This window comes from Capricornis sumatraensis, chromosome 10 (genome assembly GCF_032405125.1).
Source record: "Capricornis sumatraensis isolate serow.1 chromosome 10, serow.2, whole genome shotgun sequence".
Taxonomy (NCBI): Eukaryota; Metazoa; Chordata; class Mammalia; order Artiodactyla; family Bovidae; genus Capricornis; species Capricornis sumatraensis.
This window is the reverse complement of record NC_091078.1, coordinates 32364941-32437029: the sequence shown is the minus strand read 5'-3', so window position 1 is coordinate 32437029 and position 72089 is coordinate 32364941.

The window sequence follows — 72089 nt, the reverse complement described above, 5'->3', positions numbered from 1 at the left end:
GGATGATGTAGAGGGGTTGAGATGAGGGCGGCGGGGTGGCAGGGAGGCCTGAGAGGGAGGCATCACTTATAGATGGTACATGTTGTTGTAGAGCCGAAACTAGCATAACATTGTAAAGCAATTATCTTCCAGTTTCAAAAGCAAAAAACCTCCCATGTATTCATTATATGGATTCTGTCTTTTTGGAGCTCTACTGAACTGAACTTTGCAATAAGCGCTGTCTTATATCCCTTGCTTGTCTGACAGCCTTCCATATCTGTTCTAATTTGGGGTCATGGCTCTGGAAAAAAGTTTATTTCTTTAGGTAAGTTTTTTAAAAAAAGAATTCAGAATAGTTTTGAGAGTTACTAAAATATCAAACAATAACTTTATCTTTGACACCCACATTAATAATCCAGTCACACTCTTCTATTTATTATTAAAGAAATAGTTTGAAGCTTGAAAGTTTTCCTACTTACTTCTTCAGGAATATTTGAACTGCAGCCCTGCACAATTAAGTATTGCTCTCTGAAAAGTACTTATTTGGGAAACTCCAGGTACTCTTTTTATTTAATATAGTCATCGTTTTTAAAAGTGCAGGACTGTCTTAGACAAATGTTAAATTTCTACCCAGATGGGAGGGATTTTCTGTCTTCAAAACCTTACCTAAAAGAATCCTGCTGTGAATAAGGTTTGAAAACATATATTATCTTTTGTAATATGAACAAAGTGTCCTTAGTCTCCTGAAACATCAATAGAAAATTCAGTTCAGCTTTAACTTGTACTTTGAGAACTTCCAAAATTTCTCAAAGTCGCAGCTGCTATTTCCTTTGTCTGGCTGTATACATGCAACAATTCCTGTAGTATGTTTGACCACGATTCCATTTTAGGTTGCTTGGTGAAAGAAAGCACCAGGCATTGTACAAAATGAATTGTAACATATCTTCACGTGCTGGGAGAAACAAACGTCTGGGGTATTGCATTTTGTCATTATATAATCAGTGGAAAGGTCAAACAGACTATCCTAGGGCAGAATTTGAGGAGAAGCAGCCTGAGGTTTAGGGATACTGCTAGTGATAACACAAAGGGTTTTAGTTCAGTAGAGGTGAGTTTATAAGAAGAGAGATTTCTGGGAAGGATTCGTTTGGCTATAGTGCCCTGGTGAAACGTCTCAACCTTAAGAGACTTTTACCTGGTATACTCAGGGGTACACCTGAAGTCATAGCATGTTTTATGCATGTCTTAATAAGAAAAGTCTGATACATTTTTTGCATCCCTCCTTTCTTTTGTGTTTGTTGTTTATTGTTTCTCCATTCGTTTTCTTTGCACTGTCTTCTCTGTTAAAAGGGGCATCAAATGATGATTTGACGTCTGGAGATGTTTTTCCTGTTATTTGCATAGCAGCGTAGTATAGGGGCTGAAAGCACAGACCGTGGAGCCAGGCTCCTTGGGTTTGAATCCGGGCTCTAATTGTTACCAGCATTGTGCCTCAATTTTCTCATCTGTAAAATAGGAATAATATTAATTCCTATCTTACAAAGTTGTTATAAAGATTACATGAATTAATGATTGTAAAGTCCTTAAAACATGTCTGAAGCATACTAAACACCTATATAAGTATGTCCTAAATTAATTTTTAAAACATAGTACCTGTTTTTAAATAAGATAATAATACAAAAGATTGTTCAACACATTCTAATTTCTCTCATCAAAATTTAGATGCCAAATTCCATATCTCTCTCACCCCCTGTCAGATAGATAAAATTTCACAAAAATTTTTAAAAGGAAAGGAGGAGGAGAAGAAAGCAACACTCTGCCCTTGGGAAAGGATATGCTAAATGAAGATCGTGCCAGGGGACTGACTGTAGACCTAAGTATAAAGCAGCACCTCCTTCATCTCAGAGCTGGAACAATAATTCTCTCAACCAGAGTTTTTTGACTATCTATGTAGTCTATACTACACCTTACTATTTGCATTCTAGAGAGGTTTGTTAAACAGATGATTGTACACAGTGGGCAAATAGAAGACATCCTAGGAATGAATAAGAATTCCCCTAAAGAAAGTCATGCCAAACCAACATCGTCATTTTTATTTAGTACCAGAGATTAGTAGAGTCAAACAGTGGGCATCTTGACTTCAGATGAGGATATCTTGACTACCGAAAGATATTTGATACTGTTTCTCTGGGTTCAGTGCTTGAAGAGAGTACAGATTGCTTAATAATACACAGAGATGGATGATTAATTAGACCAATAATTATAAAAAAGAAAACTAACATTGTTTCATAAAACTTTTTTCTGGAAATTGTGCTTCATGGTGTGAGATAATTATAATCAACTGCAACAAAAAATTTCAAGCAGATGGAACATTTACGCTATCCAGTTTAAGTTGGTAAACTTTAAGCTCCAAATTTGGGTGAGGCACAAAGTTTTTGTTAAGGAAATTGGGGGATAGAGCTACATAGAGGTGAAAAAAACACAATCATCTCCTGTTCTTTGTGCAGCTAGGTTATAAGGCTGACATGATTTATGCTATTTAGATGCAAATGAAGTGCAAAAAAAAAAAGAAAGCAAGCTTGTAGAGAGCCAGCTGTATTTTAGATTTTTATGTAAGACATTCGCAACAAACTTAAATCCCTCAAATAGTTGGAGGGTGTGTTTGTAGATACCTATATAATATGCCCTTGGCCAGTTTCTTTTCTTCAGGGGAGCATAAGAAACACAGAACTGAGTCTGCTTTTGATCGTCCGCCTCGGTATTCTGCCTAAGAGCAGTGCAGCAAGCAAAGACTGTTATCCTTAAACATTACTGGAATAGCTTCAAAACATAAAATTGCACAATCAGACTTGACATTATGCAAGTCTTTTAGAGTTCTATTTGCAACCTTTACCGATTCCTGAAGTAATAAGTGACAAAAGTTTGCTATACACTGATTAGGCAGTACTTTTATTTATCCTGGGCTAAATTAACTTCTGAAATCTCCAAAACATCACCTCACCACCCTCTCTCTCTGTCTCCAGGTTCTAATAGCATCTGGCTATAAAAGTTCCATATTTACCCTCTCCATTCCTTTTGATTCTGTGGACTTCCATCAGCTCCCTCTTCCACATTCATCTTGGCAGATGAGAATTTATGCAGATTTAACAACCCCCTCCCAACTGTGATCATTCCTACTCCTTTGCTCTGGCCCCACTCCAGTAACCTTATAGGATTCTCCCTGGGCAGTAATGAGGAACTCAGGTCCTTCTGGTGAGGTGGATGGTTGTGAATTGTTGGTTTGCATACAATGTTTTCCTGATAGCAGTGAGGGGATTTGGATTGGGTTCAGAAATGACTTGGACGTTACCCACACGCAATCCTGTAATTCCTCTCCTTAGAGCCACAATTATAAGGGATGCCAGGTCCTATTCATTTTGGCCTTTTTTGTCCAACTTTTCCTTCTCTGATTATAAACACTTGCCATGACCATATAAAGTCCTATCCTTAAAGGATACTCACTTATAGTTTCAGAAAGGTGATGTCTCCGAGTGCAGCTCCGTTTCCACCCTTCTTCCTTCAAAAAGTGTAGACCAACAATAACTTCTTGTCACCTATCAGAAGGAGAAGTGGACAGTTTTTTCCTTTCTTTCTATTTACAGTGATCACTTATTAATCAGTATTTGTGAGTTTTGTTTTGTTTGGGTTTTTTTTCACATTTTTAGGGACAGAATTAACTTACTAGTAACAATGCCTTATATAAATTATTTGAGCCTCGCTGTGTAAATATTTGGAGTGGGGGCTAGGGGAAAGAGGTGCTAAGTTATCTCTAATACCTCTTCCAGCTCTATTTTTCAGTAATTTTCATTAAGTCTCTTTTTCTTTTATTGCTTACTAGATTTGCATACCAAATTGTTAATTAAAACTGATCAGCATTGCACCCCACAGTTGTCAAGCGTTTCCATTGTCTCCTCAGTTCCCTTGCTCTCTTTCCAATTTGCCATCTGTCCGTTTGCTGACTTGGCAATATATCTACCACCCTCGTGCCAGCTTTGCAACCTCTCAGCAAAGCTTGCAGCTCCTTATGCATGATTTGAGGGTCTCAGTATAAATAGAACCAGGGAGGCAGAGGGAAGCCTTCCAGCCCCTGCCTGTGTGATTGCTCCCCTGTAAACCGCGTAGGACACGTCCAGCGTCCTCTTGGCCCATGATTATAGATGAACCCCCTGTGACCTCATTTAGAACCTAATGAGTTGGGAAAACTAAAATCTAGTTATGTGACTTCTTCTAGTTAAATTTTAAGTTATAAAGCCTGCATGATTTTAAATGGATTTTGGAATTTAGTTGAGATGAGCATTTGAGGATGTAAAAATAGAAAAATAAATCACTTAAGCCCCTGGCTTTCTGTCCGCCTGCATGGAGACACATAGCTGTCTTCTTTGTTACAGTCTCACCCTGTCTCTACGTTCCTTGAGATGTTTGTCGTACTCCTCTGTCTTCTTTCCGCATGAGGTTTCTTTCTCTCTCTCTTTTTAATGTTTATGTAATTTCTTATTATCTCTGTGATATTTGTGGATTTTTCATCTCATGTTTGCCTTGGATGATGATTTCTCCTGATCCCACAGGTATTATCCGGGATTGACAAGGGTTAGTTCCTTCAGGAAGAAATGGGGACTAAACTGATTATGGGAACAACTGTCACCAAGAGCCTATAATTTTTATTTTAATCTTCATGGAAGAGTTTAGTTTGTAGATCCTTCCTACTTTGGCCTTTAGGAGCCTTTCCTATGCAAGGGAGTGCAAATATTTGGGGGGGGGGGTAAAAATGCACTAAAAAATTATGTGTGTGTGTGTTTGTGTATGTATGTACATGTGGGTAAGTGATCTTAGATAGTAGGTCCATGGGCTTGCATGATATCAACTGATCTATTAATGATATTTTAAACATTATCTCAGGTTACTGAAATACATTAAAGGATTCATCACCTGCACCTTTAATCCATCTTCTGTTTCCTCTATGATAGCTTTAACCTGTACTACTCCTGATGTCCATTTAATTTTAGGAGGACTGTGTGTGCATTGTTATCATCAAGATGAAGTCTGATTTCAGTTTATTTTTGAAACACATCCTAAGAGCCATCTTGCCTTCATTTAGGCATAGCTCATTATATTAACATTTTCTGCCCACTCTGCTAAGCTGTGTTTTGGCAGAAGCAAATTGTAATTATTACCAATGCTTATAAAATACTGTGTGCTGAGTGTCATTTTAAGTTCATTATAGGTATTGCCTCATTTAATCCTCACATTCCCCTGGGACAGAAACTGTTATTAGGCAAGAGAGACAGAAGTATAACATCAAACAACTTAGGGCATCATTTTCACATTGGAAGTCAAGGTAGGAACTGGGTAAGCAGAATGCAGGACAGGAGTTTGGAGAGCAGTAAGCCAGGTTGTGGAATATCTCTTAGCTAAACCAGTTTGAAGTTACAGCAGGGCCTGGGGTAGGAGGTGCTATTAAAGGATATTATGCAAGTAAATTCAATAATTCAGATTTATTTTTCAGAAAGACCATTCTGGCTTAAATGCAGAGATGGTTGCATTTAAATGCAGAGGGGCCAGACAGAAGGCAGGATGACTAATTAGTGGGCAGTTGCAATAAACCACAGGAAAAGTGAAAAGGTTCAAACCTTGGGTATTGGCTTTTGTAAAGAGAATGGCACTAATTCATATAGAAAATGTGGGAAGACCAGGCAGGAAAGGAGAGATGGCAAGCTCAATTTTGGATCTCTAGAATCTGAAGTGCCAGAGTCATCAAATCATGGTATCTACCAGGCAGCTGAAGAACCCTGTCTGAAAGTCGGAGGACGTTTGATTTGAAGAAACAGAGTTCCCCTTGAGATAGCTGGTAAAGGCAGGGAGCTCAGGCAGTTGCATAAAGCCGTCCCCATACAGAGAGAGAAGCCCACAAGGCAGAGAATACAGTAGAAGCTGTACCGTAGCTTGAAAGGAGCCTGCCAGGAGGAAAGAAAACCAGGAGAGAATCAAATCTTAGAAGCTAGAACAGGAGTTTCCAGTGGCAGGAATGTTCAATAACCTGGATTCCTGAGAGATAAGTCAAATAAGAGTAGGAAAAAGATCAGTAGATTCAGCAGTTCAGCGGTCTTTGTGGTGCGAGGACAGGTCAGTGAGAGTCAAACAGTCCTAGACTGCAGTATGGGCCAGCTGGCCCATGCTCAGAGAATGAGGGGACAGCACCTCCTTCTAAGGAGAAGGAACATGATAACCAGCACAACTGAGTTCACACTATAGCCCCATCATTTACAATTTGTCCTGTCTTAGGTGAGAACACACCTTTCCAGCAGTTTTCTGACATGTGAAGTTAATACTATGCATCTCAGGGAATACTTGGAGGATTAAATGTGCCGATGTAAATAAAAGGCTTTTACATATAAAAGCTGTTGTATGTGATATAGGTCATATATCTATCTATATGTAACACATTTTATAACATTTTCTTTATTTTATATTTATAACAAATGTATAACATATAAAATCTATATTATGTTTGCATAGATGGATTTAATTTGTTAATGTGAATAGTTGTTACTTTTAACTGTAATACTTACATTAAATAGTTAAGTGTTTTTCTTCCTTTGAATCTCATGTTGGAAAAAATATTTTAATATTAGAAAATCAGACAACCACTGAGCTTCAGCAGCTAGACATTTTTTACATGTTTTATTTGAATGACCCCAAATGAAAATCTGTGTTAAATCACCAAAGAAGGACGAAACTTCATTCACATGCTATTTTAATTATTTGAAGAGATATTAAATATGTATTCTTTATGACAATTCTAAGTGATGTAACTGATAAACTCCAAAAACTCAGTGAATTACAACAGTGTTAACTTATATTACATTAATGCAAGAGTCCACTTTGGATTTTTATGGTCAGCAGTCTCTTCCCTAAGCAGTGCTTTGAGGATCATTGCATCCTCTGGGTTTATCCTGTCTGCTATGGTTTCACAACCACTCTAAGGATGTCTCCATCACAACCACTGGGAGAAGGAAAAGAACATATAAGACTGGGCATGGGAGGGAGTGCTGTGGGCTGGGCTTATAGTGATGCATATTACTTCCGTCCATGTCCCACTGATAGCACTCAGACCTACCTGTTACAAAAGAGACTGGAGAAAGTCATCTAGCTGTATGTTCAGAAGAAGAGAGAATGAATTGGTAATAATTAGCCAGTGTATGCCTAGTATGTGAGCAATAAGAAATAAGGCACAAATTTTTTACTGTTATTAGCCAGAATACCATTTTCGCAGCCACACTGAATAAATATGCGGTTAGTTCCATTTTAGTCTTTTGAGGATTACCTAAGATAATTCCTCATTAGTCTTCTGAGGATTACTTAAGATAAATATCTTTTCTCTAGCCTGGTGATTGTGCAACTTAAACAGAGGCAAACACAAAATTGTTAGCAGCAGAACTAAAAGTGGGAAGATCAGTTCTCTGACCTCTTGCACAGAATATTAGTTCCTAAATCACATTAACCTCCTAGAGCATAAATATGACAGAGCCAAGACGCGGCTTGTACCTCCAAATACAACTTTATTGACATCAGAGTCAGTTGGAGGGTAGAGAGTCATCTACTCAGCAGTTATACAAAATGAGTAACTTTCTGAAAAGAACAGTTTAAAAGAAAACGTACAGTAAAATTATTCACAAACTGCTTTGTATAGTTTTTTCTAGCAAAATTCCACATGCGCACACACACACAAAATAGACAAATATGTGCAGGAGTCTCTCCTGAAGAAAAGCTAGCATGTCCTACAGCTTGTCAAGATCAATAGCATTTCTTTAGAAGGGGCACATTTAGCAATTTTAGTAATATCATTAAAGATCTGCTGACAAGGAGCATTGTGTTGAATACATCTGAGAATCTCTGCATCTCTAGCAGCTGTAGAAATGTGATTGGTGGTATTTCAGTTTTTCTCATCAGTTATGTTTTTTGAGGTTCAAGGTCATGATACATTTTGCTGGCCATCCTGAGGCTTGCTTTGCTCTTGGAGATCTTGAACCAAATAGAAACTTGAATGTAATCTCTGTTCATTCTGAGAACTTTAGAAGAAAAAGAAAAAAGTATTCCATTAGAATTCATTAGAATACAGACACTAAGATGGTATGGAAAAGAGCGAATGGGTCTTTGTGAAGTTGGGTGAGGAGACAGGATTAAAAGTCTATGGATTCAGATATGAAGATGAGAAAGCAATGGGGGTGCCAGAACCACACTGGGTGTGTGGGCAGGTACAGGAAGACCTTTAATAATGTGTGTGTGTGTGTGTGTGTGTGTGTGTTTAGTCTTTTAAAGAAAAATTATTGAAGTATAGTTGATTTACCATGTTGTGTTAGTTTCAGGGATACAGCAAGGTGAATCAGTTATACATATACAGGTATCCATCTTCTTAGCATCTTTTCCCATGCAGGTCATTGCAGAGTGTTTAGTAGAGTTCCCTGTGATATATGCTTGAGTGCATGCTCAGACACTCAGACGAGTCCAGCTCTTTGCGACTCCGTTAGCTGTAACCCTCCAGCCTCCTCTGTCCATGGGATTTTCTCGGTGAGAATACTGGAGTAAGTTGTCATTTCTTCCCCTGGGAGATCTTCCCAAACCAGGGATCAAACTCGCATCTCTCATGTCTCTTGCACTGCCAGATGGGTTATTTACCTCTAGCGCCACTGGGGACGCCTGTGCTATAGAGTAGATTCTTATCATTGTAGTTATCTCTTCTTTATGTAGTAGTGTGTATATGTCCATGCATTTAGTCTTTTAAACCCTACTCCACATAGTGGTCTGAAGAAGAGGAAGAGGAAGGGTCCAGTATAAAGAAGAAGCTCTTGGGTGGTCAAAATACAGAAGAGGTTTTCTCACTTCCCCTTCCTTGCATCTCATTGTCACTGCTGTCCACAACTCTGGCTACCCTCCCGCCTCTCTCTCTCTCTCTGAGCTCCTTGGCCACTGGGTCATCAAGCTAGTAGAAAAAAAATCCTGTTTTTTTCCTGTGCCCTTTTTTCTCCCTGATTTTCCCTACCAAGATCATGGAAGAAAAAAAAAAAAAACACCTGCTATTTATATATGTGTTTATGTATTACTGACTACCTGCTATAAACCAGGCATTGTACCAGACACAAAAGAAATAATGATGAACAGACGTCTCTGCCCATTGAGAGCTTTCATTTTATTCAGCAAAAAGCTTTTGAGATGCAGAATTAATATTCCGACATCAGCCAAAGAAAGCCTTGCTGCCTTCAGTTCAGTTCAGTCGCTCAGTCATGTCCGACTCTTTGCGACCCCATGGACTGCAGCACGCCAGGCCTCCTTGTCCATCACCAACTCCTGGAGTTTACTCATACTCATGTCCATTGAGTCAGTGATGCCATCCAGCCATCTCATCCTCTGTCGTCCCCTTCTCCTCCCACCTTCTCCTAGTAAAACCTTCGAAAAGATAGAAATAAAAGTCACTTTCCTGCTCTTGCGTAGATCCTAGTCAAAACAAACCTTGAGGACCTTTCACTAGCAACGTGTCTTTTAATGTTCACTTTTTTATTTAAAAAGATCATTTTTTATTTTTTACTCTTATTCAAATCTATAAATTAGATGAGCTCCAAATGCATTATTCTCCCCTTGTTTATAGCAATTTGTTAAAACCAAAATGCATTTGTATGAAGCTACAGGATGTTAGGACTTGAATGAATTTTAGAGATGGTGAAATTCATGGCTCACAGAGAATACCTAGTTCTTTCCGAGGACACTCACATTGTGGGCCCCAGGGTGAAGTCTAAAACCTGAGTGTTGTGCCCTGGGCTTGAGGCTTGTTCATTAAGCTGCAGTGTTACTAGAGTCTTCAGTAAATCATGACATGCTTGAATGACACAGCTATGATTGGCATTCTATAGCTAGACTTAGCCTGTGTTTGTGAATAGCCATGTTACAGATGTCATTAAACAGAAAATGACTGTCTTTCATGATACAAGTATTAATCATAATACAAGTATTATAGTTCAAATCCTGAACTTGCTGGCTGTTCTTAGCTAGAGAGAGTTTGACTTGCTCACAGTCATTTTTCAGGACACACTGCATGTATGCTTTGGTCATTTCTGTCCTGTGTCCTATGCTTGGCTCTGTTTTAGAATTTTTAGAAATTTTAGAATATGACTTATTGAGCTTCGATAAAACAGTGTTTTTAAAAAAAAAATTGCCTCGGAATTTTTTTTTTAATTTTGTGTTAAAATCAATCTCCATTCTTAGAGATATTATAACACTGGTTTCTTAATTCACTAGGGATTACATCAGGATTGTTTGTTTCAGTGTAGTTTTTATCTTCTGTTTCAAGAGATTAAGATTTTGTCTGCCTGTGGAAGAGGGGTTAATAAAATCATGATGATCTCACCATCTTTTACTAGGATGGAGTCATGGGGAGGGTTCTAGTGAGACCAGCGGGCTTCCTTTTGATGAGAATCACCTCTCAGATTTTCCACCAGGTTATCACAATTCCAGAAAAGAGTAAAAGGGAACTTACCCATATTAGGAACTTTTTAAAAACTGATGATAAGCAATCAGATCCAAAATCTGAAGCAAAACGATTCCAAGAGACATCCAAAATTTTACCTAACAGAAAAGGACATTCACATCGTGGGCCGCAGGGTCAAGTCTAAAACCTGAGTGTTGTGCCCTGGGCAGAAAAGTTAAACATATCAGATTGGGAATCATGGAGTGAAAACTCCTGTAAACACTCATCTTTTGAGCTTTTAAGCATAAAAACATTTCCTCTACTAGGATTAATGGTAGTGGTGAAAAGGGCTTATTCCCTGAGCTTTTTGAGGAGTTTAGGGAGTTCTTACTTCATTACCACCTTCCAGGTTAGGAGTGAGCAAATGTATAACTTGCAAGAAATGAAATGTAATTTCTCCTCCAATTACCTGCTGTCAGTTGTTTAGGTCAGAACATTTTTCTGTTCTGTGCAGCCAATATTTCTACATGGAAAATATAGAGATTACGGTAAAATAAATGATACTCCAGCTATTAGCTCTAACATCTCTGACAGGAGACAATACAGAATGCCCAGGAAAATAAATGGTAGGCTAAATATTTGCTGTAATGCTGGTGTGTACATGGTTGAGGGAAAACCTTACAAGTGTAGCCAACGCTTTAGCACGAACTTGAGTTTTGTCTCACCTACTTAATAGCTTCTTCCTTTTTTGTCATTTCCCCTTGGGCTGACCTGTCCTTTGTATTAGATTGATTGTGTGACCATCATATAACTCAAACAGATGTATCAGTAACATGCAAGGTTTCAGATTTTAGGGCCAACGGAGTTGTAACCAAGAATATGTTGTATATAATCTGTGTTTTGTCTTAACTACTGTTTATTCGGCACTTGATCCCTAATCTCTCTACTCTACTAATCTCTATAAGTGTTTTTAATCTCCTACTAGTAAAATGTGGGAGTTGGACTCTACAAATCTGAAGGTTTCTTTCAGCTCTAGCTTGGTGGTTATAATTACCACCCTTTGAACAAGCAGTAGTGTTTCTGTTTATTAATTTGCACACTTTTATAAGATATGAAGCCATTTCTAAGATGAATCAGTAATTGATAATAACACATTGCTGGGTCTCCATTTCATTTTTCTCTTCCATTCTATATTTTTAAGATGTTTCTGTTCATATCAATGAAATTAAACAGCAGAATGGCCATTGCGTTTACCAGATAACAGTACTTAATTTGTTATCACGTCTCAGTAAATAACTAATATTGGATAGTTTCCAGTGTTGCTTATATTATCATTATCTGAGAACAGATTACTCATCTGTTCATTAACTCACATTTGCAAACTAACTGTTGATGTTCCAAACTTTTACAGTATTATACTGATTATTCATAAGAGTGTACAATCATCTTTAATAATTATGTTATACTTTTTATATAAAAAACAATTAATATCTTGCTGCAGCAACCATTTTTTTGGAAAACCCTAAATTAAGTAAATATTAGCTTTTCTGATGTTTAGCTTATCCACAGTTCTTTGATTTGATGAACAGCATTTTGAAAATGAACTGGCATAAAGAGGTAGAAAATAAGGAATATTTTTATTGATGGTCTTTAAGAATAATTTTACTCAAGTAAATGGGTTTAATGAATACTTTTATTGTGGAATCTTAAAAGTCATTTTTCCTGAGATCCTCCAAGAGAAAATATACTGTTGACTAGGTGATTTTAATTTTTTTCACCAGTGGAGTTTAATTGCATCAAGAGTGACTGGAATAAGCACTGGAGGTTTTAGCCCCTTGTGTTATGAGTTCGCACATCGGTTCTTAGGGGGTGTGTTCTGATTAATCGTTTCTGAGGCTGATCTCATGATCTCATGCCTGCTGTCTGAGTTGGCTCTCATCCAGTCCTTGTTAATTGTCTGAGTACATGCTTATTGGAATCAGCAGAATCAGGAGAATAAAGACAAAGGCCTTTCTCTTAATTTCTTTGTTTATTTCCACCCTCTGTAAAGTGCTTTATTAATGTATGATAATAATGGACTCCTAGAGTGGGTTTACTGTAACCTAGAAATGGGGAAAACATTGAAAAGAGTCCCAGTTTTTACCAAAAGTTGATCTTTCTTGTGTTTTCAAGAGCAGCACCTTTTTTTTTTTTTTTCCTTTTCCAGATTTAGAAGAATTGCATTTTGAAAGAATTGAAAAGTTTGTTTATTTATCTGGCAGCACATTAGATCTGACCAATTTGTCTTAGTCTGAGCTGAGTATAAATAAACTATTATTTCCACATGATAAGGTATAAGGGGAGTTTATGCTGATAATATTATATTGACTGTTTGGTGACATTTGCATTCTGGCATGAGGAGCAGAAAAGAGACTTTTTTAATAGAGTCTTCTAGTTACACATATTTTTTAAGTTCATCAAAGAAATGCAAATGCTGAAAATCCTAACACTATTGTAGTTTGTTTTAGGACATTTGTTAATACTACTATTGCTTTGAACAAATACATATTAAATATGTACCCAGATGGAACCTCATCTTTCTAGAAGAACATGTAATGTTACATGTATATAAGTTTTGATGTTTTTCCTCTTTCCTCTGTACTCTATTTTTTCTATTAGAATTGAAGAAATAAAGTAGGATAAGATGAAGTAGAGGAAAGCAATCACAGGGGAAAAACGTGTGAGGGAGTATAAAACAGTGATTTTACCTGTGTGTCACAGGGGAAAGAAAGTCAGGACACATTTTTCAGAGATAGGGGTCTCACAGGGAACAAGCATCACAAGAAGTGCTTTCAGTGTAACTTTCCAGTTATCCCATAAATAATGAACAGAGACTAGAAATCAGTTGTGTGGACTCCATGTACATTTTGGTACACTTAGCTATTTGCTTTAGGCTCTTTTGTCTACTGGCAGGGGTCTGTGGTCAGATTACTTAGCTGATCCACCTCTCAGAGGCTTTCTCTCCATTGCTGCGTTGATGAAAGGCATGCTCCCATTTTTCTTTCTCAGCATCCATCACTTCATACTGCAGTCTATTTCATGAATTCATCAACTACATAAGTATTTCCTCTCACATTACACTAATAGTTATTGCAATAAAAGTAAGACAAAGAGGCCTGAATTTTACCTAAATAATTGGGTTTAAAAATATGAAAATGGTTAGGCCTGTTGGAAGGAATACCTCAATTACATGATAGGAACCTCTTTATATAGTAGATGGCTGTTTGCAGTGTGTAGTGTGCAAAACAACAGTAGCAGCTTGTGCGATATGCCTCATTTCTTCCCCTGTGGGATCTATCTCCTTTTGCTACACAGCATTTTAAAAATTCTATGTTCAGTGCACTAGTCGACTAAGAGAGGGGCAACTAGGGCACATATAACAAATTGCTGCCTTGACACTATGCCTGATGCACACACTTCAAAATTAAAAGGTCCAGACCCAAATCCCATATTCCCATAGCCCCAAACCTGCTCCTTCTGTCTTTTGACACCTCTTTTTTTCCCATTTGCTCAGGTCTAAAACTTTGGGGTTTTCCTACTTTCTCCTTTCTCTCCTATTGTTTTTGGTTCTTTCTTTTAAAAAGAAAAATCAAGCCAATTCTACCAGCCGCACACCTATTTCCCAGTCCAGTTCACCCTCAGCTCTCATTTGAGTCATTTTAATCATCTTCTCCCTGTACTCCCTGCTTCCATCTTTGAATACACAGGTTTTTCCATATTCTCAATGTGGCAGCCAGCACAGTTCTTAGACTTACATCCGTTACATTCTCAACACTCTTAATCAAACCTCTACATCAGCCTCTTCTCTCATCCAGAGTAAAATCTAAAAGCTTTGCTGGCCCCTGAGCGCCAGGTGATATGCCCCCTGATGCTTCTCCAATGTCACCTCTCACAACCATCCTCTCCCCTCCCTGCCTGGCCCACAGTGGCTTCATCTCTGTTTTCCTACAAGGTACACAAGCTCTTTGGTGGGTCACATGATATACTGTTCCTACAGTTGTTGTCATGCCTTGCCGTCTCTTCCCTTGGACCTCTGTCCACTATCAGGCTCTCGGAGAGGCCCCCTTGGGCAACCCCTAAATAAGTAACTCTTCTCTACAAACAGGTCATTTCCTTCCTCATGACTTTTATTTATTTTCCTTCATGGTGCTTATTAATACCACAAATAGATATATAAAATAAATATATATTTTATTGGCCAGGTCCCCCTCCTATTGCAGAATAGAAGCTTCTTGATGGCAAATCCTGTTTGTCAACTCCTGTTCCTAGGACACAGAACAGTGCCTGGCACACAGCAGACACTCCATAAATAATTGTTAAATGAATGAGTAATGCAAGGCAGAAATCTTACTCTGTACAGTGTCAAATGTTTCTCAATGCTGTACCTCCTTGGGGAGAAAAGTAGCTCTGTAAAATACCAAAGAACAGGAACCTCCTTGGAGGTCCAATGGATAGAAATTCACACTTCCACCATAGGGGACATGAGTTCAATCCCTGATTGGGGAACTAAGATCCCACATGCCATGCGGCATGGTCAAAAATACATACATTAAAAATTTTAATAAAAATAAAAAACTACCAAAGAGCAAAGACAACTTTGCAAATCCTAACTGGCAAATATCAGTAGGAAGAGGGGGATTGTTACAGCCTTAGAAGTCGTTGAAGGCTTCACGGCCCAGATAAGACCAGGGCTCAGGCCAGGATAATAGGTAGATGCAAGAGTTAGATGCAAGTCAGTGGAGAGATTGTCGATCATCTGCAAATGCCAGGGAGACAGCGGGAGATTCGTTACTAGATTCTGAGGAATAGAAACCACAGATGCTTATGTCTATATCCTGGAGGTATTTTCAGTGGAGCCTCATTTGAAGCTATGGGAGTAGATGAGTATATAAAAATGAGAGTGTAGCTAAAGAAGGCAGAAACTGGGCCTCAGAAAGTGGCTGTGTTCAACAGACAGGGTGAGGGGTTAAATCATGAAAGGCAAAACAAAAGAGAAAGCCAGATATGTTGAAAAGAAGCCAAATAATGAGGTGCCAAAGGAAGAGAAGACATTAAAAGACAAAACCATTTCAGATATTGAAGAAAAGTCTCATAGAAGCAGAACTCTTGGAAGGCCATTGGACTTAAAGCTTAAAAGGCCATGGGTAGACTGTGTGTGCTATTTAAGTGATGGGAAGGGATGCAGGCTAGATGGGATGGGCTTCAAAGTGAGCATATGGGACAGCTGGGTGGCTGGTACTGATAACAGGCTCAGGAATTTAGGCAGGAAAAGGATCGAGCTATAAACATGATCAAGAAGTGAGGGAACTATTCTTAGGAGGCGCAGGAGAGAAACCCACCTTTCTTTGCCTGTTCCCAGATAAGAGGAACCTCCTCACAGAATCCCTCAGCCCTTGGTCTTCCCTGGCGGTCCAGTGGTTAAGATATTGTTCTCCCAATGCAGGGGACCCAGCTTCAATCCCTGATCAGGGAACTAAGATCCCACATCCATATGGCCCCCAAAAAGAAAAAGAATATCTTAGTCCATCATCTTAGATAGCCCACCAGTTCTATTGTTATCTGGCCATACTATAGAAGATGCTCCACCACCTTTGTCCCTTTTAGTGACACAGGCCCCCTTGTAGAAATCTGGAGAAACAGTCCGATTGGATTTACATTGACTTTTTGCCTTTTCTGCTTGACCATCTTTCCTAACAATGCATATCCTATTGCATTCAGGTGAAAATACTGCTCAGCATGACACTGTCCTAGAGAGAAAATAAGAGCTCTGTAAAGTACAGAACAGTATTCATTGCCTGGCAGCTTCCAACGAACCCATGAATTATTAGCGACAGAGTCAAATGAGCACATGGAAGATGAAGCCGCATACAGGTGTCTGCAGAGCACACACAACTCGTTACACACCCTAAGAGCTGCCACAAGAAAATTGCTTATTGCTGGTCTTCTGAAAATGGATTTTTATTTCTTGTTCTCACCAGGTCTTTTATTTTTTTTTCAACACTAGTGATATGTGTAGGAATGTAAGCATAATATATTAGAACACTGAGAAATTTTTAATTGGGCTGGAGATAGGTAGAGAAGTAGAGAAGGGAATAGATAGACAATTAAGGTCATTTTTTCAAGATTTCCAGGTAAAGAGCATCCGTCTCCTCTATTTTTCACTTCTCTTTCAAGTGGATGATCTCTAAAGAATAGCTAAGTAAATTTCTAACGGAGCAGCTGGCAGGTTCCTGTAGGACCAGCTCACTGCTCGCTCCTCCCTGGTTTCCAGTGAGAAAAACCTCAGGAGAGGGAGGACATATCACTGTCATCTCTCCGTTCCTCACACCATTTAGCACAATGTCAAGCTTGCATTAGATGTTCAATGACTGTTCGCTGATTTCTCCATCTTACTTAATCACAGTACGTTAGAGCCTGTAGTCCCTTGGAGATGATCAGGTTCAATGCTTCTCAGCTTTAATATGCATACTAATCACCCAAGGATCTTTCAAACATGCAGCTCAGCTCCTGTGGGTCTGTGGTGAACCCTGATTCTTCATTTCCCAGCAGCTTCTAGGGATGCTTCTACCACACTTTGCATAGCAGGGATCCATGGAGTGCATTTCCCATGGGGCCCACCTACTCCTGTGGGTGGGCTGAGGGGACCCAGAGCCACAAGATGATCAAAGTTCTTCTTCCTAAAATGTGGTTGAAGAGAATTTGAACTATGACATAAAAAAAAATTAGATAAAGATTTAACATGAAGCAAAATGCAAAATGTGATTAAGAAAATTTGTAAGAAAAAAAAATGTAAGCTGTTACAAAAATGTAAGACAAATGGAAGGGACTTTTTTTCACTTGAGAATTCTCTCTTCAGTTTACACTGCTAGCCGGCCTCCAGGGGATGCATTCTGACTAGATGCTTTTAGGGGCACTTTAGTGGGAAAGTTTGAGAACCACTAATATAATACCAATGGGAAATAGGCCCCCAAGGAGGTTCAAATAGCTAGTTTGTTGAATAATAATAAATTGTATTTATTTTTAACTGAAGTATAGCTGATTTACAATGTTGTGTTAATTCTCATCATACAGCAAAGTCATTCAGCTATACATACATGGTGGTGGTGGTGGTTTAGTGGCTAAGTCGCATCTGACTGTTGCAACTCATGGACTGTAGCCTGCCAGACTCCTCTGTCCATGGGATTCTCCAGGCAAGAATACTGGAGTGGGTCGCCATTTCCTTCTCCAAGGGATCTTCCCAACCCAGGGATCAAACGCCAGTCTCCTGTACTGCAGGCGGATTCTTTACCAACTAAGCCACCAGAGAAGTGGCTTTTTAACTGAAATATAGTTGATTTACACTGTTGTGTTAATTCTTACTGTATGGCAAAGTAATTCAGTTATACATATGTAAATATATATGTGTGTATATATGTATATATGGTTTATATTCTTTTCAATTATGATTTATCACAGGATATTGAACATAGTTCCCTGGGCTATACAGTAACACCTTGTTGTTTGTCCATCCTACATAATATAATAATAACTAACTTTTATTGGACTCTTACTACATATGAGCCATGCATTGTGTAGAAAACATATTGTTTCACATTTAATATCAGGCTAGTTTTCTCAAGTCACTGTTGTTCCTATTTGTATCTGGGGAAACTGAGGCTTCAAGAAGCTGGATAGTTTGCCCCAGAACTTACCTCAAAGTCCCTGCTGTCAAGAATGGTGTTTCAGAGCCTCCTGAAGTATGTTGAGCTGGGGCTAGAAATGGATTGTTTCACTTCTGTCCAAGACACCACAGAGAGGCTGGGATAAAGCAGACAGATGCGCTTGGCATTGCTTAATTTTTCTAAACAGTGCCTTTGACAGTTATGGAATGGTGTCTAGTAAGAATCAGGATACTTATTCCTTCTGGTTTCTTTCATGATAACAGCAGATTGACTAGGTTTTCTGTTCAGTAACTGAGCCCTGGTTCTAGGCTCAGAGAAATCAGTACTTTCTCACTAATGTGTACTTTTCCTGCCAAGCAGCCTTCAGTGTTAAAGGAAAAGAGTGTCTATAATGAGCTTTTATAAATTGCATTACTAGGTGACAGTTAATTGGTTTCATTACTTACACAAATGGGATTAAAAAGAGTAGTGCCCAGAGTGCTATAAAGAGTGACTGGTCCACTTCTGTGCATTTCAACTGAGCATTCTGGAAGCTATCCAGAGACATCATCTAGATTTTTCCATGCTTGGCATACTGCACCTTCCATGTCTGTGGTAACAAATATGCTCTGAACTCATTCTGGGATTACAAATATGCACTGAGCTCATCCTGGTTTTTCCAGTAGTCATGTATGAATGTGAGAGTTGGACCATAAAGAAGGCTGAACGCCAAAGAATTGATGGCTTTTGAGCTGTGGTGTTGGAAAAGACTCTTGAGAGTCCCTTGGACCGCAAGGAGATCAAACCAGTCAATCCTAAAGGAAATCAGTCCTGAATATTCATTAGAAGGGTTGATGATGAAGCTGAAACTCCAGTACTCTGGCCACCTGATGTGAAGAGCTGACTCATTAGAAAAGACCCTGATGCTGGGAAAGATTGAAGGCAGGAGGAGAAGGGAATGACAGAGGATGAGATGGTTGGATGGCATCACCAACTCAATGAACACGAGTTTGAGCAAGCTCCAGGAAATGGTGAAGAACAGGGAAGCCTGGCATGCTGCAGTCCATGGGGTCACAAAGAGTCAGATACAACTAAACGACTGAAAAACAGCAACATCCTGGGATGAGGACAGATGCACCTCCTGCCCCCTGATCTACCTGATGACCAGGGTTGGGTGCAGTGGAAACTTCAGCCCCAGTGTTTTATGGTTCTCTCGTCCTATAAAAATAGACCAGATTTTCTTCCTCTTCCTTCTAATCCTTGATATTTCCAAAAGTGATAAACCCCAGGTCATTTCTGTGAAGTGAGATTTTTGTAGAGGTCTAGGTTTGGATGAAGACAAGTCACCTTGAAATTAGACAGTCTGACATTACTGAGATCATCTGTAGCTCCCAGGGTAAGTGGAAACCATGAAGTTTTATTTCTCTCTCATTAAACTAATAACTATTAAGTATATGTTAAAGGAAAAATATGAGTCTGAACCACATGATATCATCATTTTGAAACTTATTTCATACTGATGGCCAAGAATATGTAAAAATTTAACACAGCTCATTAAGCAAGAAATACAGCAGGAACTGAAACACCACACGGCAAAGCAGTTCGGAACACTTCCGCAGGGACTTCTGGTTAAAACTCCACGCTTCCGCTTCAGGGGGCTTGGGTTCAGTCCTTGGTCAGGGAATTAAGAGCCTACATGCCACACAGTATGGCAAATAAATAAGCTCTATATAAGATTTTTAAAAATAAAACATTTTAAAAAACCAAAACACTTCCATGCCTGTGAATTACATGCTAACCACCCTGTCCAACTTAGTGGTGTCATCTGTTTATTAGCAGCCATAAGTAGTGTATAGGCTTTCTGAGAGTACAAAGCTGAGGGTCCTAGGACTCACTCTACATGTGAACGGCATGGGTAGTCAGCTCTAACTTTTAATTTGAGGTTTAATTGAGAGGCACAGGGAAGCTGCCCCATAGGAAATTATGTCCTCTAATGAAGCTTAAAATCCACCCTATGTAAACTGTGATTCCTGCTCTTCCCATTGTCTTCATAATACAAATATCCCCGAGAAAAAATAATACAGTAAGTTCCTCAGATCACACCATGAAGACATTTTCAGACTCTTCCTTCATAGTATAACAGGGTGGAAAGCTGTATTTTCCTAATGCACAGGGACATAAGGTCTTACTACCTTCCTTACAGGATGGGGTCAGTGAAGTCTCCTTTCTACTTGAGCCGTTTTGATATAATCTCTTATTACAACGGGCTTCCTGGGTGGCTCAGCCGTAAAGAAACCGCCTGCAAATGCAGGAGTCATAGGAAACAAGGTTTGATCCCTAGGTCGAGAAGATCACCTGGAGGAGGAAAGGACACACTCCAATATTCTTGCCTGGAAAATGCCATGGACAGAGGAGTTTGGTGGGCTACAGTCCTCAGACACAGCTGAGCACACACACATGCATGTTATTGAAACACAAAGCCTAACACTTGGCAGCAAACTCAGAAAACACTTTTTTTTAAAGCACATCCTGCCCATGAACTTAGGTACATATTTGCTTTATCACTTATTAACTTGGATATAGTGGGGGAAATAGAATAAAGTACTTAAAGAATACAGGGTAACCATCTTCATCATCACACTCTTTTCAAAAACATGAGTCAGTTTACCGGATCCTTTTTAAAAGGCATACATTTACCAGAGAGCATGTTGTATCACCACATTAGGTAAGAGCCCTGGGAAACATTTTCCTTTTTTATCAGCTGGAGATGATACAAAGAGTTTTGAATTTCAAGAGGTGACCAAATTCTCTACTCATCCTCACTGTGATCATTTCACTGTCGAATTTATAGACAAAATTCTTAAAGATCAACTTTGTTCCTTAGTATGAATTTTCTAGTCTTAGCCACTAAGATAAAATCTGAAAGTGGTAAAGAACCCATGCAAGAGACTCAAGAGACATGGGTTTGATCCCTGGATCAGGAAGATCCCCTGGAGAAGGAAACAACAACCCACTCCAGTATTCTTGCTTAGAAAATTCCATGGACAGAGAAGCCCGGAAGACAACAGTCCACGGGGTCTCAAAGAGCTGGACACGGCTGAACGACTAAACACCGTACGTGGTTAACAAGTTAAATGATGCAAGGCAGCCTGAGGGTATAGACCACATTCCAAGCAGAGTGGACTTCTCATTGGGTGATGCAGAGAAGCAAGGCACCGTCTCTCCCTTTCAGAACTGTCTGTTGAAGCTCTCAGTCACTACCTTCAAATGCCATCAAAGTGGCATTTGTCTGAATTTAACTCTGCTGTGGTAGACCAGGGTACAGCATCAGACAGACTGGTACCTTGCCATTCTAAGACTTGCCAAATTTGCCAACCAAAGCAATTAATTTTTTAAACTGCGATGATTAGAGGATTTATAGTCTCCAAGAACAGTAGGCATTATGCTAATAGGAGAAAGGCAACCTTCCCGTTCTCAGGGAACATTTATCTCTCCTGGGTGATGACAGCTTTATGATTTTACTGCAAAAATCCATGGAAGGTGCTTTTACAAAATCAACTGTCTTTTGAGATATTTCCAAGGGCAATGGCACAGGAAAGGGAAACCATATTTTAAAGCAGAAGCTGAATAAAACTTGGGAGTGAAAAATGAGATGTCGTTACCATGAAGGGAAATTGACTTTTTTCACTTGGTTCTTCCCATTGCATCCTCACGTATCATCCATTGCATTTCTTTATTCAGCATGGACCGCACTGTGGGAACTGTTCTTCCTGTGGCAAAGACTTGTGCACTTGCTGTTTGACATTCTCTGGGAAAATCTCAAGGTTCCGAGGCTTTGAGCTGCATTCTTCCTGCTTGGCATAGGTGGAGAGCCACTCCACCTCTTCTCACTGCTGGAAATCTTATCCTCATTTCAATCAGAACTGCCTTTTGTTTTGAAGGGAGTTTGCTTTGCAGTCAGGTTTCTAAGGGAAACAAGCTGATGGCGATCCTGACCTCCACAGCATCTTTCTCATACATCATGTGGTCCACAGGGCATGTCCAAGTTCATCCTCAAACCCTGTGACCCACCATGAGTGAAATACAGTCCCTTCCTCCTAACTGGGGCTGACGAGGCAGCAGAGATGGAGCTGTATCATTCTTCAAAATCTTCCTTCGCTTCTCACCTTGATCCTTTTCCTTTCTGTGTCTGTTTACTCCCATATTTTTTTCCTCTTGATTTCTCTCTGGCTGTGATTTGTGCAAACTCTTTTCTTCCCTCTAAAAATTTTCTTCTTTAACATTTCCTTGTATTAATATACCTACGATTCATTTCTTCTCATTCTTCCCAGAGATTATTAACTCATTTCCATCCTCTATTCTTCCACTATCCTAAAGTCATTCTTTGCTCATTTCCTTCCCTTTTATGTCATGTCCCTTCTAGACCTAAAGTAGGGGCTTCACAGGTGGCACAATGGTAAAAAATCCACCTGCCCATGTGCAAGACACATGGGTTTGATCCCTGTGTCGGGAAGATCCCCTGGAGTAGGAAATAGCAACCTTCTCCAGTGTTCTTGCCTCAGAAATCCCATGGACAGAGTTGCCTGGAGGGCTGCAGCTCATGGAGTCGAGTGAGCGTACACACACACAGACTTAGAGGAAGTCACAATGATGAGAGTAATAAGTATAGCGTGCTGAAGCTGCTATATTTCAGGACACACTGGGCTACATACTTCACGTTTGGCATCTCAGTTAATCCCTGCAAATGAGAGGGTGGTATCATGCTCTTTTAACTGATGAAAATCAATGAGGTTCATACAATGATTGCCTGACAGAGTTGCTAGTCCAGTGCCATTTATCTGAGTCACAAAAAAAAAGCCATGGCTTGCTTATGAGCTATAACTCATAGGCTTCTGGAGAATTGGAACAAATATTTATGCCATTTCTGTCAGGGTATTCACTGACCTGTATCCAGTGATGCTGATAAATTCCTTTTACTGCAAACCTATCAATAATTATATATTGAATATTTAAGAAAGCATAAATTTGGGTATTATAGGTAGACACAGTAGAGGTTCAGGAGGAGTAAAAGGAGAGGAAGGGACAACAGAAGCAGCTGGAAGAAAAAAGATAAGAGCTGGCTTTGTCTATGCTTTTAAAACCCCCACTCCAGCTAAGCTCTCCAGGAATCCAGAGCATGTTGGAAGGTGAAATGAGGAATCAGAGCCTTAAATTGGGTGGACAAGGAATGAATGAGTTCATCTTGGTCTTACTCACCCCCTTCCCATAAAATTGAAGGCTATTTCTTCCTGCCAAGGAGAAAACTACAGATACATTTTGCAACTGTAAAGCTGGTTTAAGTGAAGTCACTCAGTTGTGTCCGACTCTTTGCGACCCAGTGGACTGTAGCCCACCATGCTCCTCTGTCCATGGGATTTTACAGGCAAGAGTACTGGAGTGGGTTGCCATTTCCTTCTCCAGAGGATCTTCCTGACCCAGGATCGAACCCAGGTCTCCCGCATTGTAAGCAAGGCCCTTTACCGTCTGAGCGAAAAGTTGGTTTACCTAAGTATAAAAATTCACACTCCTAGTTTTCAGTCCAAATGTACAGCATGCACATGTGAGTCAAAATCATATTTAACTGACCTAACCAGTGTGGAAAGGGTACCTTTCTGGGCTCTCCTCCCCTCAGCTATAATATCACCCAGCAAAACACCAAATCCATCATAAAATCATGAAATAGGTAAAAGAAAGAGAGGAAGGGGATTAGGAGCAGGATGAGCATTAATGGAAAAAACTCCTGGGTTTGATTCTAGCCCCATTGGTCCTATCTCTTTATACATATATTTAGATCTTAGTTGCATGTTTTGAATAATGGGAATACTTGTGCCATGTAGCCTGTCATATGATTGTAAGAGCTAAATGAACTGGGGTACTTCAAAATGCTTTGTGAAATGTAAAACACTCTGCAAGGAAGGAAGTAATTAGCATTCCCAGGTGGCGCTCGTGGTAGAGAATCCACCTGCAGTGCTGAAGACACAGATTCGATCCCTGAGTCAGGAAGATCCCCTGCAGTAGGAAATGGCCCCTCATTCCACTATTCTCACCTAGAAAATCCCATGGACAGAGGAGCCTGGCGGACTACAGTCCATGAGGTCACAAAGCACAAAGAGTCAGACACAACTGAAAGTGCACACGCACATACACAATGCACACACTAATTTCAAAGTATCTGATTTCCCTTACTGATTCATTCTAAATAACTTTCCTTCCACTGTTTCTTTCCAGCATCTTAACAATGGGTAGGTACTTCAGTACTACATTTTTTAAAAAAGCAGAATCTCTCCTGAACTTGTTTTGTGTTTTGAAAGCTTTTAATTTCTTGGGCCAAGATGGTAAGGAACCCAGCCTGCCCTGGACACCTTTGGCTCCACATAAAGCCCTTACCCACTGCTGTCTGCAGGTTCCGGTTAGAGGTTCTGAGATGGAATGAGCCCTCAACTGCCAGCCTCCAATTCAGTGGCAGCTTTTGCGCAGCTTTGAGCTACCATCTCATGAAGAAACCTGAAAGAAAATCTCAGAACTCTGTTCTTCCAGTGTCCTGCCTGCTTGCTTACCATTGTCTTGGCCTCATTCACTTAAAAAAAAAAAAAAGCTTGTGCCAGGTGTTGAGCAGAGCCCTGCAATTTGAAATGGAGTTATACCCCACGTGCACATCTGTGGGCCTCCAGAGATTATAATTGCTGAGTTCATCAGGAACAGATGGGCATGCTTAGCGAGAAAATAGGATTGACTGCAGGCATTAAGCTGAGAGCAGTAAGTGCATGAGTGGGCCAGAGGCAGTAGGTCTACAGAGAAAGGACGTACAGCATTGCAGGTCACGTTACCTCACGTGTGCTCACGCGCCATCGGCCCGGCCTCCCTCTGAGAAATGGGCCATTACTGTGTTCCTGTATGTCATAGAAAACAAATACATAGCTGCATGCTATTTCTCCTTCTAAAAATTTAGACAAATTGTAACTTTCTTCTCATGGTTCAGAACAGGTAGAGGATTTTTGGTTGGTTTATCTAACAGGAAGTATAGTTGATTTATGATTTTATGTTAGTTTCAGGAATACAGCATAGTGATTTAATGTTTTTTTAGCTTATACTCCATTTGAAATTACTTTAAAATATTGGCTAGATTCCCTGTGCTATACAATATGTCCTTGTAGCTTCCGTGTTTCATACATAGTAGTTTGTACCTATTAATCTCCAACCCCTATCTTGTCCTTCCCCATCCCTTCTCCCCACTGATAACCACCAATTTTTTCTCTGTATCTGTATATCTATATCTATTTTGAATAGTAATATAGGCAGTTTTGGCTCAGAAACTTAAATGCTGAAAGAAAAGCTAGAAATATAAGGCCTCTAGAAATATTAGATGTACTAATATCCATTTTCTTTCAAGATGTAAAGGTAATAATGGTTCACAGAAGAACCAAAAAGAAGCATGCATTCTGTCATCCTCTGTAGGCTGCTCCCTGATCAGTGAATATGTCAAATGGCTGTGACTCCACTTGACTTTTGAAGGTGATGATAATGAAAATTCGAGTTCATACACTTTCTTTGAGGTATTAGATGATTGCATCGAGCCAAGTACCAGGGTTTGACCAATACATCCTGCTGCAGATTTGAGTTGTTAACACAATGAGAATATAAGAAAAGAAGCAAAAGTCTTAGTTGGGTAGAGATCATGTGCCATTTTTAATCTTTAAAAATCAGTTCCTTTTTACTTGTTCAGAGAAGAAAAGTAGCTCAAACTCTCTAATACATCATTGTAAATAATTATTCTTCTGGCCTTTTTATTAGTGGGTTTTCGTTTATAGTTTTATGGCAAGAGTAACATTTATAGGTTGGCACAACCTTAAAAAAATCACCTTGTTTAAATTGTCCTACCATTTAAATATCATCATTTTGGCAATGAACACCTTCTAAACTTATCATTCTCAATTGTGGGCATTAAGCCCATAAATAGGAATGCTAGATGGGGAGAAAAGGGAGTTACTTCCAGGAGAAGAGAAGCCTTGGAGACGTGAATGGAAAATGTTGCCTCTGTTTAGCATGAATGAGCCTGGGATTTAAATAACATTCTTCAGGCCAGATAAATAGTTTTTCTTTGGCTTAGTAATCATGCATTGCATTCAAATATTTAAGTGAAACATTTTCTGGCTTTCCTCACTTCGTCTTTGATCTTTATGTGCCCTGTTATATTTTAACTCATCAGCTTCACCAAATAAAAAATCTAATTTATTTCTTTTAGTGCATATCACAGAGGCAGATTTGCTGTAAGGGATTGGAAATACACATAATTGAGGTTTTTTACTTTATACATGCATGTTCCTCAATGTTGAAATACACCGGAATGATAAAGTAGTTGATGCTTAGTGGCTGCATCATGAGAGATTATGATGATCTCATTTATTCTTTTCTTTCCTCTAGTTTCAAGCTGTTCTACAATGGCTGTGCATTACTATGCATATGACTATAAATGACTATTTAAAAGTGAAGACTTTTAAAGAGATTTATTCCAAAATTTATTTGAATTCTTTGTCAGTAAACTTCCATGTTTTGCCATTGTGACACAATGGTTATTTAGGGGATTAGGGGCTTTGTTTGGTTTTGTCTTATTTTTAAATTTTTATTGGAGTGTAGTTGATTTACAATGTTGTGTTAGTTTCCCTGGCTTTCTCTGGTGGCTTCAATGGTAGAGAATCTGCCAACTATGCAGGAGACCCGGGTTCGATCCCTGGGTCAGGATGTGTACAGCAAAGTGAATCAGTTATACATACGCATATATATATATATATATATGCTCTTTTTTAAGATTCTTTTTCCATATAGGCCATTACAGAATACTGAGTAGAGTCCCCTGTGCTATATAGGCGGTCCTGGTTAGTTACCTGTTTTATATGTAATAATGTGAAAGTGAAAGTCGCTCAGTCATGTCTGACTATTTGCAACCCCATGGACTATATAGTCCATGGAATTCTCCAAGCCAAAATACTGGAGTAGGTAGCCATTCACTTCTCCAGGGGATCTTCCCAACCAAGGGATCAAACCCAGGTTTCCTGCATTTGCAGGTGGATTCTTCACCAGCAGAGCCACCAGGGAAGCTATATAGTAATATGTATATGTCAATTTCAATTTCCCAATTTATCCCTCCTTCCCATCATTACCCCCTGGCAACCATGAGTTTGTTTTCTACATCTTTAACTCTGTTTCTGTTTCTGTAGATAAGTTCATTTGTACCCTTTTTTATATTCCAGGTATAAGTGATACTGTATGATATTCATCTTTCTCAAGACATTGGTTTCTTTTAATGCACATCTCAATAGCCCCAATGTCCAGTTGCAACTGGGCTCTTCTGAAGTATTCACTCCATGGGAGTTCAATAAAGACAGCCTTTCAGAAAGCTCTCATGCATGCATACATCCATGACAAGTCATAGCTGAAAATCAGATAAGCAGAAAGGAATTGCAAGTCTATTTTGTGTCTTTCCCCTTGTGCAACCTTCAGCAAGGTAAATCAGTACAGCCCTCATCACCCAATAAAATGCTAAGCTGTTTTATGGGCAGGATTAATCTGCATCAGAGAAGACGGGAATTCTTGTTGGCCATTCAAATGAAGGGAGGCAAATAAGAATTTGCCCTAGAATCATGCTATGGATAAGGAGACAACCTCTTGCTGCCTTAATTACATATTGTGTGAACTATTTTCACTCTTTATACAGGTGATCTTTTCAAGGTCTAATGATATATCAAACCTAGAGGAATAAAAAGTCTCTTATTTGTCACCTGAAAAGTACCTAGTGATAATCCTTGCTGTGTCTATAGGGCTGATTAATCAAGTGTGATGAGACTATCATCCCTTCTGTTTCCTAAAACTCAAAATGGATCAGGACGAAAGATTCAGGGCAAACCACTGATTTTCCTCATAACCTTTAACTTTGCATAGACTCTCTGTAAGCCTTTCAGACAATTGTCTAAAGTATTTGCATTTCCTAGAAATTGATTCCAAAAAGAATTAACCAGGTCTTATATAAAACCCAGCACAGATGACTGCTCATGTTGATGCAGTGGACAGGCAGTTATTGAAAAGGCTTATTTATAATACTGTCTTTTCCTATCAGTAGCATCTTGACAAGCTCCCAGTTAAGCATTGCATGTTAGTCTTTACAAAAGGAGAAGATAAGGCAGTCTGTACTAGGGGTCTGTGATTCTAAAGTCCGTTTCTTTTCTCCAAATATCTTAGAAAGATCTAAGATTTCAGCTCTGAAACCAGTGTGTCTCCCACTCCACTTTGTCTTGCCCACCGTCCCTGTGCTGGCCCTTACCCGGAATACATCATCTTCCCACTTGTTCTTTTTCCTTTTTGCTTCAGCAAAGCTGATTTACCACATGAGAAGATAAAGAAACAACTTACTTCTCCACCTAGGTGGTAGACAGGCTCAAGAAAGGCCAAGGTCGCCTCAAGGAGGAGCAGGTGTTTGTGGTCATTCGATCTTGGGACTCGGGAAGGCTCCTCCTCTGCTTGAGATGCAGTGTACTCTCAGGAGGCCCATACGTGGAATGTGGCTACTGTTAGTTCTTATGTGGCCGCATTGTTTGTGCTTATCAGTCTGGGCCAAGCCACAGGCTGAGGGAACTCAAGCTGACCTGTGTGCTGCTGCTGCCAGAATGTAATGTCTGTTCTTCCAAATATCTTCTGCAGTCCCTGGGGCTGGGTTGAAATGCCAGCTGTGAGGTAATCCTCACCAAAAAGGGATCTGGCCTGCTTTGGATTCCCAAGCTATGAAAGGGATGCTGTGCTGTGCTGCTGAAGCTCTGATGAAAAGCCTACAGACCCTTGGAGGCCAAGTCACAGCCTGTAGCTTCAGCGTGGCCCTGGGGACTGTTCTGCTGATCTTCCAGAGGAAAGCAAGGCTGGCCCAGAGAAACATTGACTTCCTCCTGTGAGATCAAAGGAAAGGCCCTGTCAGGGAAACACATCCCAGGAGCTTCAAGGGGGACATGCCTGGAGGACTAGGAAGGGGGAGGATTTCCAAATCATGTGCTTAGGATCTCAGAATTTAAGCCCATGTCACTTCAAATGTCATTTTCTTGAAATTGATTGGAAGTTTTTTTTTTTTTCCTCAGTAGCATATCATGTTAAATTTCAGAGCACTTGCAGTTATCTTTAGTGTGTCCTTGGCCAAATTCAGAGATACCTTGATCACTTGATAGAAAGAGCTGACAAAGGGAGCTGGACCACAGAGTTGTGATTAAACACTGCCACTTGCTTATCAACCCTTAAGGCTAAGGCAAACAGTGTCCTCATGTAACCTTTCACACCTTGTAATATGGCCCTGGTAGCATTTCTAAAAATGGACATCTGTGACTGTCGAGTTCACTGTGTGTGTACCTGTGTGTGGTTCTAACTTGAGCCATGGTTTCCAAGGATATCCTTAGAATCACTCCAAGTTTTGCTTCTGAGAGCATACAGCAACCTTGATATCTTGTATATTCAGGGCATAAGCATACTCAATATATATGTGCGATTTTTCAGAAAGTTTCCTCTCTTTTTGAAGCAAGACATGCTTTATGGATTTGCACTTGCTCGTGATTAGACTTTGTTGGTAAAAGCCATCCTGATTCACAGTCTGGGTAGCATTTCAGGATATCATTGAGAATGCTCTGCCTAAGAACTGTGAGCAGACTGTGGCTACAGTGAGGCTCTGCCTTTTGTGTTTCCCAGGTAGTCTGTGATTAGATTTATTTTAGCACTTATGATGTGGCAGCTCAATTGGCACTAGATAGCATGCTGACCAACAGGACCTATTGTCTCCCATTCAGGCCATCCAAGACCGCTGTGAAAATTATCTTCTTTGCCAGCCACTTTGATCTTGTCACTCTGGCACTGAAAGCTTCTTACTGTTTCCTGAAGCCCTTCACATTAGCCTCAGCCTCCTCGCTCTGGCTGCTGCAGCTTGGCCCTCCCTGAACCACAGATTTTCCCCTGATCTCCTGTCACCTCCTTTGCTGCAGCCAAACAAAGCTATTCTCAGATTCTTTTGACACAATCTGACATTTTTGATACCTTGTTTTCACTAGCACAGCTTACCAAAATAGAACAAGGATACATAAACCAAAGTCTATAAGGCATGTGTTAGTTCCATTGGGTTCCTAACCTTTAGAAGTTAGGGAAGGATACATGAGTGTGAGACCTGCATGTTGCTTCATGCTTTGCATATTTCACATGGTTATCAGGCATGCAATGTCAAAGTCACTCTAGGAGAAATTTCAGGAGGAAGAAGGAACCCTTCTGTATTATTGTAATCACAGTTTAAGGATGTTTTAAAGCCAATTAAAGACATGATAGCAGCAGAAAGTGTCGCAAATGAGGAGACAACCAAAAGGAATAGAAGATGAATCAATTCAGTGACCAATAAATAAATTTTGCAAGTGATCAGCATGGAACGAAGTATAAGATACAGATCACTTTTTAATCCACAACCATTTATAAATTCATTCATTCATCTGTTTGACAAAATATATCAAGAGTGTGATATGTTTCAGGTGGAATCCCAAAAATAATATGGTCTCTGCCTTACAAAACTAATGATGCAAGTTACCGTTATAGGAAAGAGGGACATATACAGTACAGCGGGGACGGAAACTATAGTGGGTTCCCCATGTAAACCTTTAAAGTATACTTATTTTAAATGTGATTGTAAGTTTCATGTTTGTACTAGGAAATTTTATGAACAAGTTTTGATAATACTAATCTCTTTGCAGTTGTATCTATTTACTATCTTTCAGTCCATTTCTTAGACCTTTGAATATCAATTGTATATAGAGTACACCTAGGATTTGTGTTTGAGCCTGAAACCATGGCTACCAACCCAGCAGCATGGATCCTGAAATCAACACCAGAAGTAAAGCTTGATTTCCTTTCAGGCATGCATGGACTGGCTGATTGCCACCATCCTGGGGAAGGATTTATGTCCCCTGGAATCTCTTGCTATAATCTAGTATCTAATAGAAACCATCACTTCTTGTAGAAGAAAGATGATCTGGCCCTGCTATTACAATGACTCGCCAGCAGTAGGATGGGAGATTGTATCCAGTGGTGTTGGTGATTGCTGAGCAACAGAACCTGGGTCTCACTGAGGTATTCCCAGAACTCATGATGAAACTTGGGGCAATTCCCTTAATCATTTGTCTGAATTTCCTCTACCAAATCGGGAATATTCCCACAAACATGTACATGTTTGCTTATAAGATGCATGTGATATGGCTTCCTAGAAACCATAGAGTCTATTGTTAAACATTTCATATGCAGCAAGTCCTTTGCTAGTGACCTTGGGGACTTAACACCTGTGCTGCTATTACTTCATTTGTTCGGGATTCCTCAGTGCCTTCTCCCCTATGTGGAATAAGGCCGGGAAGGAGGAGATAAACTGTTTGCTGAAGCAGTTGAGAAAGATGAATATTTGCCAAGTTTAGTTCATGGAGAAGTTCTTTCGGTCAAATAAGTGTTTGAAATGTTGGTTAGTTGAACTTAGAATTTTTTCTTCCTACCAACCCCCCCCCCACCCCCATTGCTTTTTAAATGTAGGTTTTACTTCTCGGGACAATTAATATACTGATAGGTATTGTGACTCTCTGAAGAAGAGAATATAGTAGGCATCCTTTGCTAAAACTCATTTTTAATTGAAATATAATTGATTTACAATATCATGTTAGTTTCAGGTGTACAGCACAGTGGTTCAGTTATATATACATACATACACTTTGCCAGTATCTTTTCCCTTGTAGCTTAACTTATTACAAAGTATGAGTATAATTCTCCATGTTACAGTAGGTCCTTGTTGATTATCTGTTTTATATATAGTAGTGGCTCAGTTCGTAAAGAATCTGCCTGCAGTGCAGGAGACCCGAGTTTGACCCCTGGGTTGGGAAGATATTCTGGAGAAGGAAATGGCAACCTAATCCAGTACTCTTGCCTGGAGAATTTCATGGACAGAGGAGCCTGGCAGGCTATGGTCAGGAGGATCGCAAAGAGTCAGATATGACTCTGTGACTGACTTTCACTTTTCACTTTTCATGTATCTGTTAATCCCAAACTTCTAATTAATGCCTCCCTCTCTTTCTCCTTTGATAAACAAAAGTTTGTTTTCTATGTCTGTGGGTCTATTTCTGTTTTGTGAGTAATTTCATTTGTATCACTTTTTAGATTCCATGTCTATCTGTCTTATGAAATTTATTATCTCTGTCTTATGATATTTGTCTTTCTCTATTTGATTTACCTCACTTAGTATGATAATCTCTAGGCCTATCCATGGAGCTGCAAATGGCATTATGTCATACTTTTTTTATGGCAGAGTCGTAATTTTGCAATTTGTAGGGAAACACAAAAGATGCTAAATAGCCAAGGAAATCTTGGGAAAGAAAAACTGAGCCAGAGATTCAGGCTCCCTGGCTACAAACTATACTACCAAGCTATAGTAGTCAAAACAGTATGGTACTGGCACAAAAATAGATATATAGATCAGTGGAACAGGATCAAAAAACTAGAAATAAACTCACACACATGGCCAATTAATCTATGACAAAGGAGACAAGAATATACAATGGAGAAAAGACATTCTCTTCAATAAGTGGTGCTGAGAAAGCTAAATCCATTTTCTAAAGAAAATTGCATGAAACTAGCTTTCTGCAGAACTCTTTAGGAAGTGGTACAGTCATGGACCAATGTATTTTCTTCTAACACATTCTATAATGTGCCCTCTTTCCACTATGAAGTAAAGGTAGCTGTCACACTTAAGTTGTAGATGGCCTTCCCAGTGACAAATCCTTTCCTTTTATTCACACTCAACTTCATAACAATCCTGTGAAAGATATTAACTTGCCTTAGGAAAAAACTGATGAAACGATCTCAAAGGCCAATTTGAGATTTTTGTTGTTGTTGTATTTAAATGAAAAATTGTAATCATTTTCGGTACTCATAGCCTAGGGATCAAATGGTAAATATCAAAGTGAGAATGAAGTTCAATATGTGGTTTCTCTCTCCCTCACGGCTCTCACTTTCTAAATCTCTTTCTTTCATTCTCTCCTTCTGATTCTCTTTCTTCATGCTCTTTCATTCTCTCATTTTCTCAGTATCACAGAATGCATATGGATTATCTAAGTCTTGCTCATGGGATTTAAGAAAGGCAGTGTAGAGTTTATCTGACGTGTTTCTCAGCAGACCCAGCCATCTCTGCTTTGCATTGTTGCCTGCTTGCCCTCTTAGTCACTCATGAAAGAAATAGTCCTGAGTCACATCAAATCTGCCTGGGCCTGGAGACAAATATACTGTGCATTTCAGAGGCTTTGGGTGCCTTTCCCTCCCACAGCCCTACGCAGGAGAGAATGCACCTGTTTTCCTTTTGCCTGTGGTAACTGCCACGTGTACCCACTGGCACCTTCAGCATTACGGATGTCAGTGAAATTGCCTGTAATGCTGATTCTGTCGTCCCACACTGATGAGTGACTGAGCTTGGAAAAAAGATACTCAGTGGAAGGCAGCACACAGCACTGCTGTAAATGAGGCATTGTGTTTCAGCCCAGCAGGAAGTTTCTGAGGGTGACTCAGTTGACCTCAGAGATAGGAACAGGATTTTGGCTCCTCTTGATTCTTTTCTTTTTATTATTAACTTATTTTATTGAAGTATAGCAGATTTAGAATGTTATGCTAGTTTCTGGTATACAGCAAAGTGATTCATATATACATATATATATATATATCATTCATATTCTTTTCATTGTGGTTTATCACAGGGAATTAAATATATTTCCTTGTGCTATACAGTAGAACCTTGTTGTTTATCCATCCTATATGTAATAGTTTACATCTGCTAATCCCAAACTCCTAGTCCCTCCCTCTGCCACCCTATCCACCTTGGCAACCACAAATCTGTTCTCTATGTCTATGAGTCTGTTTCTGCTTTATCAATAAGTGCATTTGTTCCAAATTTTAGTTCCATATACAAGTGATATGATATGGTGTTTGTCTTTCGCTTTCTGACTTGCTTCACTTAGTCTGATCATCTCTAGGTCCATCCACATTGCTACAAATGGCATTACTTCATTCTTTTTATGGCTGAATAGTATTCCATTGTATATCAGTTCAGTTCAGTTCAGTCACTCAGTCGTCCGACTCTTTGCGACCCCATGAATCGCAGCATGCCAGGCCTCCCTATCCATCACCATCTCCTGAAGTTCACTCAAACTCATGTCCATCTAGTCAGTGATGCCATCCAGCCATCTCATTCTCTGTTGTCCCCTTCTCTTCCTGCCCCCAATCCCTCCCAGCATCAGAGTCTTTTCCAATGAGTCAACTCTTCGCATGAGGTGGCCAAAGTACTGGAGTTTCAGCTTTAGCATCATTCCTTCCAAGGAACACTCAGGGCTCATCTCCTTTAGAATGCACTGGTTGGATCTCCTTGCAGTCCAAGGGACTCTCAAGAGTCTTCTCCAACACCACGGTTCAAAAGCATCAATTCTCCAGCGCTCAGCTTTCTTCACAGTCCATTGTATTCCATTGTATATATTACCATATATATGTATGTATACATGTACCATATATTCTTTATCCATTCCTCTGTTGATGGATATATAGGTTGTTTCCATATCCTGACTATTGTAAATAATGCTACTATGAACATAGGGATGCATGTATCAAATTATAATTTTGTCTGGATTTGTGCCCCAGAGTGGGATTGCTGGATCATATGACAACTGTATTTTTAGTTTTTGAACCTCCTGATCCTTCAGCTTACTATATACTCACTTTTCTTTCTCTTTCCTCTGGCAAACCATCCGTCGATCCCTTTTATGCATTTTAGCACCTTATCATGTTCTAAGAAGGCAGAGGTAAAAGTCAGTTTTGCCAGTCAAAGGTCACAGAAAAGGACCCATGAATAAAATGGAAAGGGGCTGTGTTGATTTCTATGTACTCTTCTCTGTGCCATCATAGCAAGTCAGTGCGTACCCATTTTCATGACTGACCCAGTCAAGGGAATACATGCTTTTAAACTGGGCATTTAAACTCTCTTTACTTTGTTATGTGGAAATTTTTTCTTCCATCTTTAACCAAATTTCTTTATTTGTAAAATGAAGAGATTTGTCTAAAACATTGTTCAAACCCTCTGTTTTTTTATCTGATCCCGTAAACTATGTATAAGTCTGTATCTTCACTGAAACAGTACTCATTTCAGAACTTACAGTAATTAAATCCAATAATATAGTACAGTCTTCTGAAAGCTTAAATTCTGCAAAAAAAAAAAAAGAGAGAGAGAGAGAGAGAGACTAATTTTAAAAGTAGGAGGATGTGAGCTCATAGACCCAAGTATAAAGAAAATTGCAGAATATTTTCCAGCAGGTAGGTCTAGCTCAACCTACAGGCAATTAAATCAAATGTGAAACAAAATGTTTTTTGAATACTGAATAGAGATAAACTGACTTTGGGAGAAGGAGGAAGGTGTTTTCATCTTGGGACCTATATTTGATCTTGAGGAACATGCTGCCTGGGTCTCTCTCACTACACCTTCCTTCCAAGGTTTATGTATTTCTGAATTGCACTCTTAATTGACTCTTCTCCAGATGAATGATGTGTAGTGACAGCACTTCAGCAAAATCAATGTGGCACTTTTATCTCAATGACAAATTGGACAGTAGGTCATTACAGTTCATCAGACATCAATACATTTCATCCTGGCATGCGTTTATTTTCTGTTTCATTTTGGCTAAGACTTTGTCATTCAGGAAGCCAAAAATAAATAAATAAATAAATAAAAATAAGCCAGACTTGTAGTCAGCTTTCTTCTTTCAGTCTCTCCTCCCAATGTTACATATCCAGAGGACTCGCTGGTTGGTGCTGTCTTGATGCTCTTGTAGCTGGCAGAGCTGTCAGGCTGCAGAGAAGCTTCTAGAAGGCAGAAAGGCTACACCTCAGTATGAGTGATATTCGCTGCTGCCCATTCCCAGGAGGCTGATTCAGGCTAAGGGAATGTGTTTGTCTTGCTTCAAAGAGATGGTCTTTCCTAATACAGTCTTGCTTTACTACTCCAGCAGGGCTGCTCTTTTTTCTTTCTTTTTTTAATCCATATAATCCTGTTTTCCTGAGTAGAATTATTGATAACTTCTAAGAATTCCCTTCCTAACCCCACAGAGAGTCTATAAGATCTATACTGAATGACACTGTTTAAAGAAAAGAAAACTGAGATACAGGAAGAGGAAGAAAAGTGTCAATCTCAGCCTTTCTAATACCAAGCTTAAAACTTTGCCTGCCTGTCCTTCTCCTGGTCCAGGAAGTACACAGAGAGATACATTTCTTCAGGAATTCGCCAGGTGGTGGAATTTACTGGTCAAGAAAGAGGGAGTGAATTTGCCTGGGTTCAAACCTTGCCCCTTCACTGGCTGCGTGACCTGGGAAACTACATCCCTCCTCTCTGTGCGTCACTTTCTTTATCTATAAACTAAGGATATGAGCACTGGTTTCACAAAGCATGTGTGAGCATAGTTGAGATGAGGAATGCCAAAAGCTTTGCACAATACTTGGACACAGAAAGTACCACCTAAGAGTTTGCTGTGCCCATGACCCCCTGGGGAGCCAGGAATGCCTGTCACTAAAACTCCCTGTTACATCCTGAAGACCTACTTTAATCCAGGTTAGCTCTTCCTTCAAGGTCTCCTTCCCTGAGACTTTGCTGAACTATATTCTCCTCCTTCCTTTTCCCTTCCTGTGGGGTTTCTCAGTCAGTTTGATGTAAGTCATATTTTCTAATTTCCCTGTGCTTTGCATGTTAAGTCACTTCAGGCATGTCCAACTCTTTGCAACCCCATGGATCGTAGCCCACCAGGCTTCTCTGTCTATGGGATTCTCCAGACAAGAATACTAGATTGGGTTGCCATGCCCTCCTCAGGAGGATCTTCCCAAACCCAGGGATTGAACCCGAGTATCTCATGTCTCCTGCACTGGCAAGCAGATTTTTTTACCGCTAGCACCACCTGGGAAGCCCCAGAACTGCCCAGATCTTCAAGACAGAACACAGCCCCACTGGGATCATCATGGGCCAGAGCTGCCTCTGGGTCCCTGGAACCACCCAGAATCTTTCAAAGGCATGTAGAAGCCTCCAGCGGTCTGTTGGCGGCACTGAATTTGGCTCCCTCTGCCTTAACTTTTCCCCACCTCTTCTCAGCTGATGCTTCCCCTGAACACACAAGCACTCACATACACAATCTCCACCCTCAGCCCAAGCCCACTACTCCACCCACTGGCCCCCGCAAGCTCATATGGATCTCTAAGCTCAGATCTTTAAATCATAACTAGACCCTTCCTCTCCAGACTCAGGGAACTATGATTCAATCAAAAAATGAGCTCCTCTGTTACTATGCCCCTTCCCTGTTCAATGTCAGCAGACACTTGGGGCGTTAACAGACATGGCTTTCTTTTTCAGAGCCTGTTTCTACATGCCTGAAATGGTGATAATAAGGCTTGCCTCACACAGGGGTTTTGAAAATTTATTGAACTAATAGTACCTCTCGTGTCTGCCACACGGTCTCTGTCAGCTCCGGTGGCCACAACAAACACCACTGGGTGGCCTAGGCAGCAGACATCTGTTCTCTCCCATGTCTCAGGAGGCCAAGTTCAAGATCTAGATGCCAGCAGAGTTGGTCTCAGGTGAGATCTCCTTCTGGTTCACAGATGGCTACCTGCTCACCATGTCCTCACATGCCCTTTTTTCTGTGCATGCCTAGAAGGAGATCTCTGCTGTCTCTTCCTCTTCCCATAAGGACGCCAACCTGATCAGATTAGGAGTCCCGCCTTTTATAACCTCATCTAACCTTAATTACCTATTATACTGTACTATCTCCAAATATGGTCGCCTTAGAGGTTAGGGCTTCAACGTAAGAACTGGGAGGGAGGTGGGGAACATTTTAGTCTATAGCAGCAAATGATATTCATGGGACTTCCCTAGTGGTCCAGTGGTTAAGACTCTGTGCTTTCAAGGCAGGGGGTGCAGTTTCCATCCCTGATCAGGAAACGAAGATCCCACATGCCAGGCAACATGGCCAAAAAAATAATGATAATACTCTTGCTTTTCCTGTGCTCCTCCCACCCCCTGGCAGCACCTTGATCTCCAACTATTAAATCAAATGTGTGTGTCCCTCTTGTCCTAACTCAAATGTAAGCCATTGCCTGAGAGTCATGGTCCTGTATCATAGGTGGAGCCAGGCTCCCAGTGGCCAGGGCCATCTGTGTCCCTGAGAGCATCTCATTTCCTAGGGATGCCTGCTCCCCCGTATCAGTTATTCCCTTGCCCCCCTGCCACTCAGCACACCTGCCCAACCAGAGCTCGGGGCCAAGCTGAGTAGCAGCACCCCTGTGGGAGATCTGCCCTTCAACCAGTGTCACCTTGAATAAAGGAGGCTGCTGGGCATGGATCCCACAGTTGCAGGAGTGTATCTTAGGCTCCCCCTGGGAGGCAAGTGGTCAGGTCCTTCATCACATTCATGGAAAAGGGTGCAGTCAACACTTTCTACAGCTGACTTGTCTTATATTTCCAGAGATCAGGTATTCTCCTGGAACCTATTGTTCCTTCAGAGGGAGAATAGCAAACAGATGGGTCTATAGTCCTTTCCTAGCTCAGCCTGCATTTGACCTCAATTTTCTACTATCTCCTGGCCATGATGAGAAAGATAGTTGAAGGCAATGAGATGTGTACATACACATTTAAAGGACTGGGGAGAGTTGATTGGAAAGTTAAATGCATGTACAAAAGTCTGTAGTATAGAGATTATATAATGACATAAGATGGCTGTAATAAGTATTTGTTTCACTGGGGCTTCTCTGGTGGCTCAGATGGTAAATAATCTGCCTCCAATGCAGGAGACCCGGGTTTGATCCCTGGGTTGGGAAGACCCCCTCGGGAAGGCAATGGCAACCCACTCCAGTAGCCTTGCCTGGAGAATTCCATGGACAGAGGAGCCTGGTGAGCTACAGTCCATGGGGTTACAAAGAGTCTGACACAGCTGTGACTAACACTTTCACTTTCATTGATGAGCCATGTATGGAAAAAATCTCACTCAAGTCCTGTTACCATGAGCTCAGACATACATCAACCTGCTAAATCAGAATGCCGTCATCCTGTGAGTGTGTTGTTCACAGTGAAACTTGAAGTACAGAGAAAGCTAGAGGTGTTCTGCCCTACCAGTCATCTTCTGGTCCTCATAAATGAAGAGCTCTGTGACTGGTCTGGGGCCCACTCCCCTCCCACCCTGGTCCCCACCCTGCTCAAAGCTCATTCACAGACCTCACTTCCTAGGCACAGCATCAGGGGCCTCCCCCAAGACATCTACCTGCCTCTGAGCTCATCGGGCAGCCAGGACATGGACAAGGCCACACCTTGTATTTATCAGATGGGAAAGACCTCCAGGGTGTTCAGATAATCCATTTTCGAATTCCCAACCCCAGAAGAACCAGCAGTTCTACAGCACAGTAAATAGGAAGATACCTCATTGATCTTCAAGACAGACAGCAAAACAAGTGGCAAAAATGTCTGCTTTCTCTGCTTTGTATTTCAGAAGCAATTATGTATTTCTTTGAAAAATTTCATTGACACTATAGCCAGCGGGATGTGTATGTTGTTCACTTGGGATTCACACAACAGGGGCGTTGACTGAGGTTTCTTCTTTTCTTTCTTTACATTCTCTTATGTCATCAAACTGAAGGCAAACTAGAAAAATCACCCATGGTGATTTAAGTGGGCTTATTATTGTCTTATGATGTCCCTCCAGACCATGATAGGAGGCAAAGAGCAGGAAGAGCTACCTGTTCTGACTTAATAGGTTAGACGGTCATCCTAAATCTAGCAGAAAGGATCTATAGTAAAGGATCTATAGTTTCTAGTAGAAAAGATCTCTATGTTCTTCAAATTCAAGCAGCTTTATTTGCTTTTCAGTATTTCCATCATTCAGGATAATGTCAGCCAGCTCTTTCAGTGATAGTGTGCTTAAAGTCTATAATCATAGTGTCCCATAAACACTAATCTCTGTTTGATTTAAAGACAGTTGCTTTCCCATCCTCTGCCCCAGTTAATCTACTTTAGTTCGTGGATCAGATCTGAGTCGTCTCCAAGAAAATAAGGCAGTGGGGCCCTTCTGTTTCCTTTACTTTGAATCTTGAAGTGACTCCCCACTCGCTTCAGTTATTAAGATATTCCCGGAAATTCTCTGGCGCACATTCTGATTATAGCCACTTTCCACTCTGCACTACGCGGTGCTGGGTGGGAAATGAAAACCAGGTGCTGGATACCAAGGGAGTGTCAGTGGTGAAGGGCAGAGGGGTGGGGGTGGAACACAGACCTTATCTGCGCCATCTCCCAGACATTGCTCTTGACATGCACACCAGGGCTCGCTACACTGTGGAATAGAAAAAGGACAATATTTTTTTGGTTTTTTTTTTTTTTTGGCCACACAGCGTATGGGATCTTAGTTCTCTGACCAGGAATCAAACCCACCTCCTCTGCATTGGAATCATGGAGTCTTACACTGAATCACCAGGGAAATCCCAAAAGGGGCACATTTGAAACTACTCTATTAAAGGTTAAGAAAAGAATCTTTACATCCAAAAATTAGAATACAGGTTTCTAAAACTGTGCTTTGAACATTAGGAAAGTACTAGAAGAGAAATATTAACGGAAATATTTCTGGATGGAAATCTAATCTGCTAAATTATAATGTCATTCAAAAATTTTGACAGCCACCAACACAAATAATCATTGCCCTTTTATAACCAAAAAACAATACATATAACTTAATTCTGATTGTGGGATTCCTAAACAGTGTCTTATAACTTGTATTTGAGTTTCTAAAATCAAGATAGAAAACTGACACAGAGGTAGCTAAGATGAGTACTAGGAGTCACAGGAGAGAAACTTTTTGCTACCTTCCAGGGACTGTGCATTTGTTTAACCAGGATTTGTTTCGACACATGTAAAGGTGGGTGTACAGTGACGATGACTTCCGCAGCATGACACATGAGCATACTGAAGAACTGTTATTCTCTAGAAACTCCATGAGTAGTTCTCCAAATAATTTTTGCAACTAGAAAAATTACCAACACAGAAGAAAAAGTTCAGACTGAGACCCAGATCCTGCTTTTCAATATCAATCTAGGAAAGAAATTTTATCGTTATATTTAAGTAAATGATTATATAGCCTTAGTAAGCAGCAATTCCTATTATCTATCCCCACGTGTACCATAACATGCAAGACAAAAATAACATGTATAAATAATCAATAGGAGTGAAACTTGTATTATGAATACTAATACCATTGCTGATAAATGAGACGTAGAAATGTTTTTCATTAAGTTGTGCCATTGAGGAGCCTTGGAAATTTGCGTTGTTTGCATCATTACCTAACATAGGTACCCAGAGTAGCAATCAAACAGAAAAAAATAAATGATAATAATGAAAAAGATAACAAGGACATGCATGAAGAAATAAACCCAAGGTTGTCATTTCCCCACAGTTATAAAATGGCAAAGAAATAGACTAGAACTCTGACATCAAAAAATAATAATTTAAAATAATAATGAGGAGGAAGAGAAGTTAATAGCTGAAAGAATTGTTTGGCCAGGTACTCAGAAGTTTGGGAATGAAATATTACAAACCAGTGGTGGAAGGTTTATCACAGATATATGTCAAAGTCAGATCATTGCCATTATACATAACCTAATAGACTCAAAGTTTTATTCAGCAGTTTATAAATTTCAAGGCCCTGTGTTCTATATCATGTTATCTAATTTTTCAGAAACCTTGATGAAGGAAGCAGATAAGGTGATCAGCCCTCCAGAAACTGAGACTTGGAATCAGTAAATAATGATATTCAGCGGAGAATTTAAAGACCAACAACCTTATAGAATAACAGAACCAGAAAAGGCCTCCAGGCACCATGTGTTCACGCCTGGTGCCTTTAAGGAGGCTGGTAGCTAATGTTCCCAAGAAAGTTGACAAGCAGATTATCACAAATTCCCCTAGCCTTGCTCCAGGAAGGCCACTTACACGATGCTCAAGGCAGAGCCTGGCTTTTGCTTACTTCCTGCACATTCTATATATCCAGCAACTGGACTGTTATGCCTCTGTTCCACCTCCCTTCCCTCTCAGCCTCAGGTCAGTATCATCAAGAGAATATATTCTAATTGATCACTCAAAAGATTCCTTGTGAAATAGCTTACTTAGAGTTGAGGTCATCTTTAAGAAACAGCTCAAAAAACAGTTATAACTTTACAATGCTGATAAAATGAATTATTTTTCTCATAAGTAAGTGGCTTACGGAAGGTGTTTCAAATAGGAAAGACAGAAAAAGTAGACAGCTCCCGAACACATTTTTTAAGTAAAATGACAAACTTGGGAAAAAATAGTTTTCCAAAAGGAATTGAAAACTGGCAAGCAAAGAGAATGTCAAATGATACTAAAAGAGTGCAAATGCAGTGAGGGAAACTATAACTGTGTGACTGTAGGTGGAACCCGATCAGACGCTGACCTTTCACAAACATTTAAAGAAAACAACTCCCAAATAATAAATGCTGAGAGTAGCTGGAGGCTGCCGTGTGCCTGGGCCGGTGCCTGGAGGCATGTGCATGGCCCTCTGCTTCCCAGACACAGAAGGCCAGGCAGGGGTGGTGCCCCAGCCCATGATGGCAATGCCTCGTTTCACTCCAGTTTCTCATGCCATGTTAATTAAATATCTTTGGTCTTTAAAACATTTTTAGTGTATTTTGTTGAAGTATAGTAGTAGATTTCCAATGTTGTATTAATATCTGCTATACAGCAAAGTGATTCAGTTTTATACACACACACACATACACTTTTTTTTATATTTCTTTCCATTATGGTTTATCCCAAGATATTGAATATAGTTCCCTGTGCTATACAGTAAGATCTTGTTTTTTACCCATTTTATGTATAACAGTTTGCATCTGCTAATCCATCCCTCCCCCATCCTCGTCCCCCTTGGGAATCACAAGTCTGTAAACATTTGTTTTATCTCCTGAGACTAAGACTGAAAATCCTTATAATTTCATCACCATGCTGAGGATAAGATGTGCTAGAAATAGGCAGCAAACATATTTATCATCTTCCATTTAGGCCACAAGAATACACAAGGTGGACTCGGCGTCTTTAGCTAGGGCATTTCCAATGTGGAAACATGTACTAAACTTTCTTCCTTGACTTACTTAACGTGCAAAATCATCAAATCTTAGTATTCAGTTTTAGTGCAGTGACATCCATTTATTGCTGGCACATAATCACAATTACATGAAAATAAATAAATAAAACCTTTAGTGTTTGTGGATAAACAGAAGATAATGAATGCATTGTTAAAAAGATAGCATAATCTAAGAAAACAAAATTAGTATGTCCTTAATTAGGATAATGTTTGTGTTTCTTTTTTTATTATTAAAATAGTTGACTTACAATATTGTGTTAGTTTCTGGTATACAGAAAAGTGATTCAGAATATATATATATACTTCCTTCATATTCTTTTCTATCATGGTTTATTACAGGATATTGAATGTAGTTCCAAGTGCTATACAGTAGGACCTCGTTGTTTATCTTTTCTATTTTGTATGTGCTAATTCCAAACTCCTAATTTACCCCTCCTCCATCCCTTTCCCTTTTAGTAATCATAGATTTGTTTTCTTTGTCTGTGAGTCTGTTTCCATTTCCTTTAGAATTGCAAGTATCTTAATACGAAAATATTGACTACAGGGTGAGCCTTGCAAAAGAAAGATAGTGATTGAGAACACACTCAGGGCACAAGGAAAGAAATTAATACCTTATTAAAATATCCATTGGTTGTAGAAAGTTAAAGTAACTTAGAAAAGCTAACATGTTTGAGTATTGACAATAGATATAAACAAAATCCTCGCCAAGGAGTTCTACCACTTTTGTCTCACAGATTCTTCCTCTTAACTTTTCAGATCTGATACGTTTGGTACTTCTGGCCTTTCTTACAGCTATGCCAGTCATATAAACCAGCAGCACAAGCTTCATCAGCGACAAGCATCTTTTTCAGTTGTATGAACATGAAGTGCCTTTTGTTGTTCAGTCACTAAGCTATGTCTGACCCTTTGCAGCACCATGGACTGCAGCACACCCAGCTTCCCTGTCCTTCACTGCCTCCCAGAGTTTTCTCAAGCTCATGTCTGTTGAGTTGGTGATGCCATCCAACCATCTCATCCTCTGTCACCCCTTCTCCTCCTGCCCCTAATCTCTCCCAGCATCAGGGTCTTTTCCAATATGTCAGCTCTTTACAGGAGGTGGCCAAACTATTCAGTCGACAGCTGTTCACTGAGTGCCCCTGGGTACAAGTGCAAGTACTGTTCTCTGGGCACTGAGGCACAGTGATAGGCTAGACCTGCCCTCAAGAGGTGTACAGTCCAATGGCTGGCTCTTTAGTTCTGAGAAACTCGCAGTTTCTTCATTGTCATCATTCTTTGCAGAAGCATTAACATTGTGGTGTTTAATGTTTTATATCCTTTGTATAGCATTCTCCTCATTTGTTCTGACCAGTACTATGCCTTCTAGCCTAGAGGATGGCCCATCTCCCATTCCATCCCCCACATCACTCATTTCTCAACTTGTATGATTATTCTGTGAAAAACACTAATAGACCAAGAGCTCTCCAAATCTACTGCTTTCAAAACTCATCTCTTGCCACCTTGAAAGCACTTATCAACAATTCCCTCTTCTACAGAGCTCCCGCCTCACTTCGGTGGTTTCAGTAAGCTTAGCACTTGTGCACTGTTCTCATCCCATCTTGGTGTTGTTCTGTGACTTTAAGCCTTTTAAGACTGCACACTCTGAAGAGGTATTTGCACACCCATGTTCATAGCAGCTTTGGTCACAGTAGTCAAAGGGAAGGAGCAGCCTAAGTTGCATTGTCCATGGACAGATGAATGAGAAACAAAATGTGGTGTATTCATACAGTGAATATTATTCAGCCTTAAAAAGGAATAGAATTTTGATACATGTTGCAATGTGGATGAACCCTGAGAATATTAGACTATGTGAAACAAGGCAGCCACCAAAGGGCAAATACTGTATGATTCCCCTAATAAGGGGGACCTAGAGAAGTCAGATTGAGAAGGCAATGGCACCCCACTCCAGTACTCTTGCCTGGCAAAATCCCATGGATGGAGGAGCCTGGTGGGCTGCAGTCCATGGGGTCGCTAAGAGTCGGACACGACTGAGCGACTTCACTTTCACTTTTCACTTTCATGCATTGGAGAAGGAAATGGCAACCCACTCCAGTGTTCTTGCCTGGAGAATCCCAGGGACGGGGGAGCCTGTTGGGCTGCCGTCTACGGGGTCGCACAGAGTCGGACACGACTGAAGCGACTTAGCAGCAGCAGCAGAGAAGTCAGATTCATGGGAGAAGAAGTAAAATGGTGGTTGGTTGTCAGGCATGAGGGAGAGGAGTGGGAATAGAAGTGATCATTGAGTGGGTACAGAGTTTAGTTTTGCAAGATGAAAAGAGTTCTTGAGATGGATGATGGTTCGCAACAGTGTGAAGGTACTTGATACCACTGATCTGAATATATAGTTAAAAATTGTTGAGATGGTAACTTTTATGTGTATTTTATCATAATTTAAAAATTTGTTTTACACTCATTACTCATACTTAATCAGTTGTGAATCAGACTCTCTTGCTGACTTATAATGTCAATGTCATTTGTTGTGTTCTCTAGACACTTTCAAACAAACATACTCAATAGATTTATTTAAATAGGGTTGCAAAATGATATTACCTGAGAGAGAGAAATTTTTTCAACATCAAAGCATCTCTGTCCCTCCTCTGTTTTCAGTGTCACGCAGGAGTCACAGTCTGATTAAACCAAGGTCAATGTAGCAGATATTTTAAGGAGAGGACCATGGCAAAGAACCAAACAACAGCAATAAAATTGCCTTAATCTACAGGATTGGAAAAATGAAAAGAATTGGGGAAAGTAATCAATAGAAAAGCTTTGAGATAAATATAGAAGCAGGACACTTTATTAAATAGATTTTTGAAACAGGGTAGGATCAGACACAGTCATGAATAAAAGAAACCCATGAGACATACAAGATATATGAGTGAGATAAAATAAAAAGAAAGTGCACCAATATTTTGAGGGGAAATGAAAGAAAGTACGATTTCCGCAGCACAGGGAAAGACATGAACCAATGGAAATAATAATAATATATGTCTTTCCGGGCCAACACTAAACACAACTTGCAGAGCTGGCCTGTGGTGGAACTCACAGTTTTATTGGCAATATATGTGAGGAGACAAAAAGCAGCATATGAAGACATACAAAAATACACTCCCTAGAGACACTGCCTCTTCAGATGTCAAGAAAAACCTGGCTGAAGCGCAGCAAAAGTGGCACACTGCAAAGTTACAGATTCAAGGCCACCCACAGAACCAAACCGAGAGATTTAGGCAGCTTATTACTGAAATAGCACTTTTCTTCTCTGTGTTCAGAAGACTCTAAGGAAGGATGAGGGAGAACCTGGATCACTCCATGACCCTTAATGACCCCAGCACTAAATGGGAATTAAAATTGAAAAGGGACTAAGTCCTTGTCCAGTGAAGCATCACCCCACGTAGAGCTGACCTCTCGAGCAGCCTGGCATCTTGCCCACCCCTCTGCTTCATGTGAGGGTAGGAGCTACATCACTGTGTTGCATTTTATTACTCAGTGCCTGACACATTGTAGCTATGTAAAGTGCTTAGTTGCTCAATCATGTCCAACTCTTTGTGACCTTGTGGACTGTAGTCCGCCAGGTCCCAGCCTGCCCGGTTCCTCTGTCCATGGGATCTTCCAGGCAAGAATACTGAAGTGGGTTGCCATTTCGTACTCCAGGTAACTTTGTTATAGATGTTTTTAAATTAAAAATGGATGACTATTCCACTCCTCAAATACAACCATTCCTATGAATTAACAGAAAAAAAATATTTAAAAGGTGTTTCACACTCTGCTTTCAAAATAGGTTGTGTACTTTTACACACCTAGAAGGGCTAGATGTTTCAAATAAGGATTTAAGTTTGTCCACTATGCACACACGTAGTAGCACTGAATACGCTGCACACAACGGCTACAGTCTCCAAGTGTCCTCCAAACAGGAATACTCTAGCCAAGAACCCTTCCCTTTCTCATCTCCATCAACCCGGTGGACAAGTCTGATAAGCATCTGTAATGCTTAGACTAGATTTTAACAATTTCACTTCCACCAGTTGTTTTCGGAAGTCCTTCCTATGCATTTTAGCATCAAGCATACACAATGTATTTATTGGTTATTTTTGTAATACACTGGCAACCTCTTTAACATCTAGGAAGACTAGGTGTTATAAATTTGGACATTTGTACAGATTTACACTTCTGTACACTATATACACAGCTAAGTAAAACAAAATGCAGAGACACCTATGGGACAATGCTTAATCTTGCCTAACTATAAACATACTGGTATAAACCCCTTGCACTTTCTCCCTTAACCAACACAAATAAAATAATATGGACTGCTCAGAGAGGTGGTTTGATTATTTTTATCATTCCATTTCTAACAGTATTTCATATGAATCCTAACAAAAGGATATATCTACAAATTATGCTTTTTTATTTCCTATTATGCACACATTAACTTTGAAGAAATGTTATTTTAAAAGCTTTAAAAAATGGATGACTAAACATATAGAAGTGTGAAGACATTGTTGTGACCCTGGCTCCACTGCTAATGAGCTTTGTGGCCCCCATTGGGATATTTTGTTCTTTTAAATATTTATTTATTTATTTACTTGGCTGTGCCAGGTCTTGGTTACCGCATGCAGGATCTTTGATCGTCCTTGCAACATGTGGTCTGATCAGAGAACTAGATCAGGGCCTAGAACCCAGGACCTCTGCATTGAGAACGTGGAGTCTTAGCCACTAGACCACCAGGGAAGTCCCTAGGATATTTTAACTGTCTGTATTTCAGTGTCCTCAATGGTAAACTGGAAGTCATAATAGTTCCTATGTCAGAACTGGGATAAAATGAATTAGAAAAGGTGACAGGTTTAGACCAAGGCTTCAGTAAATATTAGCTACTTCTCATATTATTTCTGCTAAGTGATTGAATAAACCGAGTGAAGTGAAGTGAAGTCACCCAGTCGTGTCTGACTCTGTGACCCCGTGGATAATCCATGGAATTCTCCAGGTCAGAATATAGGAGTAGGTAGCCTTTCCCTTCTCCAGGGGATCTTCCCAACACAGGGATCAAACCCAGATCTCCTGCATTGCAGACAGATTCTTTACCAGCTGAGCCACCAGGGAAGCCCGAATAAACCTAGAGGCCATCATAAATTTCACTGTGAGTAAAGAATTTAAAAAAATTTCAGTACAAACTTAACCCACTAAAAAAATATTCAACATAATTTCCACCTAACAATAAAACCTCAATTGTCCATAAATTTTTGGCAGTATATCACATTGAACTGCAAAAGACTTTTATGGTACCTAAGTATTAAATGCTAGGATAATTTTAATGTGCTTTAAATAAGAAAATGTTATAAAGTGCACCATATAATTCTTTAAGTTTTCTGTTATAATATGTAGGAGGTAATTTAATTTTCTCTTTGCATTGCAAATTCACTGTTACAGTCATAAATTATTTATTCCTCATCAAACACATTTTTATTAAGCACTTATTATGTTTCAGGCATTGTTCTAGACACAAAGGATGCAATGATGAGTTAAACAAAGACCCTGCTCTCATGGAGCTTGTGTTTCTGTTAGTAAAAACAAACACAACATACATATATATATACACACATGTACACAAACACACATACATAAATATACATGCATGCATATACACACATGTACACACATATAATGTTATGGGGCAACATCTGTGAAGGAAAATGGTTCAAGAGGGCATAGCATGAAGAAGATGACTTATCTAGTGTAATTAGGTGCAATGTCATTTAAGTAAAGAATGATATGATGCTGCTGTATAGGAAGTGACTAGTTCAGGAAACAGAGGACAGGTGATGCAAAGGCCCTGTGGTGGGAACATGTTTGGAGGATCATGGAGCAGTATATACAGGCTATATGGCAGTGGGTAAGGGGAAGAATGGTGTGGAGGATATTCAGGAAGGTAACTAGGAGATGTAACAGGGATTTGGATTTTGCTGTATGGAATAGGAAGAGATTGGAGGGATTTTATGCTGAAGAAAGAGGTGACTCATGTTTTACAAGTGCCCCGTCTGGCTGCTGTCAGTATAATGCGTGGTATGAGGCCTAAGGTGAAAGAAGTAGATGACACAGGAAATTGTTGTGGGAGATGATCACAGTTTTGACTGGGTTTCTGGGCATATTTGAAGTCGAGCCATGGGCACCCGCCAATGGGCTGGAGATACTAAGGGCAGTAGATGATGGTAGAGATTCTGTGGACGAGCAAAGTGTGATTTGCCACAATAGGTATGCGGAATTACTTTCTTGAAATGTCCTTTATGCCAGTTTGCTTTTGTTGTTGCCTGGTTTGGTTTGGTGTGAACTTATTTCCATCCTTTTGTGAAAGAAATGAACCTATGTGGTGAATTGGATTGTTTAACTGTAGCTATGCATGGAACTAGCAATTCTAATTCCAACAGTGGGAATCTTAGCTTCTCTGAGTCTCGCTTTATTTAATTATAAGGTAAGAAAAATTGCTGCCTCTGAGAATCTATATGATTCTCCTTCCAGAAGCTATGGAAACAGCTTGTTCAAAGGGCCAGTTTAATTTATTTTCTTTCTTCCTTCCTTCCCTCCCTCCTTCCTTCCATCCTGTCTTTCCTCTCTTTTTCCTCTCTCCATCTTCCCCTCCCTCCATTCCCCTGACTCCTTCTTTCTTTCTTTCTTTTTCTTGTCACCAAAGAATTTTACAACTTTCAAACTTGATTAGCTTAGTTTCCACTGAGGTCAAGAGTTATTCCAGCAACCCTGGGGTTTGAAAACACCTGTTATCTAATACAGTGTTTTACTTTCCATATTTAAAAAGCATTTATTTTCAGATCAATTTCAGTCTATCAGTCTTTGGTGTTTCTTTCTGTACCAGCCTTCCTTAAAATCCCTCCAACCTGCCTTGTCTGCGTGCAGGTTGGGGAGGGCTGGGAAAGGCAGCCAACAGAGTGGTTATAGCAAGGTCTCTGACCACCTGGATTTCAAACCCAAGTCCACCTCTTACTAATTGTGTGATCTGGAACAAATGATTCGACCTCACTGGGTTCACTTTTTTCATCTCTGAAAAGGAGAAGACAACAGTATGTCCCTCACAGGATTGCTATGAAGAGCATATGAAGTCATGTCTGATCGGCACTTAGGGCATTGCCTGACATGTGGAAAGCTGAATAGGACTTTCTTATAATTATCATTCCTTCTCCCTGCTCAAATACTGTACCTCTCCTTTTAAAGAATTTGAAGAAGGTTTAATATTTTAAATATCTGTGTCTCTTTCCAAGAATTCTTTTTAATGGTAAAATGATGCCCATGCCCTGAAACTGTGATTTAAGACAGACTGTGAAATGTGCCTTTTATAACACCATGAATTTTCAAATCAGAAAGAACTCAGTTACTCCCATCCTGCTTATTTATTGGCTCCATGTATTTGGGGGAGATTCTTTCTGAGATTCTTTTCCTACATCTGTCACATAAACATTAAAGTATGTACTTCTCAAGGTTGTTGTAAAGATTAAAGGAGATAATGTATGTTAAGTGTTGGAAAATATATTGTATTATTTTATCCTTCACCTTCAGTCAGAACCTGCTTCACTTAAACAGCATATGTAAAATTTAATGTTACATCCCCAAGATTCAGAAATGAAATGTTTCCATGGATCACAGTGAAATGAGAATTGCTTACAAGAAAGCGAGGCCATATATATGGTGACTCATGTGGGTGATGGGGGACGGATGAGACACCTGGACTGTGGGCACTGCCAACATGTGATCTCTGCAGGACCATTCTATATGGACTGTGGGCACTGCCAACATGTGATCTCTGCAGGACCATTCTATAGCCTCTCGCTGCCCTGAAACTACTGTGTTTTTATTTTGTGTTGCTTCTGTCCCGATTTCAGAACATTTAGTACTGGTAGACTGAGGAGGCAGAAAATTCCCCTGTTCACTTCATGAGGATTTTTCTAAATTCTCTTTCTTTGTGTTTGATGAGTTTTGTTTGTTGGTTTGTGTGTTTCTCTTTTTCGACGTGGGCTTTGTATTCTAAAAGCGCATTTAAGAAACATCAGAGCTATACAGTATTGCATTATTTACTTCCCCGTCACACATCAGCCAGAGAGGTGGGTAACAGCAGCTTAGCTCCAAGGACAGAGCCTGGGCCAAGAATCATAAGAAGGAGCTTGCTCCCACAACACGCTACAGGAGCCAGGAAACTCTTGGAGGAATCAGTTCATCTCTGCATTTTCTCAACTCTCAATGGAAGATAGTGACTCAAATGCTTTCTAAGGTCTTCTCTCCATCGGTAATCCTTTGATTCCATGAGTAGTTTATTCAGGAGGTGACATTCAGACATGGTTACACTGCAGGGCCTGAATGGGCCAGGAAGGCAGGGTGGGAGGCCATTGGTCTCTGAGGTCCATGCCTTCAAGAAAGCCTTTTGGCATCAAGTGTTTTATAAATATCCTCTTGATGCCCTGAGGGAACTAGGTACACTATCAGAATACCTGAAGGAACAGTTTTTCTTTGTTTAAGAATTTTTTAAATATATTGCTATTGCCAATTATGATGGTAGATGTTCTGGCAGTTTTAACACATGTGAGCAGAAACATGCATCCACCACAATTTTGTCTCCAATGCAGAAGGCGTATCAAAGAGATTATGGAATCCATACTGTTGCAAGTCCCAAGGAAGGGGATAATTTATCATTCCAAAGTTACCTTGGCAAATATCCGTTCTCTAAAAATTAAGTTGGAAGTTTGAACCAAAGGTGAGGTCTGGAGGTGCCCTGACCTGGAGCAAAAGCCCACCTGTGGGATGCTCACAGCATTCTAGGGACATTATTTACTAAGTGTCCTGTGATAATCAGAACTATTTGAAGGCAGTATTTGTACATTTTATCAGAAATAAGCAGTAAAACTTTTAAAGAAATAAATAGCTAGACTTCTTTGTTCCTCTTAGAAGCATCCTTCCTCAAAAGCAAATGGACATCAGCATTCTTTATGTGATACACTTTCTCAATGTATTTACGACAAGGCCATTACATTTTTGCTTCAGCTGTCTCGCTCATTTTTTCTGTTCATGACCTTTATGGAAATGAGGGAGAAAATTAACTCTACCTGCTTGTGGTCTTGGACAGAATATGTCACTTCATGTTTTATGGTAAAATCACTTAAACCTGCTGCATGTGAATCCGTGCAGTCCTTCCCTTGTAATGCCCACCTCCTGATTTCTGGAAGAAGCAATGCCTCTCCACGGGTTAGCTTCCAGCCAATTACCTTTTGTCCTGTTCTTGTTCTTCAATTATAATTTTGTCAAATGGAGACAAAAGCTGCCACATCGCAAATGATTATTAGTGTCCATGCTGCCTGTGAGAACATCTGGATTTCCATGGCTACTCATTCAACTTTGATTTATTTTTTTCCTTTGAAAAACCACTAGTGTTTGTCTTCACTCTTAGACAAAACCCTTCACTGGATCCATTCCTTACTAAGAGCATGTTAAGAAAGGTACCCTGACCTTCCTGAGAAACAGGGACATTGCCACTAGGTCCATTGTGCAGGATACAATTGCAAAAGCTACAAAACCTCTCCCAAAAAGTTAATGCAACTCAGCTTTTGTATTGACATGATTTGGGTCCACCTTCGTTGTGTGACTGAGTGGGGTTGAGCCATAGTTAGATGACTTGCTCCCTCCCCTTGGAAGTGAAGCTTTTTCCTTGAATTGAGCTCATTACCTTGATTCTGTCCTCCTTCGGGATGAGCTCTTTCTCAGTGAGTTTCTTGACTGTTCATGCATAGATACCCAGGCCTGTTCTATTACTAGGATGAATATGCCCTACGCTCAGTGGGGCCCTACAACCCAGAGTTTGATGTCCAAGGAAATTGGGAACTAGTGCCTGAGAGGAAAGGCTTCTCAAATTTTTCCAGGCAGTGATTTCTCAGACCCTCTTTCACTCTTACATTATGCTATGATCTTTATCCCAGAGGAGGTAGAAACAAGACCCCTTGGAGGAGGCTAATACCCTTGAGTGCTAAGTTGTTTCAGTTGTGTCCGACTCTGTGTGACCCTATGGACTATAGCCCACCAGGCTCCTCTGTTTCATGGGGATTCTCCAGGCAACAATACTGGAGTGGGTTGCCATGTCCTCCTCCAGAGGATCTTCCCAACCCAGGAACTGAACCCACATCTCTTATGTCTCCTGCATTGGCAGGCAGATTCTTTACCACTAGCACCACCTGGGAAACCCCTGATACCCTTAGACTCAGGGTAGTATTCATGGGGTGGCCTCTACCCCAAAATTTATTGCTACCAACAGAGGAATTCCTTAGTTCACCAACTAAGGAGAATTTTCTTTTAAACATAGAGAAGGGGGAAGACCTTCTCTATGTGCTGTTCGTGACTGAACTAAAGCACCCTGGTGGGGTCCAGAGGCCCTGGTTTGTGATGACTTTTGGCATAAAACTGCCTTATTACCAACTCCTCCTGGTACTCCTGTAGCTCAGTTCCCTTGGAAGGGGTCCAAATCAAAGCTACCTTTACACTAAACTCCTCTGTGTCCTGAATAGTGAGATTATCGGGTCCACCCACCTGCTCCTGCACTTCCTTCCTGCTCAATTTAAATAAACAGTGAGCTGTTTTTCTTTTTGACTAAGTGCCAGTCTATACAACAGCAGCAGGAAGATTGCTTTCTATCTATATGCAAATAGGCTGAATTCTCTCCAATCCTTGGGAAAAGACCCTTTTAACCAAATGACTTATACTTCTGTTTCTTCGTGTATAAAATTAGTGGCTTAGGGGTAAATAACCTGAGTTTCCTTCCAGCTATTTAATTCCACATCACAAGCACTGAGGAAGACAAGCTTTACATACACACAACAATTAGAGAATGAACCCAGTGGTACATGGTTAAATGCCCAGTAAATACCCAACTCCCTACCATAATCCTCTAGTTTCTTCTCAACTGGATATCTGTGTATGCATGTACCTTTGCTCAGATGTATGGTCCTGCATTTGAAATACCATAGCAAAGCTTACTGTGTACATGGCTGCCTGAACCAAATAGTCTGAGAGCTGTTAAGGTTTCGTCATATTTAGCACTATGCCTGATATGGAACAAGTTCTCAGTGACACTCATTGAATATAGCTTGAATATGAAAGGTTCTTAAAATAATCTGTTTAGACTAAAGTTTAACATGTACACACGGTTGTGTAGTTAAAGTCAAAGATTTAGGAAGGGCAAATGAAGATATGGGCATGCTTTGGTTCCTAGCAAATTAGTTGGCTTTCATTATTTGGAAAGGGGTTACCCTGGTGACTCAGCAATAATGAATCCTCCTTCAAAGCGGAGATGCAGGTTTGATCGCTGGGCCAGGAGGATCCCCCGGAGGAGGGCACGGCAACCCACTCCAGTATTCTTGCCTGGAGAATCCCATGGACAGAGGGGCCTGGTGGGCTGCTGTCCACAGGGTCGCAACGAATCAGACACGATTGAAGCATGCACACTTGGAGACGTTTGAGCCCATCTCTTGTTAAGATTCAGGTGGTGGGGCTAGGGATCAAGGAAGAAGTACCCTTTTACCTTAAATTGCCATTTTGATTTAACATGTTTCCCTGCTAGCAGTGTTTTGTCTAGCAATGATGAAATATAAATCACATGGAGCTCTCAAGGGCCAACATGAAACTCGGCAGATCTTCAGTCTTTCTGGCTTCTCCTTGCCAGCTCAGTCCTATGCCTTTTGTTTGAGAATGAACAGAGCTGGCTGCCTTTCTTTCTTAAAAAAAAAAAAGAATCTTTTCTTCTTCCTTCCTTCAATGAAGACAATGAAGTATGAATCTTTTCTGGTTTCTGTGGTCTAGAAACTCTGGACAGCAAGCAACTGTCCAGTTCCCACTATGCTCTCTGCAGCACATAAAACACAGAGGGAGAAATCAGAAGATGGTTTGGGCAGTGCTGTCGAAAAGATTATTCCTTTTACTCAGAAAAAAATATTTATATAACAACATTTCTTGACTTTCTTCTATGTATGAATGTGCCTGATGAGATAGAGGTGAATAAAGACTGGTTCTTGACCTCAAAGTCCTTAGAGTTTCAAACAGTGGTTTTCTTTTTTTTTTAATTGGAGTATAATTGCTTTACAGTGTTGTCATAGTTTGTGTTGTACAACAAAGTGAATCAGCTGTGTGTGTGTGTGTATACACACCTCCATCCCATCCCCCTATGTCATCACAGAGCACTGAGCTGAGCTTCTTGTGCTATATAGCAGCTTGCCACTAGCTGTCTATTTTACACATGGTAGTATATAATGTCAGTCCTAATCTCCCAATTCATCCCATCCTCCTCTTCCCCCTCCATGTCCACATGAGAACAGTTGTTTTCACAATTCAAGTCATGATATCAACTTAGTAAATCTGGAGGAGCATTTTTATTAATTTAGATAGTATAGAATAGAAAACATTAGAAGACCTCCCACAAAGCGAGGATATAATTGGTATGTGTGTGCACTGAATAGCAAAGTAGAATTTTTTTCTGTGAAACATAGTCTGAAAAGTTAAAAGCCCACTGATACAGAATCAGTGAACATGTGTATAAATCACTGCAATTCAGTTTTTTTTTTAATTTTAAAATCTTTAATTCTTACATGTGTTCCCAAACATGAACCCCCCTCCCACCTCCCTCCCCATAACATCTCAGTGGGTCATCCCCATGCACCAGCCCCAAGCATGCTGTATCCTGCGTCAGACATGGACTGGCGATTCAATTCTTACATGATAGTATACATGATAGAATGCCATTCTCCCAAATCATCCCACCCTCTCCCTCTCCCTCTGAGAAATTGAAGACGAGAAATGGGAGTAAGAGGACTCAGTGTCAAATCTGCAAGCTTCAGGGATTCCAACTGCCAACACTGCATCACATTTGTGCCACTTTAATAACTTCTTTTCTAGGACCAGTAAATTCTGCATTAAATGGTTACCTCTAAGAATTCCATCATGAGGTATTGGAATAGATGAACGAACTCTTTGAATGTCCTCTTTCAACCATTAGTATTCATAACAAGTAGAAGGAGGGAGACTGATGGGAAGAACTTGTATCTGTCTTCTGACTAAAATTTATCATCATTTATTATAACAAAGATACATATTCATCATATAATACCACAGTATTTAGAAAAATGACCTATAACCTCATCTCAGAGATAATCACTTTTAGTATTTTCCTTGAAGTCATTTTCTATACATATCAAATACCATACATTTATACACAGATCACTTTCTTGGATGTCTAAATGTTTCTGAGGAAACCTCATGTATTCAGTCTTCTTAGAGAAACGACCAACCATATCCCTGACACATCTTGTTCGTCAACTGAAAGAAAACCTTAAAGACTTTTAAAATTATCTTTAGAGTTTTATCTTCAAATTGAATGTAACAAATATGACTCAACCACCTATGTGCCAATCGCTGAGAACACAGGTACGTAAACATGTTCCTTGCCCTTAAAGGGTTTGTAATCTAGTCAGGGATAAGAAAAAGTTAAATCACTGGAAAACAAAGCAGAGCAATACAGTAAGTCTCATTTTAAAAATTAAGTATCACATGCATGGGAAAAAATGAAGCAGGTTTTCTGAGGCGCATCACAGGAAACTTTCCAGAGGACATAACCTAGGTAGAAAGAGTGGTGCTGCCAGATAGGCAGGGAATCTACCTTTTAAAAAGCCGATGCAAGAATCATTTCCAATTCTAGGGACAAAGTTTAAAACTATGTAAGAAGAACCAACTAGTATGAGAGGAATAAATCAGTCTCCTTTATCTTATATTTGGATTCATGGAGCCCTGGAAATGTCCCCAGAAACCCATTTGTTTTCCCTGTGAAAACTGTATCAAAATATCCAGGAAATAATACCATGTATAGCCCATAAAGTCAGTGCAAAAGGATACATGCATGCATACACAATAATATATTCAGTGCAGAAAGAATGTACTCAGGCAGGGTTATTTAGAGGTCAGCTTCTTTTGAGTTGATGGAGGTACATTAGTAGAGAAGAAGGAATTCAGTGCCATGTGTACACAGGCATGGATGGCATTTTGTGGATAGAACTGGCCACAGATTCCAGCCAGTCACCTAGTATTACCTCTTGTTTTAACCAAGGGGAATATTAGCTTCATCTTTTTTAATATTTATTTTATTTGGCATGCCAGGTCTTAGTTGCAGCACACAGGATCTTCAGTCTTCGTTGCGGCATGCAGGAATTTTAACTGCATCATTTGGGATCTAGTTCCCTGACCAAGAAATGAACCTGGTGGGCCCCCTGCATTGGGAACATGAAGTCTTATCCACTGGACCACCAAGGAAGTCCCCAGCTTCATCATGATAAAGCGCAGGTGACCAGTTCCCCAGCCAGCAAATCCACAAGAACTAGAAGACTTAACAAAGCATCAGGAAATGCAAGTTATTTTAGTCCTGTTTCTCTCAGCTATTTCAAAACCAAAATCTGATCCTCAGACCAAGAAAGGGTGCAGCTCTAGAGGAAGTATGCTTTTCTCCATTCTGTTGCCTGGCCAAGCATCTGAGCCTGGCACAGTGTTTGCTGAATGAAGCCATATCAAATCATTTTTTTTTCTCTTTTTTTTTAAACACTCAGAATATAAATATATTCCAATTGATAAAAATATAAGAAACCCTGTGATTATGTGATTCCTATTCCAGTATTTTTCTTGCCTTAGAGCTGAGATAGGAGCCAGTCTGTCCTTAACACCCTCCTCTGCTACAAGTATGGGGTCCAAATTCACTCCCACCATCCGCAGACATAAACTTCAGAGCTCCTTTTCACCTGAGAGCAGAATCTCCTAGGATTCCTGGAAGGAACACCATGGATGTGTATGGAGATCAGTAACAAAAGGAAAGTTTCTTAAAATGTAAGACGGATAGAGGGGTGGGGAATCTTTTTGAACACAAAGTCAATGTCATTTCCTGCTGTCAGAGATGCATTGTGGGAGGGTTGTGGGAGAAGAAATGGAACACTTTTGCCCAGAGCTTCATGTATCTCCCACTAAAATGCCAGCTCAGCCAGGAATTAAGGGTCTGTCATGCCTCAGGGTGTATGAAGTCCTGGGAACACATCTTGCTTTTCTTTCATTTCCATGCTTACCATTTGAAGAGTCCGTTTAGAACCGATAAAATGATACCTTTGACACATCCCTTAATGATAGCCCAAGAAAGAAAAATCCCCAAGGCTCCAGAGTTGCAAAATTAGGATGAAGCTGTACAGGTCATTAGCCCAGCATCTTCTCGCCAAATTGTCCTGTACCTGACATTGCCAATTAGTTTTGAACTAGGAGGGACCCTGGAGAGGGGATCAGGTACCAGTCCTTGCTGTTTCCCTCTCTTAGCCTTACCTTGCTCCTTAGAAAGTGGCAAACCCTGACAGACATTTGCAACCAGTTAATTCCAGAGACTTAATGGCTCCATGATGTTACATAAGTTTTAGGTTAGATTCCTCAGAACACTGCTGTGAAGCACAGCAATAAGACCTGTATGATTGTAGTGAATTTGAGTTCCTGCAAAATATTTTTGCACTTAAGCACTTAACTACACAATTGCATAACCATTACTAGACAATTCTCCTTTAGAATTTCATTGATTGCTGATTTCACTTGTTTGTCTCAAGTTCCCAATCTCCTAAAGAGGGTTAGAGTTGGAGGTCTCCTTTTGATAATCTCTTATCTGTATCCACTGAATGCAGTCCCTGTCTGTCTGTCTGACTCGCTCAGAGAATGAATATTCTCCATTTGCTAAGTCTCTGTTAAGCGACACAGTGGCCCATACCATATAGTTACTATGAGACTGGAACAGACTGGGTTATACCCTCGAATTAAGTGTCATTGGGAAGATACATCGTGTGCATATATAATAATGTTGGAAGGTAGAAATAGTAAAATGGCAACATTCTGTGGAGTTTTGAAGAACAGGGAGAGTACTTCAGAATGTAGGACTCAAAAATCATGAAAGAGTAATATTTAAATTTTGTCCTAAAAATCAGGGCATTTAAAAATGGAAGACAGTGTGCTAAGTGATGGATAAACAGTGATGTAGGAAATTTCAGAAAGTATTAAGTGCACAAGAAACAGTTTGCTTTGATTAAAGAATGGGGCATAATTAATGCAAGCATAGGGCATAAAGTTAGAAGGGTAGCTTAGAGTCTGACAATCATAGGCAACAGAGCTTCAACTTGATTCTAGATTGTGGGGACCAGGGAAGGTGTTTGGGCAGAAGAAAGATTTGATCAGAAACAGATGTTTGTGGTTAAAGATGCCAAGCTACACAAATACCATCTGTTTTCTTGCAGTTTTGGATAACATGGCAATGTGTAGAGATCATGTTGGCTGTAATTGGAACAGAACACATGGTAGACACACTCCTTTTTTTACTGTTCCCCTGAACATTTGTAAACTCTTTTAAAATGCCACACCCATTTTGTATGAAACTAATCTCATTTGTTCCTTACCACACAGGAGCCAATGAAGCTTTATCCCAATGTACAGATGAAGGGAAGCGCTCTCAAGGAGGTTGGGTGATTTGTCATATGGTCACATAGACAGTAACTGCATGAACAATGGAGTCTTCTCCCTCCAGAACCAGGAAATTTCCCATTGTATGACAGCCCGCCCCCCACACCCAACACACACACATAGTTCTTATTGTACCGTTAACCATAAGCCCTATAAGATACTATGGGTCCTTTTATGTGTAAAACATGTGTGTAATAAGTAAAGGAGAGAGCTCTTGTTGCAGAAATCGGAAAGGATTTTCTGGGAAACTGACATTTCAAAAAATGCAGCTGGATTTTTTTATATATTCAGAGAAGAATTAAGAAAAATCAACTTAGACTAAGGAATATGCAAGCGAAGTGTCATGTCATCTAGAAAATTAAAGCTATTTTCTAAGAGGAGGAGCAAAATTAAGGGAGTGTTATATTCATCCTTAAAAATATAGAATGCAAAGTAAATACCCTTTCCCTCTGATCACCCCTCAGAGTATTTTCAAAACACTTGACCCTCCAAATAACCACCAGGAAAGGCATGTTAGGTATTATTATGCCTTCTTAAATAAGAATATCAAGGCTAATTAACTTGCCCCAGATCATGTTAGTAAATAATTGTGCTGGTACAGGGAACTCTATTCAAGACTCTGTAATAACCTATTTGGGGAAAGAATCTGAAAAAGAACAGATATGTGTATAACTGATTCACTTTGCTGTACATCTAAAACCAATACAGCATTGTAAATCAACTATATTGCTATATAAAATAAAAACTGGAAAAAAAAATTCTGCTGGTAGTTTGGATGGCTCTTAATTCAAAGCCACTTTCACTGTCCTTAGATCTGACTCATAATTAAGGACGATTTGAGATGATTAAATAATAAAGTATTATAGACTCTTTCATCTTCCCTGGTTGGCTCAGAGGTAATGCAGGAGACCTGGGTTCAATCCCTGGGCCGGGAAGATTCCCCTGGAGAAGGAAATGGTAACCCACTCTAGTATTCTTGCCTGGAGAATCCCATGGATGGAGAAGCCTGGTAGGCTACAGTCCACGGGGTCGCAAAGAGTTGGACACGACTGAGCGACTTCACTTTCACTTTCACAGACTATTTCAGTTTGGGAAATATTTATTCCAGTGGTCCTGTATGGTCATCAGCCACATCTTTTAGGTTTTCCAGGGACAGATCTTTGTTGGCCTTTGGGAGGTGCTATCTCAGAATAGAATGCTTGGGAGCAACATTAACATTTGTATTCCTAACTGTTTAAATGCTTTGAAACTTTCAGGGTCAGTGATGAGAACCTCCTGAGGGTCTAGTCATTCATACCTATCCTTTAAAGAGAGAGGCACGGGTAAAGTGACTTAGAAAGGGGCCAGCTAACCCATAAATGCTTTGAGAGGTTTGATACTAAATTCAGTGGGGGATGTGAGCAGTCCTTTTGCACAGTGCACCAGAGCTGGAGGAGAAGAGGGAAAAAGAGATGAAAGGAGATAGACATGGGCTCTCCTTCCAGCCTTCGAGGAAGAATATCATGTTCTGGTGCAGAGCACAGTCCAGCCTCAGCCTCAGTTTTAAAGTCATTACTGAAATTGTTACACATTTTATTTATTTTTAATTTTGACAGTATTGCAGAAATACATTCTTACTCCAAAAACCTTAAACAGTAAAGAGGGAATGAACATCTCCCTTGACCAGCACGCTAGTATCACACTCCTCCCTGGATGTAACCACACTCTTCAATTTTGGGTGTATCTATCCAGTTGTCTATAAATTTACTTTTATGTGTATATTCAGAAATACATGGGTTTCTTTTGGTTGTGGTTTTTTATTTCTTTTTTTCTTTTTTGTAGCCCATTAAAGATATTAAGAAGTCAATTACCTTAGGACACGGTGTAAATTAAAGAATTCACCCCATTAACCTGTTCTCTATGCCCCATAATTTATTCAAGAACCTGTCACTACATGACAGCCCTTGGCCACTTGACAGGGCATTGATTTCCTATTCTTAATCATGCCCAAAGAAGCAGTCAGGTCTGCATTTCCAGTTGAACTCCTGAAAAACTGATATTTGGAGGAAAGTGACAGATAATATACAAAAGAAAATTCTATAAAGAAGCAAATATCACTATCAAAATGTGGTCTTCTGGCCTGAGGAAAAAGACACGGGCAACAGAAGCAAACGCCATTCATCCGTGGCAGGATGCTAAATTTCTAATTTTTACTGACCGAGGATGGACTGTTATCCTGGGATAAAAAGAAAATATTTTTAAAGATGTGATTTTAAAAGTCACACCTAACAAGGAATTCCCTGGCTATCCAGTGGTTAGAGCTCCATACTTTCATTGCAGGGCCTGGTTGGGGAACTAAGATCCCCTATGTTGTGTGGTGCTGCCAAAACAACAATAACAAGACAAACAACAAAAAAAGTCACACCAAACAAAATCTATCTGGACAATGGAAATCTCATTTTTGTATTTGTGGGTTCCTCCCATAATTCAGATAACATCAGTTAGAATAATAGAACGGAGAAGACAGTGGCACCCCACTCCAGTACTCTTGCCTGGAAAATCCCATGGACGGAGGAGCCTGGTAGGCTGCAATCCATGGGGTCGCTAGAGTCAGACACGACTGAGCAACTTCACTTTCACTTTTCACTTTCATGCATTGGAGAAGGCAATGGCAACCCACTCCAGTGTTCTTGCCTGGAGATTCCCAGGGACGGGGAAGCCTGGTGGGCTGCTGTCTATGGGGTCGCACAGAGTCGGACACGACTGAAGCGACTTAGCAGCAGCAGCAGCAGCAGAATAATAGAAAGAGTGCCATGGTGTTTCTTCTTCAAAACTTTCAGATTACTTCAATTTGTATGCTCTTCAGCAATTGAGCACAGTCACTGGTTATTCCCTTTCATTGTGATTAACATTCATTGCTGTCATTCTGGCATATGAAGTGAATGTATCGATTCATGGTGCACGTGTGGGCAGCAGCAGACACAGAAAGCATCATAATTTTAGGCCATTTACAAAGGCCCAGCTACCAGAACAGACTGCTCCGAGGTCATCCACCTACATTGTACTTCAAGACACCCTGCCTCTCTGTCTGCTGTGAAACTGACCCGAGGTGTCTTCTTCAGTAATGAGCACAGATTAAGTGAGAATGTGTAGTGTTGCCTTTCACTGATCCTTGAAGCTTGAGCAGTGACTTCACATATGATAAAGTTCAGAACACTTAACTCTGAATTTTCTTGTGGAATCAGCCTCTTGTTGAATGATACCAATGTAGTATGTGTTAGATATTGGCCTTTGAGGGGCCAATTTGCTAAAACTTTCAATATGAGCCTTGAGCTAGCATGCTCTGGAGATGAATTTAGAAGAAATGTGGGATTTGGTGAGGCATGTCTGAACCTGATGTTGCATTTGGTAAAACATAACTATATTCATTTCTGGTGATCTGTTGGGATTCACTGTAGTATTTTATTGTGTGCAGATTCACAAACTTCTAGCTGTCTCTAGGGGGAGGGGGGAAAGAAAATAAAGCTCTATTCTTTGTTGAATTGCTATGTTTCATTAGCCTCACAGGTCGCCAGACTTTTCCACCATGAGATTTTTCACATGATTAGAAACGTGAAAGTCTTTGGGATTTGGTACCCTGAATCCACTGGCAGTTAAGGTAGAAAATGAATCCTAGGAGTCAGATGGCCAAGGCCCCAGGAGCTGACTAGACTTACCTCACTTGCCGTTTGGAGTCAAGAGTAGTATATGATTCTTGCATAAGGCTCTCAAGGCATTGGCATAACCAGCTTCTTATTTTGTCTCCAATGGGAAGATGGCCCCAAAGGATAGCCTCAAAAGCCCCCGAAATGGGTTGCCACTCATTTTACTAATGAGGTTCAAGGATACTGAAAGATTTATTTAAGGCTACCCAGCTTCTAACAATATTAAAATTTTAATCCATGCCACCGATCTGCATGCCTTATGGTTATTGCATATCATCAAATTATAAAATCTCATTTTCTCCTTCTTCCTTATTGATGATGGGTGGGGAGAGCTAGAATGAGAGAAGAAGAGAAGGGGAGATGAAGAATGATAAATAATGAGAACACTACAGAACTATATAGGCATCTTTTTTTTGTCTCACATTTTTGATCACTTTGAAATATCAGGAATCCAAGTGTCTTCATAAAGTCCCAAAATTAGATGGACCATCCAAGCCACTCTAAAACACACACAGACACACCTTTTAAACATAAAGTATACCAGCAGATTAGAAAAATGTTGGAATATTATCACCATATCTTGGAATTCATGGGTTTCCATTCTCATGGCTACTATGAGGGATTCAGATCTTCATCCCCTCTCACTCAGACTATCTCATCAGATTCCTAGATGGTCTTCTTGCCTCTGGAACCTCTGTTGTTTTGACCATCCTTTAAATCAGAGCCTAAAGTTTTGTGGTGATCATCTCATCCCTCTCTTCAGTAGACATAATTCACTGACAATTCCTCTCTTCAGTATACATGATAAATTTCAGTAGATACGATCCCACCACTTACTGAATTAAGGACAAAACTTCTGATGTGGCTTTCTTGGCCCAAGCTACTTCTGTTGCTTTTTCAGCCTTTTTACTTCTCACTTTCCAGGTAATATAAATTTGGGACCCCAAACAAGGACTGTGCTTTGGTGACATGGTGGCTTTACTAGTATTAATCCTTCTGCCCACTGGCTCGTCATCATTGTACTCTTTACCTCCATTTACCAAACTTTTGGCCATCCTTAAAAACATGGCACAAATGACAGTACCTTTATAACAACCAAGGATCCATGCTGACTTAAGTTATAGTTCAGTTCAGTCGCTCAGTCGTATCCGACTCTTTGCGACCCCATGAATCACATCACGCCAGGCCTTCCTGTCCATCACCAACTCCTGGAGTTCACCCAAACTCATGTCCATCGAGTCAGTGATACCATCCAGCCATCTCATCCTCTGTCATCCCCTTCTCCTCCTGCCCTCAATCCCTCCCAGCATCAGGTCTTTTCCAATGAGTCAACTCTTTGCATGAGGTGGCCAAAGTATTGGAGTTTCAGCTTCAGCATCAGTCCTTCCAATGAACAGCCAGAACTGATCTCTTTTAGGATGGACTGGTTGGATCTCCTTGCAGTCCAAGGGACTCTCAAGAGTCTTCTCCAACACCACAGTTAAAAAGCATCAGTTCTTCGGCGCTCAGCTTTCTTCACAGTCCAGCTCTCACATCCATACATGACCACTGGAAAAACCATAGCCTATTGATGGGTATTTCATACCAATTCTATTAGGAATTCTGTTGGATTCTCATTTTTCTTGGCATTCCTTTGAGGCCTTATCGTTTGCCTTTATAGAGGTTAGCTGGAAGCATGAATGATTCAGCAATCATACATGGAGAGGGGAAGAAATCCAGCAGGAAATTTAGTTATCAATAAAAGAACAAGAGTTTCCCATACTAAAATTTCAATTAATCCAGTGCCCTTAGCCTGTCCACATGTTACCAAGCTGAAAAACTTTAGCTGTCCATATAAAAGTATCAGGGCCCTCTCTGTCCTCCAAAAAAAATGGAAAGAACTGGATAAAATATTTAAACAAGGACATAAAGATGTTACTTTTAGTTTCCCTTTCAACATCAGGGACAGGTAATTTATATCTAGAGGAGATTATTTGCTGACTTTTATATGAAATTATGTTTTTTCACTAGACTTGGGGAGGAAAACATGTAAGATTCTACACTTAGGTTCAAAAATCAAAGTTTAGGAGATCTGATGTATCAATGAGCTCAATATGAGTCATTAATATCAGTCACTCAGTCGTGTCCGACTCTTTGTGACCCCCTCCATGGACTGTAGCCCACCAGGCTCCTCCATCCATGGTATTTTCTAGGCAAGAATACTGAAGTGGGTTGTCATTTCCTTCTCCAGGGGAACTTCCCTACCCAGGGATCGAACCCGGGTCTCCCACATTGTGGGCAGACTCTTTACTATCTGAGCCTAAGATTGTGGCATCCGGTCCCATTACTTCATGGGAAGTAGTTGGGGAAACAGTGTCAGACTTTATTTTGGGGGGCTCCAAAATCACTGCAGATGGTGATTGCAGCCATGAAATTAAAAGATGCTTACTCCTTGGAAGGAAAGTTATGACCAACCTAGATAGCATATTAAAAAAGCAGAGACATTACTTTGCCAACAAAGGTCCGTCTAGTCAAGGCTATGGTTTTTCCAGTGGTCATGTATGGATGTGAGAGTTGGACTGTGAAGAAAGCTGAACACTGAAGAATTGATGCGTTTGAACTGTGATATTGGAGAAGACTCTTGAGAGTCCCTTGGACTGCAAGGAGATCCAACCAGTCCATTCTAAAGGAGATCAGTCCTGGGTGTTCATTGGAAGGACTGATGCTAAAGCTGAAACTCCAATATTTTGGTCACCTGATGTGAATAGTTGACTCATTGTAAAAGACCCTGATGCTGGGAGGGATTGGGGGCAGGAGGAGAAGGGGATGACAGAGGATGAGATGGCTCGATGGCATCACCAACTCAATGGACATGAATTTGAGTGAACTCCAGGAGTTGGTGATGGACAGGAAGGCCTGGTGTGCTGCGATTCATGGGGTCGCAAAGAGTCGGACACGACTGAGCAACTGAACTGAACTGAATATCAGTCACTACTATTTTCTATGGCATATGATCCCAGACAATGGGAAAAGAAATGCAGGCAGTATCCAGAACAAAAGAGGTGATAGTAAATCCCCTTTCCACATGGATCCAGCCACACTATTCACTCTGAGATTACATTTAAGATGAAACATGATTGCTTCAATCCTAAGAAGTAATACTGGGGCCAGCAGATGACATTTTACCTGATATTCAGGGAGAATTCCCTGGAAGTTAGAACCATATAATGATAAAATGAGTACCTCTTGCTAATATTTGCTGTTAGGGATAGAGCAGACTCTGATTCCTTATTCCATTCAGCTTTCCCACCTATCAAACCCATTTTACCAATAAGAATATTTAGATACAAAAAGACTAAGTAATTATTTGGTGAGTGAGTGGCAGGGCCCAGTAGTTACCCCAGTGCATTTGACTTTCAAGCCCAGGTTCTTTTTATTTTTTAAGTTTTTTATTTTTTTTAATGTAGAACATTTTAAAATATTTATTGAATTTGTAACCATATTGCTTCTCTTTTATGTTTTGGGTCTTGGGCTGCAAGGCATGATGGATCTTATCTCCCCAACCAGGAATAGGACCCATACCCCCTGCATTGGAAGGCAAAGTCTTAACCACTAGACAGCCAGGGAAACCAAAGCCCAGGTTCTCAACCAAGATACTGATACCCATTTTGGTAATTAAGGGTAGAGAAGGGGGAAAGGATGGGGAGATGATGGCCTGAGAAAGTCGTAGATGGAATGCAGTGCAAACAAAGAGAAGGGGCTTATAGAAGATGTCTTAGAAATTGTTTCCAACCTCCAGACTCGGGGGAGATTTAATCTGCCTCCTCCAAAAGATGTACTCTTTTAAAGGTAAAGGTCAAAGATGGGTTGAGTGGCATGGTACAGCAGAAAAGAGGTTGTAGTCAGTGAGTTTCCCTTAAGTTCTACTTAGTCACAGTATTAAGAAGCTACATAATACCTACAAAAGAGCTAGTGAACAAAGAGATACTAGAAAACTATAGGAAATGCTTCCTCACTGAGATGGTAAGTGAGGAAAAGAGATGGCATAACAAGAAGTAGCAAGCTGGCAGCCACTGGGCCAAATCAGGAATTAGACCCAGTTTGTTTTTTAGCTTTTAGTTGACTTTTACTCTGCTAATTTGGGTTGTGTTTTGTGTCTGTTTTTGCTTTTCAAATAATCAGTTGCCATGTGTTCTGGCCTGGGAAATCCCGTGGATAGAGAAGCCTGGCAGGCTATAGTCCAAAGGGTCACAGAGTCCAACATGACTGAGCAACTGAGCACAGCACACGCATTTTAAAACCTTAATGTTTACCTACATGCTTTGCTTGAAAAGTCAAATCTGGCACAGCCAGACCTGAATCTTTGTTTCCAGAAGGTTCCTACCATACCTTCTAGTCTTATACCTAGTCTGTTTCACTCAGTACATTGTCCAGTTCATGTAGTCATTTGAGCATGGACCCACACTTTACTCAACTTTAAGAGTACTTTTTAAGTTGTTGGAATTCACTATGTAAATAAAGCATCATTTTGTTTCTGAAACCGTTTTGCATAAAGAGGCATTAAAGAAGAAAACTTTAAGTAAATCTGAAGAACAGCAACAACAAAACAGTTCAAAGGTTTGGCCTTCCGTATCAAATTATAGCTTGTGATCAAATTATAGCTTGAATTACAGATGCCTGATAAACACATGTCAAGAGTGGACACTTAGGGATTTCCCTGTTGGTCCAGTGACTAAGGCTGTATTTTCCCAATGCAGGGGGCCCAGGTTTGATCCCTGGTCAGGGAACTAGATCCCACATGCTGCAACTAAATACAGTAAATAAAAATAAAAGTTAAAAAAAAGAGCGGACACATATATCACTGTAAACCATATACTGTCACATGGGCCCTTGCTTACTATGGTCAATCTTCCTTTACGTTTGCTTTTACAAAGAAGGAACACCCTTAAGCATTGCCTTTATGAAAATGAATTTTAAATTTGTATTGATTTTGCAGAATAAAAGTTTGGTAGAAAGTAGTTTATCAACAGAGGACTAGGTGGGAATGATTTTTAAATGCACACTAATAAAATTTTAACTGCTAAAAAAGAAAATGTATCTTAACATACTTATCTCAGGTTCAGGGATTTTAAAGTTAACCTTCTAACTTTTTTAAAAAGCTATGATTTAATAGACATTTTCTGGGATAGGGCTCCTGCTGATGTAATAAATCTCTGCTTTGTTTCCTTGTAAATTTTCTTTCTGACATAGATGGCAATGTCAATGTCATTTTTAAAGTAAATTTCAGAAAATGCTTTCTCTTGAAAGGCCTATAAGAAAAATTATGTTCTTGGGACCACTATAGTTATTGTCTATTTGAGACTTGGACATTTATCTAGATGTAAAGGAAAAATTATTACTTCTAGTAGATATCTAGTGATTTTTTTTGTTATAAACCCAAGAAAAATCCAACAGACTTTATCTAAACTCAGTCCAACTAATTGCATCCATTTCACATATGGAAAGGATTCTCAGTCTAATTCACCAGTGGACAACGCAATGAAATATACTCCAGACATGCTAGTTTGGCCAAGGTCTAAGAAAAAAAAGAGAGAGGTCTCCCCAAGCAGCAGGTTAGCAAAAGGCTGAGCGATAGGGACAATTTATGTCAAATACAAATTCAGAGGAACAGCAGCACTGAACAGCCTTTCCAAGGTGCATTGTATGAAAGGGGTATTTATTAACCCAGGGTATTGAAAGGTGTTATTGCAACACTTTAAAAAGCTATGATCATCTATGTCTTGGAAACAATGAGTTGATGAAGTCAAGCATTTTCTTTTATTATAGGATTCGCTGAGTTCTTATAGTTATTGTGTTACTATGAATGGTGAATTCTAAGGAAAGATATGTGGCATATAGTATCCAGTTTGGATAGAACATCTCTTTGCATAAGTACTCCGTATACTATACCTTGTCTATTTCTAACCGACCAGGGGTCTTGGCCTCCTCAATCAATAGAAATTGACTAGAGGCCAGACAAGAAATTCAGGCAAGGTTTAACTGGGGCCCCTGCTGTAGCAAGGAGGACAGAGAACAAACAACAGGTTCCCTTGCCTGTTCATTCTCAGAGGGGGTCAAGCTTGTTCCTTGTATGGGGTGAGGGTAGGGGTGTGTCCAGGGGTCGAGCCAAAGGGGTGGCTTAAATGGTTTGCCTACCCTTTAGGTAGTATTGTATGCAGAGGACATGTGTAATACCCTGCTTTTGCTCCCTGCTCTTCCAAAGTGGCAGTGGGGATTTTGGGTCTCTCTGTATCTTTTGTTCAGAATTTTCTCTAACTGTGCAAGCAAGCAGTTATTTTTAGTCCCATACAGTTTCTTTGTATTTTGTTACTCAAGAAGAGGTGTGTCCAGGTTCAAGCATTGCAGCACTGTAGCAAAGTGTCTCAGGTCCCAGACCTGTCTCATATTGACTAGGAGTATGTCTAGCTGCAGGAGAAAAGTACCAAGCTTCAGTAACAGTGACTTGTTTCTCTTACATGTAAAAGAAGTTTAGGAGCCAGGCCAGAATTGACAAGGCTCCATGTCTTATACAGTCCTCAAACTCCCTCCTGCCCTCAGTCTTTCCTAGCATCAGGGGTTTTTTCCAGTGAGTTGGCTCTGCATATCAGATGGCCAAGGTATTGGAGATTCAGCATCAGCATCAGCCCTTCCAATGAATATTCAGGGTTTATTTCCTTTAGGACTGACTGATTTGATCTCCTTGCTGTCGAAGGGACTCTCAAGTCTTCTCCAGCATAAGTGACAGATGATGAGATGGCTGGATGCCATCACTGACTCAGTGGACATGAGTGTGAGCAAACTCTGGGAGATAGAGAAGGACAGGGAGGCCTGGCATGATGCAGTCCACAAGGTTGCAAAGAGCTGGACATGATTTAGCAACTGAACAACAACTCCCTCCAGTGTCCTGTTCCGTCTTCTTTATTATGATCAAGGATTTCTGCTGCAACTCCACCCATTACATCTGTATTTCAAAAATAAGGTGAAAATGGGGATGATATACCATCTGTCGTTTAAGGAGACTTTCTGAAAGTGCAGCCAACATTTACTTTTATTTCTCAGTGGCAAAGATTCAGTCTTGACTGCCAGAGATATTAGAAATGTAGTCTTTTAGCCAAGTAGTTATATACATGAGTAAAAATAGAAATTCAGAGACATAAGGAGAATGAGTATTTTGTAGACTGTTAGAATCTATGTCATGCCTCAAAAATCACTAAAATATATAAAATAGTATATAACAAATATATTTGATTTAGACATATTTAAGGATTATTTGCAGTGACTTTAATGTTGTTACTAGTATGAATTTTGTGAGCTCGTAATCAAAAAGAAAGAGTAAAAGTAGATGTAAGTTTGAACTACATGGGAAAAGTAAGTAAATGAAAAATATCCACATGGATTCATGGTATTGAGAAGCAGATCTCACTATTGTAAATATATGAGATAACTGCTCATATTCACCCTCGCTTCACCCTCATATTAAAATATCCTTTTGTCAAGATTTTATGCATAAGTTTGACTAATTGTAATAGATATGTCCATCCATGGCAAGGGAGGCATTGTCTAAATTCAGAAATTTTTCATACTGTCCAATAATAAAATTAGCTCTGACTCAGCTAAGGAATCACACATGCTTTGAAAGGGAGGAGGAGGAGTTATGGTTAATGTTTCCATCATTCAAAGTTATTCTCAGAATCATCCTAGTTGGCTCAGTTGTCTGTTCTGCTAAGTTCAAACCCATATAAAATATGCAGTACTGTTCAATAGTTTCCAAACATCCTGGTGTTACAGTTAGTTTTATATGATTTCAATGATTCAAAAAAATTAGGAAAAACTGTCGCAATTTACTGACTGCTAGATATCATTAAGTGATCTATATATATAATGCCCCTTTACCCTCATAGCAGTTTATCTCCATTTTTCAAAGGAAAACTGAGGTGCAGGGAGGTTGAACAACCTGACCGATATCTGCATCAAGTAACCAGCAGGTGCAAGATTTTTGGTCTTAATTTTTAGATTCTATGCTGTATTTTTCCAACTTAGAAAGAAATTATTCATCCTTTCAGAAATACTTATTATATCTATTTGAATTTGTTTCTTCAAGGGCATCTCAATATCCCATGTTTAGGTATAGTAGAACTACATGTATCTATTATTTATTATCAAGAATAATAAACTTTGACTCATTAAACTATGGTATAAATGTGCCATAGTATTTACACAACACGTACAGGAATGCTATTCTAAATATTCTTGATCCTATAAAATTGAAAATAATATGGGGAGGGAGGTGGGAGGGGGGTTCATGTTTGGGAACACATGTAAAAATTAAAGATTTAAAAATAAATAAATAAATAAATAAATTTCACCAGACCAT